The sequence below is a fragment of the Sceloporus undulatus genome, chromosome 1 (genome assembly GCF_019175285.1).
Source record: "Sceloporus undulatus isolate JIND9_A2432 ecotype Alabama chromosome 1, SceUnd_v1.1, whole genome shotgun sequence".
Taxonomy (NCBI): Eukaryota; Metazoa; Chordata; class Lepidosauria; order Squamata; family Phrynosomatidae; genus Sceloporus; species Sceloporus undulatus.
This window is the reverse complement of record NC_056522.1, coordinates 352,930,924-353,003,012: the sequence shown is the minus strand read 5'-3', so window position 1 is coordinate 353,003,012 and position 72,089 is coordinate 352,930,924. Positions and strand designations below refer to the sequence as shown.

General features: G+C 41.3%; 3 protein-coding genes across 4 annotated transcripts in view; 1 reads left to right on the top strand and 2 right to left on the bottom strand.

Moving 5' to 3' along the window:
- GOLGA5 (golgin A5) overlaps nt 1-7,759 on the bottom strand; it is a 39,963-nt gene extending 32,204 nt beyond the window's left edge. Inside the window, exons 1-2 of the mRNA XM_042445041.1 lie at nt 7,606-7,759; nt 2,690-3,297 (exon numbers count right to left, since the gene is read on the bottom strand). Coding sequence (XP_042300975.1) covers nt 2,690-3,251 — 562 coding nt within the window. The 5' untranslated portion in view covers nt 3,252-3,297; nt 7,606-7,759. The remainder of the gene's footprint in view (nt 1-2,689; nt 3,298-7,605) is intronic.
- A 10,200-nt stretch (nt 7,760-17,959) lies between these two features.
- LGMN (legumain) lies at nt 17,960-53,079 on the top strand. 2 transcript variants are annotated; one of them, XM_042446048.1, is made up of 14 exons: nt 17,960-18,114; nt 26,954-27,129; nt 34,099-34,196; nt 37,478-37,559; nt 40,229-40,314; nt 40,433-40,508; nt 42,587-42,649; nt 43,524-43,590; nt 43,902-44,020; nt 46,311-46,400; nt 49,567-49,767; nt 50,490-50,660; nt 51,956-52,023; nt 52,207-53,079. In XM_042446048.1, exons 2-14 carry the CDS (start codon nt 26,986-26,988, stop codon nt 52,244-52,246), a joined length of 1,305 nt encoding a protein of 434 aa, XP_042301982.1. In that variant the 5' UTR covers nt 17,960-18,114; nt 26,954-26,985; the 3' UTR covers nt 52,247-53,079. The 2 variants fall into 2 exon arrangements, with proteins under 2 accessions (XP_042301982.1, XP_042301990.1); XM_042446056.1 differs by having other exon boundaries at nt 18,004-18,067.
- A 17,495-nt stretch (nt 53,080-70,574) lies between these two features.
- RIN3 (Ras and Rab interactor 3) overlaps nt 70,575-72,089 on the bottom strand; it is a 126,948-nt gene continuing 125,433 nt past the window's right edge. Inside the window, 1 exon segment of the mRNA XM_042446149.1 lies at nt 70,575-70,905. Within this exon segment, the coding sequence (XP_042302083.1) occupies nt 70,597-70,905 (309 nt within the window). The 3' untranslated portion in view covers nt 70,575-70,596.

Genomic DNA, 72,089 nt, shown 5'->3' with positions numbered 1-72,089 from the left:
TTGTTTCCGACTTCTGGTGACCCTATCATAGGGTTTTCTTGGCAGGTTTCTTCAGAAGGGGTTTGCCATGGCCATCCTCTGAGACTGAGAGATTGTGACTTGCCCAAGGTCACCCAGTGGATTTCCATGGCTGAGCCAGAATTCGAACCCTGGTCTCCAGTCGTAATTCAACACTCAAACCATTACACCATGCTGGTCCCGTACAAGGTATATATGAAACATAAATGAATTTTGTATGTAAACTTGGGTCCCATTTCCAAGATATCTCATTTTGTACATATATGCAAAAACACGTATTCCTTAATTTTTTTTAAAAAAAAATCCAAAATCCAAAACACTTCTGGTCCCAAGCATTTTGGATAAGGGAGACTCAGCCTGTACAGGATTGCAACCCAATAGCAAATTCACTACTGTAGCAATAAGGGACATTAGCTATCAAGGTTTAAAGGTGTTCTTACTGCAATACTACTCCCATGAATCCATAACTAAATATAAACAAGGAAAATTGCATTGACATTTTAAAATGGAAAAAAATACAGAAATTGGAAAATTACTTTTTGTATAATTACTTTCAGAATCCCTGAACCAGTAAGGCTACCGACTGTGTTACCTGGGGAATTATGGAATTTGTATTTCAAAGCAGTAACAGTTCCAAGTTCCATAGAAACAGTTAACAAGGCAGCTAATTTAAAAACCCAAATGCTGTCTACCTAAAATAAACCTCTTGTTTTTGTCATGTGCCCACAAAAACAAGTAAATGGTAGAAGTGTGTGTGTGTGTGTGTGTGTGTGTGTGTGTGTGTGTGTGTGCAGGCTACAACCATAGCTGGAAGCTATATTAGTTTTGAGAGCCAGCATGGCGTAGTGGTTTGAGTGTAGGACTACTACTCTGGAGATCAGGGTTCGATTCCCCGCTTCAGCATAAAAAACAACGTCAACACTGGGCGACCATGAGCAGCCTCAGAGGATAACAATGACAAGCCACCAATGAAGAAACCTGCCAAGAAAACCCTATGATAGATTCGCCATAAGTAAAAAATGACTTGGAGGCACACAACAACAACAAATTGTCTTGGCAGGTCATGTGTTACATAGGATCACAAGTAGCAATAGCAATAGCATTTACATTTTTATACTGCTTCAGTGAACTCAGCACTCTAAGCAGTGTATAATCTGTAAGCCAATCCCCCCCCCCCACAAGCTGGGTACTTGTTTTACCAACCTACAAAAGGATCGAGTACTGAGTCAACCTTGGAGCCCTGGGATCGAATTCACAATGTTGTGGTTGTACCACTGGCATTTAACCACCAAGGCTCCTTGGGCAGGTGCAGACTGAACCACCTATTTCTTCCCAGTTTACCATTTTTATAAGTGACAAAGCTGATCCCCCACAAATCTGCTTCCTAAAGAGCTGTTCTGGACAGCCTCACATGAAAGGCTGAAGGAGGGAGGACAGACGCCCCACAATCCCTTCTGAGAAAACAATTTCACCAGTGTCAGGCATTCTGCCAAGGCTTCTCACCACATTAAGAATATGTGCCCAAGCTTGTTCATTTTCCTTTATTTCTCTACCACCTTCTATTTTCCTTTGGTTTCACATCTTTTGACATCTCAGTGGCTGTCACCTCACATTAATTAGTTAATAGGATATGTCATTCACAAATGCCTTAAGCTGTGAAGGCCAAGTGATGGTAAATTTAATAACATTCACAGTAACAGATCTATAGATTTTTTAAAAAATAAATCAAAATTAACAGCAGGTACAATGCCGTGCTGGCTATTAACCAGCTATATAATATCATATATTCTATATGAAACTGGAATTATTAGTCAAGCTCAGTTATTCACTCATGTGAGCAGCCAAACAGTAAAAAAATCTCACTGCACAAACAAACAGCAAGGCTGGGAAATTACAGTATATACAGCCAATGCTGTTTTATTGTTGCTATGCCCCTTCATGGTCAACCTCAGGCAAACCTATCATGGGGTTTTCTTGGCAAGATTTGTTCAGAGGCTGAGAGAGTGTGACTTGCCCAGCGGGTTTCCATGACCAAATAGGGATTTGAATCCTGATCTCCATAGTCCAACATTCAAAACGCTGTATCACACTGTATACCTAAAATAAAATACTGATAAATAAGAATATGTATTATCAGCTGATTAGTTTTCATTTTACTTGTGTAAAGATCAAGTCTTTTATTGGACCTGCTATTATAGTTTTGTGGCAGGGATGGGAAGTCTCAGTTTTTCCAAATGTTCTGGAGCACAACTCCCTGAAACCCTTCTAATTGGTTGGTACTTGGTATGGAAATCCAGCATATCTGGAGGGCCAAGGCTCTACTTTATGGCTTAAAATAAATCAGACTTATTTTGATTCAGTATCTAATAAAAGGTGCATTGACACCTACAGATAATCTGAACCATTAATAAATAAAACTGAAAGCATATTTTTCAAATATATATACTGTACGGTCATCCCTCCCGATCTGCAGTCTTGCCATTCACGTCCCTTGGTCTTTCACGTATGGCAAGCCAAGAAGGACATAATGGCACGTGTGCCTGATGCGCACGTGCAGTGCCATACACAGGAGCGCCCCCCATTGGAATCACAATTTAAAATACTCATACTAACACAATTTAAAATACTCATTTAAACATATTCTTTAACAGCCGTAGTTATGTGTAGTTACCATTGCCTTGGCTCTGAATTGAAGCATCTTCGGTTTTGACACTCTGTGAACTTGCTGATGCAGAGCTAATGCTAGAAGTCCGAGAATGATTTTGAGCAACAGCCACTCTACTTTTCTCTCTTTTAAGATCTTTTTTGCCATTAGGTTCCTTTTCAGAACTATTGAGAAAATCAAACAAGAGTTCATCATTGGGCTCAGACTTTTTCTTTCGCACAAACTGGGAAGATGGTCTGTGCACAGAAACAGTTTCCAAGGGGGGAGATACTTCCACAGATGTTCTGGGTGCTGTTTTAACATTGGCAGTTCCTGCTAGGATTGTTGCTTTCTGATGCTTGATGTTATCCGCAGCTGAGGAGATAAAGCTTGATTTAGCTGATGCCTGAAATTGCTGCTCCCCCATTTGCTGGAACAGTTTGGGGCACTCACTGACTTCATCCAAGTGACTATTGCTATAGGCTACAGGACCAGGATTCTCTTTTTTGTTTAAAGCTGAGGCAGCTCCTTGATCTACCCGGTTGAGAAGGTCCTCTGCCTTTCCAGCCAGCTCAGCAAACCAAGACATGTTAGAGATGGCGTTCTATGCGGATGTCAATCATCAAATGTTCACCCTTGTGAAAGAAAGATGCAAACAGAAAGTTAGATTAAACAGACTGCAAGGATCAAATGTCAAAAAACTAGCCCACTTGGGTGCTATATCCTTATTGTCACAACTAAAAGCTAATTTCATATCACTGTGTTGAGGTGATCACATCTATAAAAACCACAGCTGAAATCCAATCATATACCAAACATATGCCAAGGTTTAGAAGCTTGTACATTCATGTCTTGATTGTGGACTTTGCATGGGCGATTGGATGGTTGCTGTGTGAACAGAAACCTGGACTGAATGGGTTGCTGGAATGATTCAACAGTATTCACCTCATGTTGTTAAAAATGTAACAACTACAGGTTAGGTCTATCTTATCCGAAATACTTGGACCAGATGTTTTTGGATTTTGGAATATTTGCATATACACAGTGAGATATCTTGAAGGTTTAAACATGAAATTAATCTTATAAACATAGCCTGAAGGTAATCTTATACACAATATTTTAATAATTTTATGCATGAAACAAAGTTTGTGTACACTGAACCATCAGAAAGTAAAGGTGTCACTATCTCAGCCACCCTGGTAGACGATTTTGGATTTTGGATTTCAGAATTCCAGTTAAGGAGATTCAACCTGTACTAAATCTGAGTAGAATGGTGTCTTCAGATGATTTCAACTGCTAAACAGTTTCCACTAAGAAAGAATTGTACAAAATAATACTGGTTAAGAATGCATATCTGGCAGATTCATCTGCTTTACTGGAACACTTGACCAACAATATGAATAAAATTCTGTTAAAATATTTTAAAATTCATAGGTATGTTGGTCTAGAAATTATATAAGGCTCGTAAATCTAAGATATGATTGTAGAAGTCTGATAGAGTTCAAAAAATTGCTAACACTGTTATATTTTTATTGCCAACTTATACAGTATGTTTCTTGTGTGGTACTCAAAATTTCCTAAACATTCCACACCTGATAAAAGAAAAAACAGTCCTTGCCTGCAGGATTACAGTAGAAAAAGATGCATTAGAAAAGTAAAACACAACAGGGAGAGATAAAGATCAAAGCCACAAAAAAAGAGATTCCACTTAAGCATTTGGAGTAACGTTTTGACATTAAGAGCTATTTGACAGTGGAATGTACTGCCTTGGAGGGTGGTGGATTCAGCGTGACCAGATGTCCTAACCCCCAAGGAGGACAAGGCACCACAAAATGTAGGACATTAAAGAAAAATGTAGGACATGACCAAATAAAATCTAGAAAATACTCATACCAATATAAATTCATGCTTCTTAGCCATGCTCAGAATGAAAAACATTTTGGAATTCCTCCTGAAATAGAAGGCTGAAATGTAGGACATGTTCTGGGGAAAGGAGGACACCCTGGGTGGGCTATCGTTCACTAGAGGCCTTTAAACAAAGGCTGAATGGCCCTCATTCGGGAGTGTTTCAGCTATGTGTTTCTATATGGCACAGGGCTGGATTAGATGGTCCTTGGGATCATTCCAACTCTATGATTCCACAATTCTATAATCAAGAAAACACATTCAGGAAGATGGAACTAAGTAATCTTTCTAACACAGATCAGAAAATAAGTTCCAGCAGCTACCTCTCTTCTGGCAGCAGGATGGGCAAAACTTAGTCTCCCTGAACCAGGATATTCTTCCTAGAAGGGAGGAGATATAGCTTTTGCAACTGGCACTTGGAGCAGAGAATTTTTTCAGGCAGAATGAGGAGGGAGCTGCTGTTTCAGTAGCCAATGGATGCTGCCAGACTGGTCTCCTCCTTGCCATGATGTTCTGCCCACAATATAAATGTCAGCCACAGAGGCTGGTGAAACATCAGGAATAAACTCTTCTAGAACATGGCCACATAGTCCAAAAACCCCACAAAAAACTATGGATGCCGGCCATGAAAGCCTTCAACTTCAGACTGTAAACTGAACAGTCACAGATACGGGTAACACCTTATCTCTGGATCATGATAGTAGGTTTTCCATTCCCTACCATCAGGAAGCCACAGCTGGGCGTATCGGTGACTGGTCAGTCCACATTCTACACTTGCGCACAACAATGAGCACCAGAAGATAGCTGCACCTGAAGGAGAAACATTTCATCAGCTGACCCTTAGGCAATTATGTGAATATGGCCTTGCCATATTTAAACACATTACACTTTTCACTTTATGGAGTTACACCTCCACCTAACCTGTGCTTGTAATAAGTAATTTGTTGGTGAACTGGAAGAAAAAAAGAACATATAACAAATATGTGGGACTAGCAAAGAACCATAATCACTGTCACGTACCATTTATATTTGCACATGCTTCTGTAACCAGTCAATCTGCACTACTCCATTTCTCCTGCTTTTTGCTCATGTTTAAATACGCAGCCCTACACATTAGATCCCATTCCATATAAATTCCTCCTGCCAGAGATACATCAGCCTTAAATTCTGCTACTTGCCCTCATTCACTTGTCTCCAGTTCATAAGACCCCTACTCCAACCTCTTTAGCTGCAATATTCCATATTATTCTGGCTTCACTTATCTCCTATGCAGAACAACCACATTCTCACTACAATTACCTTTGTACAGCAACATTAATAGCTGCATCTGCACTGCAGAATTAATGCAGTTTGAGACAGGTTTAGCTGCCATGGCTCAATGCTACTGAATTCTGATATCACAGTTCTGTGAGATATTTAGCCTTCCTTGTCACAGCAAACTACAAACCCCAGGTTTCCATAGAATGGCAGCATGGCAGATAAAGCAGTGCCAAACTGCATTAATTCTGCAGTGTGGCAGCAGGCAATACCACCCCTCTACAGTGTGGCCATCTTCTGTTTTTGGTCTGGTTGAGATCCTATGTCTCATTCAGCTTGTTGTTAACTGCACTGGAGTCTACCTTGATGTATGGTGATCCTACAGGTGAGATCTCTCCAAGATCTCCTGTCTTCAACCGTTCTGCTCAGGTCCTGCAAATTTACAGTGCTTTACAAATAAAGTATAATAATAATAATAATAATAATAATAATATTTTTCAGCTTGCTGCTCATCACGAGGATAAGCATATTAAGGAGAGAGCTCTGAGAGACAGAGATGGAAACATCACCACCATCACCGCCCACATAACAGCAATCCTATGCCTGGTTTGTTGTTGTTAACTGCCTTCAAGTAGACTTTGGCTCATGACAACTCCATGAATGAGACACCTCCAAAAAACCCTGTCCGCAATCTCTCTGCTCAGGTCCTGCAGGCTAAGGGCTCTAGCCTCCTTGATTTGAGTCTATGCACCTGGGATGCTGTCTTCTTCTCTTTCTACTACCTTCTTAAATGTTGGGAAGCTGCTTTGAGCCCCAGTTCTGGGAAAAGAGCGGGATACAAATAAATAACCTTTGACTGCATAGATCATGAAAGGCTATGGAACTCCCTTAAAGACATGGGAGTGCCAACACATCTGATGGCCCTAAAGAGGAATCTGTACTCAGGACAAGGAGAAAGAGAATGGTTCCCAATTGACAAAGGAGTCAGACAAGGCTGCATCCTCTCACCCTGTCTATTCAACTTATATGCAGAACATACTGTAAGGGAAGGAGGCTTGGACATGGAAGAGGCAGGGGTGAAAATAGGAGGAGGAAACACCAACCATCTGAGATACACGCAGACGACACCACGATACTAGCAGAGAACCTCACAGACCTGGAACCTCTACTGAGGAAGACCAAGGAAGAGAGTGCAAAGGCAGGATTACTGCTGAACGTAAATAACAACCTCCGAGGGCCTTCCCAAGTTCAACCCAGACAACGAGGAATAATGATGTCAGGAAAGGGTTAGGGATGTGGAAAGAGAGGAAGGCCACATACGAGGAGGCATCGATGGACTATTAAACAGAGCATGAATATGAGTTTGCAGGAGCTGGGCCTGGAGAGATCTCATCCATAGGGTCGCCATGGGTCCAGATCGATAGGAAGGCAGATAACAAACAAATATAACAACAACAACAACAACAACAACAGAGGCCCCCCATCACTAACTACAACCCAATTGGGCCATACAGCCACATCTCAGTCTCTTCTTCTTTTTTCTGATTAGGGACAAAACACACTGGAGAGATAACCCGCTTTAACTCTTTGTCTTTGCTATGGAATTCTGGGAGATGGAGTTTGTTGTGGGGTCCAGAGCGGACTCCAACTCCCAGAATTCCATAGCAAAGAGCCAGATAGAGTTAAAGCGGTCCCAAACTGTGTTATCTCTCCAGTGTGGAAGCAGCCCTTTGTCTCAGCTCACCTGCTCCTTCCCCTTTCTCCTCCAGGCCTCCACTTACCCTGACTTCCAGACCGAGCCTCAGAGGGAAAGCCAGACTCTGGAGCCACTGCCAGGCCCCAGCCTCGCCATCTTCCGGGAGACGTGGCCGCTCTCAGCCGAGGAGGGCGCTAGGACCCAGCGGCATCCTTATCCCTCTGCCTTTCACTAAGGCGCCGGCGCAGGCAGGACTTATGCGGAAGTGAGGCGAACGCGCATGCGCCTCACCAAAAAAAAAACCCTTCGCGGAGCATAGAGCTAGGAAAAGTATAGAACGAGACATAGATCTATTCAAATAGAAACCACCCACACTTTCTTGGAGCAGGGAAGGAGGGACAAGTATGGTTCCATGCCAGCGTTCTCTGAAGATCAGTCAACAGTGCGATGCGGCATCTAAAAAGGCCAATGCAATTTTAGGCTGCATCAATAGAAGTATAGTGTCTAGATCAAGAGAAATAATAGTGCCACTGTATTCTGCTCTGGTCAGGCCCCACCTAGAATATTGTGTCCAGTTCTGGGCACCACAATTCAAAAAGAACATTGAGAAACTGGAGCGTGTCCAAAGGAGGGCGAGTAAAATGGTGAAAGGTCTGGAAACCTTGCCCTATGAGGAACGACTCAGGGAGCTGGGGATGTTTAGCCTGGAGAAGAGAAGGTTAAGAGGTGATATGATAGCCCTGTTTAAATATGTGAAAGGATGTCATATTGAGGAGGGAGCAAGCTTGTTTTCTGCTGCTCCAGAGAACAGGACCCAGAACAATGGATGCAAGCTACAGGAAAAGAGATTCCACCTCAACATTAGGAGGAACTTCCTGGCAAGAAGGGCTGTTTGATAATAGAGCACCTCAAATGACTACGGTGCTCTATTATTCTAGCTTTCTCCTGCCTGGAGCATTTACTTACATATGACAACTTGCAGGGTCAAATTAATATATAAATTACATCGTAGGAGAGACAATTAGAAAAAGACTGCCATTTGTATTCTTCCTTGGATGGAGGGTCAACAAAAGTTTGGAACTTCAAGGATAGTCTGCAGCATGAACAATTCGCACATGGAAAATGTCCTGTGGGACCCGCAGGCGAGTTAGACACCCCATGAAGCATATCAAAATGTACCAACATGTCTTTCAATTTGTTTTTGTATGACTATAAGCAGTAATAGGGAGATTTTCATAGCCTTGACTATGTTGGATTAAATGCCAATGATTATAACACTTTTGATACTATCAGCCATAAGGGAAAATGTTAAAGACCACACTATGTTTTTTTAGGAGTTTTACATTTAGGTCTAAAAAGATCCTTAGCTCTCTGTAATGCTTGATTGATGACTTGGGTAGGATCACCTCTGTTCAGAAATTGTTTAACCAAGGTATCTGTTTCATATATATATATAAAATCTTGTTCTGAGGTATAGTTTCTCTTAATCATAGAATCATATAGAGTTGGAAGAGACCACAAGGGCCATCCAGTCCAACCCCATTTTGCCATGCAGGAACTCTCAATCAAAGCATCCCTGACAGATGGCCATCCAGCCTCTGTTTAAAGACCTCCAAAGAAGGAGACTCCACTACACTCCAAGGGAGTTTGTTCCACTGTCGATCAGCCCTTACTCTCAGGACGTTCCTCCTAATGTTGAGGTGGAATCTCTTTTCCTGTAGCTTGCATCCATTGCTCTGGGTCTTAGTCTCTGGAGCAGCAGAAAACAAGCTTGCTCCCTCCTCAGTATGACATCCCTTCAAATATTTAAACAAGGGTATCATATTGTACTCCTTAAAAACTGCAAGTAGGGAAGATTTACTTTTAAGGAGTGACTATGACGACTGAGAAAATGTAATGTTGAGTTTTTATCCATAGGTTTTCTATAACTATGCAGTTGAATGCTGTTATTATTATTTCTATATGGTTATCTCTACGTTTTGTTCTACGCTTTTCCTAGCTCTATGTGCTGTGAAGGCTTACCTGTGAAATGGCCTTGTTCTTGTGGGGCATGTGTGCTGCTGCCACCCTGCAGTCCTTTTCGGATCAGGCTGGGAAGGAAAGGGAGTGAGTGAGTGAATGCAGTCCTGTGCCACCTGGCACCTCTGGGAGCCCTTTCCAAGCACCCACTGTCTCTGGGTGACACCAACCCTAGTGATGCCACTGTCCTAGACACCGAACTAAGAGGGTTCAGCACCCCATCCTGGTATTTTGACTTTCATGCTAAAACACAGTCAGCACTGCATGTCCATGGATTTTTTTTTATCCTTTGATTCAAGCATCCCTGGCTTGAAAATATTTTTAAAATATATAAATTCCAAAAAGTAAACCTTGATTTTGCCATTTTATATAAGTGATACAGTTTTACTATGCCATTGCATTTAATGGAACTTGAACATCACCAGATTTTGGTATCCATGGGGGATCCTGGAGCCAAACGTCAGCAGATATCAAGGAGCCACTGTACATATATCCAGCACCATGCCACCAAAGCCATCACTGAAGATAAGCTACACTCCTAATAATTCCCATGGAACTCCATGAGGCAAAATAAGCACACCTAGGTTTGCTCCCCGCAAGACTCACTGCAATTTTCCACCTCATGCTAGCTATTAGTATTTAAAAAGATAAGGTGTACCCCATAGATGTGCCTCCCTTGTCAGTAATTTCCATTGAATTCACTTTGTCATAATGATGAAGCTGTTTTCAGGAGATGATGTAAGCTACTCTGAGAGCCTTGGTGCCCAAAGTGTAGGGCATAAATACTCTAAAATAAATAAATAAATAAATAAATAAATAAATGATGCATGTACAGTCAGCTTTTCCTATTCACAGATATTTTATGCATGGAGTCAAGCATACATGGCTAGAAAATATTTTAAAAATATATAAATTTCCAAAATGAAACCTTGATTTTGTCATTTTATATAAGGGACACCATTTTACTATGCCATTGTATTTAATGGGGAGTTGAGCATCTATGGATTTTGGTATCCATGGGGGATCCTGGAACCAAACCCCAGCAGATACCAAGGGCCCACTGTTATTAGGTTCCCCTAGTTGTTTAAGGAAACTAACATCACACAACACCTGTCTCAAGTCTAGACAGACATTCAGTTTTCATCCACCAGAGGATATCCTTTGAAAACTTTTAGTGTTCTTGAAGGTTTTAGTAATGGAGCTTTGCAGGGAAATAGAACTGTGTACTCTCACTTCTATACCACTTCTATCACTTCTATACCACTTCTATAACTTCTATACCACTTCTATAACTTCTATACCACTTTAACTGCTAGGGCTGCATCCTGTGTTACCCGGGACTTGTAATTTGGTTAGACAGTGGACATGTTGCAGAGAATGGTAAATACCACATGAAACTACAAATTCCACGATTCTATAGGGTGGAGTCACGGCAATTAGAAAGGTATCAAAAGGTCTATAAATGTTTACTGCGAAAGCAACATAACACATAAACCATTCCAAGGATTGTTCTGGGGCTTTGATGCATTAGTCCAGTTTAGATCTTTACATTTTTCCCCGAGAGGTTAATCTTCCCCCTTTCCACCAAGGAAGTAAGAAGGGAATGAAATTGGGGGTGAATTTATGTTGTAGATAAGGATTTCTCTTTTACATTTCGCAGCAGAGTGAGGGACAGACATTCAGTCTATTGGGATAACTACGGTAGTATTTAATTTGGCAAATTGTGCACAGACAGGCTATTCACCCAACCTATGACATTTTTGCTGCCTTAAGTAGAGCACCAAATGCCACCTCTCTCCAAGTCAAGACATAAGCTGCATCTGCAATGCAGAAATAATCTGATATCACACCACTTTAATTTCCATAGCTCAGTGTTATGGAATACAAACTACCATTCCCAGAATTCCATAGCATTGAGCCATGCCAGTTAAAGTGGTGTGATACCAGATTATTTCTGCAGCGCAGATGCAACAATGGAGTACTTAAAGCCAGCTGAGTTATTTGAGCACAGGAGGCAGCAAATCCCACAAACAGCTGTCTCTCTTCCTGTCAGTAAAAATGGAATCATAGTAAATTAACTCTTCAATTTCTTCCAAAACAGCACATAAACATTAGAAAAAGGAGCGAGTATAAAAAGAGAGATAGGGCGGTGTATGGAGTTAGTTAAGGTCGATGTTTTAATGTGCCCTGAGAGATTAAGAGCCATTGCGGCTAGGATAGGCCACTGTGAGGGATACTTAGGAAGGGTTTTAGATACCCAGGAAAGGGGCAAAGAGTGTTCTTAATTAAGTTGGTATAGTGTCCTGTGGGAGATATAGTGCTTGGCGATTATAGTGGAGTCACAGTTAACTGGATGGGTTAAAAGAAAATAAAGATTAATATAGGTTCTGAGAAATGCAGGGTTTAAACAGATCGGCATTATACGCCAGTGTATGGGGGAGGAACATGACATATGCACACCGGCTGCCCCATGCCAGATCATGCTCTGTACCCAACCACATGTCAGGGGTGTCACAGTGCTCCATTGGCACAGGGTTTAGATATGCTGCACCAAAGGAGCGCCGAAAAGCTGCCGCCACAAAGTGCCAGATTAAGGCCATAGCGTGCAGTTGCCACAGCCCTGATCAGGCACTGAAAAGGGTGGCAGGGCACTACTACAAAGGGGTGGTCTGTGAAGCCCCTTCATTTGTAAGGGAACATATATAAAGTTATAACAAAACTATTACAAAAATAAGTTAAGGAAACCAACGAACTGTGTCTCTACTAATGCTTTTAAACACCGTATCCATAAAAGGGATACTATATTCAGCCTGACTTGTAAATAAACCCATTAACAAACAACTGTCTAGAGTGATTTAATTTCAAAAGTATTTTCAAAATGCTACCAACCTTTAAAAAGTTTGGGACACATTAGATGGTGGGATAGTGGCCATACCTGTCACAAATAGGTGGCAGCGGTTGCACACATTAGAAAGAAGTAAAAGATTTTGAGAGATCTTGGCAGTGCCAAGTTGTCACTATCACAAATCTTCCAAGACAAACAGGCTTTTGTTGAGAAATCAGACTACATGTGCTAAACAGCTTACTGGACAGCAACCGTAGTGGAAAGGGGGATGACTGATACAGGTTCTTTCTGAGACAATTGGCTTCATATTACTGTAAACTATGGGAGTAATAATTTGAATGTTGGACAAGGACCAAGGAGGACAAGGCACTGCAAAATGTCAGATGTTCAAGAAAAATGGAGGACATTACAAAATAAAAGCTAAAAACACTCATATAAATATAAATTCATTTCATGTGGTTTATTTACAGCTATATTACACATACTGTATTATGTGCTCAGCCAGATTTTTCTTTTTCTTTCTTTTTTTCCCTTTTATTAGTTAAAACACTTAAAATGAAGCATACATATATAAAAGAACAAAAGATATATACAATATGAAAACTTAATACCTCCTACCCCAAACCCTACTTCCTCAGCTATTCCTCGGTTTCGTAGTAAACTCTATAAATTTGTACATACTCTTATTATGCTTTAACTATATTACCTAGGAAATTTATGCATTTTTTATGTCAACCCATCTGTTATATTAATTCTGGTTTCAGTATTAAATACATATGTAGATATCAATCTCTAATAAACTATAATACATTCCTCAACTATCTAAAGTGTCATTTACTGTATGTACTTTCAGTAATAAGACAGAAGTGCAACTACACCACTCAATTATCACAGTTGTGCAGTTAATCTGATTGAGTCTTGTCAAACCCTTTCTTAACCCCCTCCTACTCCTTTAATGCTATACTTCTAATGGGTTTTCCTTCTAATTGTACATAAGAAATCCATGCACTCCACTCTTTTTGGAAATTTTGTGTTGATTCGTCCTTCATAAGACTTGTTAATTTATCCATTTCATACATCTCATAGATTTTAATTTTCCATTCATCTATCGACGGGATCTCTTGCGATTTCCAATGTCTTGCGTAGAGGGTCCTCACAGCAGTTATTAGGAAGAATAGCAATTTGCCATTCACCCTTTCCATCTCATTATTGTCTATTATATTTAGAAGATACATCTTTAGGTCGGGCGTGCACTAAATTTAAATATTTTTTTTCATTTCTTCGTGGATCATTTTCCAAAACTGTTTTGCCTTTTCACAGGTCCACCAACTATGCATATAAGTACCCAATTCCTTATGACATTTCCAGCATAACCCTTTCATACCCTTATACATTTTGGAAATCTTTTATGGTGTCAGATACCATCTGAAAATGGATTTATAACAACTTTCCCTAATTTCTATACTCATTGAATATTTGATCCGTCTTCTCCATGTCTTTTCTCACTGTTCCAACATTATATTTTGGTTCAGATCTTTTGCCCACCTGACCATATAATCTTTGATAATCTCTTCCTCCAATTCAAATTTCAAAATCAAATTATAAAATTTTGATATCCTTTTTATTTTTGGGTCATTTTTAACAATCTTTTCCAATTCTGGGATAGCAGGAGCAATACCAAAAACTTTTTGATCCATTTTGAATCTTTTGCAGAGTTGTCTATATGAGAACCAATTTAATACAAAACCCTCATCAGCAATTTCCTCCTGTGATTTAAGTTTTTGTGTACCTTGGTGTAACTTAATTATATCACTATATCTGATCCATTTGTTTTCACTATAAACTTCCCTCTTTAAAAAAGCTTCTCCTGGAATTTTTGGGCACCATCTTTGTTTAAATTTCAGCCAAATTCGCAATGAATTTCTACGAACAAAATGATTGTTAAAGTCCCCATCCACTTTGGCTTTATCATAGAATAAATAAGCGTGTAATCCAAATTTCAGCCCATGACTTTCCAACACCAAATTTCTATTATCATCCAATTTAAACCAATCGGTCACCTAGTCTAATACGCATGCGTAGAAGTACCACTTTAGATTAGGGAGGCTCAAACCACCGTTTTCAGTCCTATCTTGCATAGTCTTTACTTTAATTCTAGGTTTTTTATTCTGCCAAATAAATTTTGAGATCTCTTTATTCCAATCCTTAAAAATCCCGTCTTTCGTAATTATAGGTATATTTTGAAATAGAAACATCAATTTGGGTAGCATGGCCATCTTTATTGCGGCTATTCTACCTAGCCACGAAATTTGTAAATGTTGCCACCTCCTCAGGTCTAGTTTAATTTCCTTCCACATTTTTGTGTAATTATTATGATATAATTCCGTGTTTTTCACTGACATAATTATTCCTAAATACTTTACCTGTTTCTTCCTTTGAAAGCCTGATTTCTCCACTATTCTTTCAATATCCTTATCAGAAATATTCATAGCTAACATCATTGTTTTTGTTTGATTAATCCTATAACCTGAAATTTTACCATGATCCTTAAGGATCTTCATTAGGTGATCAGTGCATTCAAGAATATTAGCTATAGTAAGCACTACGTCGTCAGTGTAAGCCCGCAATTTATAATTTTGATTCCTCACCCAAGCTCAGCCAGATTTTTCTGATGAACTTATCTTCGCTCAAATGACTTCTTGGCTTGCAATATCCTTGTGGAACTGTGAGCAAGACAATTGCTTTAAATTGTATAGCAACAAACCTTTGACTGAATTGACATTTAACTTATTCCTTTCATTTGTCCACTGTGCTGAAGTTAAGGAGGAAAAACATTTCCAAAATTGCATTGTGACCTCATGGCTTAACAGCTGCCATTTTCCTTCCGAGAAACAAACACGGCCTGAGCTCTGGGTGTGAATCTTGTCTGCTGCTGCTTTTTCCTTGGAAAAGAGAGCTTTAGAATTTGATCCTCCTGTCCCCGCATTTTCATCAAGGACAGGCTGCCAAGTAGACACATTTCTTGACGGGGAACAGCAAACGTGGTGTTACTCAGTGTAATTCTTAGTCACACTTAAAATGGAGGACGTTTTTCAATACCTCCTGGACAGAATGTTGAAATGGAGGACATCTCCTGGAAAAGGAGGATATCTTGTCACCCTGACTAGAACACTGGGAAACCAGGGTTCAAATCCCTGCTCAGCCATGGAACCTCATTGGGAAATCTATTGGGCAAGTCTCTCAGCCTGAAGAAGGCAAGGGCAAACCTCCTCTGTCTGCACAAATGCTGCCAAAAAACTCAGTGATAGTTTTTAGGGTCATCCTAAGAAAGAAATGAATTAAAGGCACACAACAACAGAATGATGAGTATTTAAGTTTATTCATTTATTTACTTTTTATCATCAGGTTTTTAATTGTATCTGCTTTATAACTTTGTTATAAGAGAATGGCAGGATAAAAATTAATTAAAGAAATAAACAAGACTTTAGTTAATTTTTGTTATTACTGCACAGAAGTCTGCATTGGTAAACCACTTCTGAATGTATTTTATCTATGATGAGACAAGCAAGATTAGAACAATACTGTGCTTATCTACTCAGAAATAAACCCCACTGACAAAGCTTACTTCTAGATTAGTGTGACTGATACACAGCACACATGACTGATATGAAACATTTCTTCATAAACAAATCTTGAAGTTCATTTGCCATATAAGCCTATACCTGTCAACTCAGAGGCCCCACTGTGTTCAATGGGACTTCCTCCCAGTTGAATGTATAGGATTGCAGTCCTAGTTACTTGAGGTGGGGTTTGTCTTACTATGCTAGGTTCAATAGGATTTACTAAATTGTACTTATGTCTGATATTTGCAAATACATATGCCTTAGTGAACTCTGGGACTGAACAAGCATGCCTAAGGTCCCAAACACACTGCAGAAACAATCCAGTTTGAAACCACTTTAACGGCCCTGGCTCAGTGCTAGGGAATTCTGGGAATGGCAGTTTTGTGAGACATTTAGCCGTCTCTAGTGCCACGATACAGTTCCCAGGATTCCCTAGCGCCAAGCCAAGGCAATTAAAGCAGTCTCAAACTGGATTGTTTCTGCAATGTGTTTTGGACTTAGGGTAGGGGAATGAGCAGATAAAGCACAGCACACAACTGAATCCTAATTTTGTATATTCACTCAAAACTAAGTCCCAGTGAGTTGCACCAGTTATTCCCAGTTAGTGTTGCCTAGTTTTCAAAACAGCAATTAAGGGGTGGTGAACATTCATGGCTGGCAGGGTTGGCAATCAGGAACAGCTCTTAAGGAGGGAGTAGCATTAAGAGACACCTAACAGCTGAAATAGCAGTTTGCAAAGGAATCTTGTGGATCTTTTGAGGCTAACAGTGCAAAGTGCAAAAGAAGTTGTAGCATAAGCTTTCGTAGCATTGGTCTGCCTCTGAGGAAGTAGACCAAGTCTAGGAAAGCTCAAGAGGCTACAAGATCCCTTTGCAATCTGTTAAGAAGTACAGTGGATCATAGGTATCTGCTGGGGCTTGGATCCAGATCCCTCCATGGATACCAAAATCTGTCGATGCTCAAGTCCCATTAAATACAGTGACACAGTAAAATGGTGTCCCTTACATAAAATGGCAAAATCAAAGTTTGTTTTTTGAAATATAATATATAAATGTTTTCAAGCTCTGGATGACTGAATCTGTGGATAAGGAACCCATGGATATGGAGAGTTGACTGTATGCTTTCTTCTTACAATATGGAACCCTGGCAACCCTATTCCCAGGCAGTTTACACACACACACACACACACACACACACGTATATATAAATCCTGTATTTAAGATCACACACACACACACACACACACACACATTAGCATCTTGTTTATGGACCTGTCTTCAAGGAAAAGCTTTCCCATGCCCCTTACAACAAGGACCCCCTGGCAACTCTATTCCCATGCAGTTCCCATCTATATCTATATCTATCCTGTAGTTAAGATCACACTCTATCTATCTATCTATCTATCTATCTATCTAATCTATCATAGCATCTCGTTGTTGTCCCTGTCTAAAATAAAAGCTTTTCTGCCTTCCTCACATTAAGGACCTCCTGGCAACCCTATTCCCATAAAGTTCTCTCTCTCTCTCTATATATATATATATATATCCTCTATTTAAGATCTCCATATATATATATATATATATATATATATCCACCCATCTTACACACACATATGTATATATATTATTAGCATGTTGTTGGCCCTGTCTAAAAGGAGAAGTTTTCCCACCTCCCTCACAGCAAGGACCCCCTGGCAACCCTATTCCCATATACTGTGTGTGTGTATACACACACCCATCTATATCTACTCGTGACATCCCGGTCCCCATGGACTCTCCCTCCCCAGGGCCCCTCCCTTCCATCTTGTGACCCTGAAGAGAAGCCTCTCTTGTTTTGGGCCAATTGCCTCCAAGTCCCGGCATGCCCTGCGCTCCGCAGTAGCAAGATCCCAAGGGAATGGTCATATAGATCCTTGCGCAAGTGCCTGACCCAATGGCCCGCCAATCACGCCTCCTTGGCCACGCCCCCTGACTCCTCTGCTATAAAAGGGCTCCGGTGCCTGGGCTGCCCTCAGACGGGCGTCGGTCGGTTGTTTGTTTGGAGAGCTTGCGTCTGTGGAGGTGAGGCCGACCGAGAAGGGACCCCCGCCGCCTTCCTCCGACCCTGGGTAAGAAGGAGGAGAAAGAGCAGACAGGCTGGGTGGGTCTGGAAATGGGTTGGGCTTTGCTAGTGGTAGCAGTCGGATGATAATGATAGCAGCCCCCATTGGGCTCCTAGCCACAAATTGGGTTACACCTCAGAGGTGCGTCCACACTGTAGAAATAATGCGCTTTGACACCGCTTTAACTGCCACGGCTCCATCCACCCACCTTTCAGAAATTCCTGGTATTTGTAGGTTGGCAGAGAAGGCTGAAGGCCTTGTGGAAGTACAAATCTCAGCAATTCTGTAGGTGGTTGTTGCTGCTGTTGTGTGCCTTCAAGTTGCTTCAGACTTATGGCGGTCCTGCATGGTGTAAGGGTTTGGGTGTTGGGCCAGGAGGCCATGGTTCGAACCCTGTCTCAGTCATGGAAACTCACTGGGTGGTTTTGGGTAAGTCACACTCTCTCAGCCTCAGAGGAAGGCGATGACAAACCTCCTCTGAAGAAACATGCCAAAAAAAAAACCCATAGTAGGTTGACTGTAAGTCAGAGACGCCTTGAAGACACATAACAACAACAAGAGATACTCCTCCCACGTTCCTGTTTATGTTGTCGCCTGCCTTCAAGTCATTTCTGACTCCTGGAGGCAAAACTGTTATGACGTTTCCGTGGCCAAATTTGTTCAGAGGACTGAGGCTGAGACAGTGTGACTTGCCCAAGGTCACCTAGTAGGCTTTTGTGGCTGAGCTGAGATTTGAATCTTGGTCTCTCAGTGCCCTGGGCCAACACTCAAACCACTAGCTTTAATCCTTAGTTAAATTTTAATTAGAAGGCACCTTGAGTCTTTGTTTCAAAAGCCTGTCTAAGAAGAGCAGTTGAAGCAAACATGCCCAGACTGGCAATTTGTGATGATAATTACTCTGCAATTAAAACAAACATTTCCAGGATGTGGCAGCACCTTCCCTATTCATTTTCCTTTGCAAAGACATAATTGTCTATCTTCTTCAAGAGGGTGAGTTTCTGGTCCGTTCGGCCACTACTCATCTGGACAAGGGTTAGATTGGGATCCTTGGAGAATTCTGGGCGGAGGAGTGTCAATGAGATTTTCCTGGAACCTAATGTTTCACCAATTCTGGCCAGGTTACCTTTGGGTGGGCTGATTGTTCAGGATGCTGGGCTGACTCCTTCGCTCCAGGATTAGCTAACTAGTATAATGAAAGCGATGGGAGAAAGCTGGTTAAAATCTCATAGTGCAGCTGTTTAGAAGGGAATATGCTCTTGAAGATCGTAATTTGTAATTGACAGCAGCTGAGAGAAGACAGAAAGTGCTGGCTAGTTCAGTGAGAAGTCCAGTGGCATTAGAATTCTACCCTGCTGCATTAAAATCTCAAGACTATAAAGGTGTTTACAATTTGGGACTACAGTGGTCCCTCCGCATTCACTGGGGTTAGGGGTGAAGGACCCCAGTGAATGTGGAAAAACCATAATCAAATACTGTTCTTTTTACCTAAGAGAACACCCCTCCAGAAATCTCTAGGCCCTCCAGTGCAGCTCCGGTCAACATCTGCCAGAAGTTGATCAGAGACTCGTGTTGGGAAGACCTACAAATGCCTGGAGAAGTGTTTTCTCTAGGAACATTTAGGTTCCCAGCACAACTCTATGGGTCAACATCTGGCAGAGTTGCACTGGAGCACCTAGAGATTCCTAGAGAGAACATATTAATCAAAGCCGCAAATAATCAAATCTGCAAAAGGCAAAAATGCAAATGTGAAGGGCGAACTGTACAGTCAGCCCTCCGCTTTTGCGGGGATCCATTCTGCCCCCGCGCAAAAATGGAAATTTGCACATATTCAAGCCCCATAGGTTTGAATGGGGGGGTGTGCCCCGTTTTAATCCCCTCTGTTTGATCCTCGCGAGTAAGCAAGGGTCGCAGATATGCAGTCAGCGCAAACGGAGGAGCAACTATATTTTAAATACTGTATTTGATTTTATCTTTTGGTCTTTACAAGAAAGGACCTTACATTGTTTTAAATTAAACATCCCCTTTTCTTTGGGTGGATTTTAAAAATTGTTAACTCAGGATTGGAAGAGTTACTTTTGGGACTGCAGCACCTCAAATCCCCCAGCCATCATATCTATTGGCAATACTGGCTGATAATTTAGGGAGTTGTATGAAAAGTCACTGTTTAAGTTCTTTCTTAGACACTGAAGATTCTTGTACGAAAGAAAATCGCTGTTGACCACTGTTGCTTCACTAGAGGAAGAGTAATGTGGAGGAGGCAGGGTAGGAAGGGAGAGAGTTGCAGAGGAGTGAAGCAGTGCAGCCAAACAAGCTGTAATACATACTTTAAAAGATTTTGCAAGCCTTAACTTTGTATTTAATTTGTAAGGCCAGTTAATGGTTAAACTGGTTTCTCCTGTAATCTCAGGTATAGCACGTGACGGCAGAAAAAATGTACTTTCACCTTGCCATTCTGTAGTTTCAGCACAGTGAAGGGATATCCTTATCCTGTTATGTTTCTGAAGCTGTGGACCAAGGACCTCTGAGAGACTTCATAAGGGAAATGAAGATTGCCAGACAAACAGCAATAGAGTTTTCCCCCATTGCTGAAGTTCTTAGTTAGGGAAATTTTATTTTTTTAATATAAAAGGAAAACAAAACAGTTAACAAATACACATAACTACAAACAAATACATTACAAATGGCTGCATGATAATACATATTGACCACAATACCTGACACTTATAAATATTTACATAAATACTTCCTGAACTTCCATGCAGACTCCATTGCTGAGGTTCTTGTATGGATAGGCATAAAAGATAAACACAGTTCTCCTGGGGCGGGGGGGGGGGGGGGAATATAAACCATGAGGGTCCTCCAGAGGATTCTGCTGGTACTGGTGCTTTTAGTTTTTTCATAATGATCTCGAGTTAGGTGTGAGTATGAGAACTAGCATGGTGTAGTGGCTTCAGGGTTGGACTAGGGTCCAAAACACAATGCAGAAACAATCCACTTTGAGACTGCTTTAAGTTCCCTGGCTCAGTGTTAGGGAATCCTGGGAATTGTAGTTTATTGTGGGACCAGAGCACTCGAACAGAGAAAGCTAAATGTCTCACAAAACTACCGTTCCCATAAATCCCTAGCACTGAGCCAGGGCAGTTAAAGTGGTCTCAAACTGGATTATTTCTGCAGTGTGTTTTGAACCTATGACTCTGGAGACTAGGATTTGAATCCCTGTTTGGCTATGAAAACCCACCGAGGGACTTTGGGCAAGTCACACTCAGTCTCAGACGATGGCAATGGCAACCCCTCTCTGAAGAAACATGCCAAGAAAATCCTGTGATAGGTTTGCTTGTGGTAGGGTCAGCATAAGTAAAAACTGACTTGAAGGCAAACAACACACACTGGAATGGCCAGTGAAATGTCCAGGTTTGCAGAGGGCAGTGAATTATTTAGGGTGACTAAAACAAAGGATGGCAGAGAGCTGCAAGAGGATTTTTTCCGAACTGGCGGATTGGGCATTAAAATGGCAAGTGCAGTACAGTGCGTCCGCGCCATACGCGCTCAATCCGCAGGGCAGAAGGGGCAGCGCGTCCCATTCAATTGAATGTTCGTACGCGCCCGTTGCGCCCCGTGCTGCCGTGTGCACCCGCGCCGCTGTGCACTAGCCCCATTGTTTCCAATGGGGCTCGAGCATAGGCAGAATTCGCCTTACATGGAGGGATCCGGAACGGATCCCCGCGTAAGGCGAGGACAGACTGTATAAGCTAGTCAAAAGTGATCAACACTGGGGTGCCACCCCCACCTCAAGACAAACAAACAAACAAACAAACACTCAGTATGTTTACTCTTAGGATCTGAGGTAGCAGTGACTAACCAAGTGAGGGATCTTGGGTTTTGTGGTGGAGCTCAATGAGAATGGTGATCAGTGTGCATCTGTTGTGAAAAAGACAAATTTTGTATTGGGTATTATTAGACAATGATACAATGAAACTAGACAATGAAGAAAACAAAATGGAAAAAAAGTTCCTGTACCTTTGGTCAAACATTGTTCAGAATGGGGACTACAGTCAAGAGATCAGAAGAAGACTGAGAATGGAAAGGGCACCTATGAAAGAATTAGAAAAGATCCTAAAATGTAAAGATATACAACTGAATACAAAAATTAGAATTGTACAAGCCATTGTTTTTCCTATTACCATGCATGGTTGTGAGAGCTGGACAGTGAGGAAAAGTGACTAAGAGGAAAATATTCATTCAAAATGTGGTGCTGAGGATACCATGGACAGACAAAAAGACAAACATATGGGTCCTAAAACAGATCAAGCCAGAAATCTCCCTGGAAGCCAAGATGATAAAGTTGAGGTTGTCATACTGTGGTCACGTCATGAGTTGTTGGAAAAGACAATACTAGGAAAGTTGTAGGTGTAGAAAGAGGACGACCACCTGCTAGATGTATGGACTCTATTAAGGACCTCAAAGGCATGAATTTATAGGATCTAAGTAGAGCAGTGGAAGATAAGGAATAATAAAAGATGTTTCCTCTATGGGGTTGCCATGAGTCAGGATCAACTTGAGAGCAGTTAACAACAAAACAGTAATCATTACTAAAGGAATTCAAGATAAAACTAGCAATATTCTACTGCATTGACACAAATCTATCGTGCAACCATACTTGGAAATCTGTGTACCATTCTGGTAGCCACAACTGAAGGAATATTGTAGAGTTAGGAGTAACCAAAATGGGCAAAGGGCTGGAGCAACTCTCCTCTAAGGGAAGGAACATTTGAGCAATCAAGAACACAATATAAAGATGTATAAAACTAAGCATTGTATGGAAAAAGCAGGCAGAGAGCAGTTTTTGTTTTCTCTCAGAAGACAAGAATCCTAGACTGCTAAATGACAATAACAATAATGGTGGGACATGGGAAACAGGCAAAAGTTGTATGTAATGAAGCAATATTATCTTTCCTTCCCATTGCATGATCAGAAGGGTGTGTCAAATGTGCCAAATACTGGAAGGCCCAGCAAGCCTAACCAGTCTTCTCAGATGGCTGAGTGTGTGCCCAGAATACCCTCCTGCAGAATCCTCCAGCACCTATTCTGTGGGTTGATGCCCTCTGAGGTTTTTTAACAGGCAAATCAACACAGTTTGAGCTAAAACCTCTCTCACTAGTGGACAGTTATGGCATAAAACACTTGTCATGATGATGATCAGCATCTTGCACCCAGTGTGGGGAACTAATTATAATTCCCTTAAGGTTTTACTTCAAGACAAATTGTTCTTGTTAGTATTTATATAAAAAATAATTATAGGTTGTTGTATGAGTTTCCTGAGTGGTCCAGTGAGTTTGGATTTTTATCTTTTACAAGGAAGGTACTGTAGTTGTGTACAATAACACTTTCTTAAGGTCATTTCTCCAGGTAGGATAGACCTGTGTTGGGCCACTTTCAGGAATCTTCTTCAAAACCTGAAAGCCCAAGTTCTTAATCAGATGCAGTTTACATGTAAAAAGGAAAATACCGCAAAAATTAGTTAAGAAGATTCTGGAATGTACTACTACACATGCTTGATGTGAAGACAGATGTATTTACCTATGAGAGATAGTAGACTTCAGATGAAAGGCAGTCACTACTTTTTGGTCTGTAATTCAGATTGTCAGTGGCTCTGTTTGCTCTTGTTCTCTTCTAATCAAGTCTGGGATCAGATTAACTCACAGTTTAATACCAGTTGCATGCACTGCAGGAAGATGATGGATCTTTTTATGTAAAACAAGCTTAGCCTTCACAGATTCTTTGTTACAAGCAAAGTTGCAGAATTGTTTGTTGTAGGATTCGTCCTTATCAGAAGTTGATATATATGCATAGTTATCCTAGTCTCATGACTGGATCAGCACAGCCTTGCTATGAGGTTCAAAAGATACAGATATATGCATAATGGAACTTCCTGTCTAGATGGAATGAAATGTAACTGCAGGTCTCTTGGTCTCTCATTCATTTCCAAATGCTTTGGACTTCCAATCTCATAAATTGCAGACAGCCTGGTCAGTGGTGGAGAAAATTAGAAATTGCCATCTAGTTATAGAAAATGTTTCCTTTTAGACTCAGGTTGCTGCGAACGCATTCCACACAAGTTGTATGCTGATCTTCCCTTACTGAAATGAACTATGTGCAGAAGAACATCCTGTTGGATTGTGTTGAGTTGCCATGAAGATTTATGGACAGAGATAAATGTTTAACCATTTTGACAATATGCCAGCAGCTGCTAAAAGTTCTAAGCATTCTCATCTCCTTGCTGAGAATAAGACAGAGCTATGGTGTCTGTACCCGAAACCTTTGACTTCAACTCTGATATCTATATTTTTCTACTGTCTTTGATTCCTTCATAAATAGAAAATGTATACTAATTAGTAATACATTTGGTGTAGTAAAATGGTAGCACAAAGCATTGCATCACTACCAGGCTGCTTTGATTGAAAGAATATAAAAATATTTATTTGATTAAAATATCTGAACTTTCCTAAATTCCTATGAAAGTACATATGAAACAAATTTAGCATTTAATAATTATTTTTTAAAAGGTGAAAATATAAGTATAAAATTGTACATTTAACAGTTATAATATTCTAAGGCCCGTTACAGATGGGCCTAAAAGTGTGCGCTCCGGGCGTGCTAGGGTTAGAAAGGGGCATCCTTTCCAGACGCCCCCAACCCTAGCACGTGCGGAGCGCATACAAAATGGTGGCGGCCGTTCCACATGGCTGCCTCCATTATGACGTCATGACTGCGCCGCCTCTATACGGGGTGGGGCGGACGTGACATTGTCACGCCGCGCCAGGGCGCATAGTGCGCCCCTTCCCCGGCCGCAAAAGGAGCTCCGAAACAGAGCTCCTTTTGCCGTTTGCTTCGCTGGGCGCAGCCTTCAGATGGCTGCGCCCAGCGACGCAGAGGAGAAAGGGGCCAAGTGGCCCCTTTCTCCTCCTCCCCACCGCCGTGGGGTGTCCTTGGGGCTTGAAGCCCCAAGGACACCCCTTTCCAGGCTGCGGAGAAGGGGCCTTTTGCCACTTCCCCGCGGTCTGGAAAGCGGCGGATCGGGGCCTCAGCGGCTGCCGCTCTGGCCACTGAGGCCCCGATCCGGCTGGGAAAGGGGCGGGTGCAGGCCACTGCTTTTCAGCGGTCTGTAACCTGCCTAAGTTTTTATTTTATTCTGATGCCAGTCAAAATGCTTCTGACTCCATTGAGAAGAGTTATTCAATATGTTTACAGTAGCAGTAATACTGTATGTGAGGAAATTGAAGGGTGTAAGCACTCTGTCATAAGAAAAATGATTGATAAAACTGTATGACTTTGCAGAAATTGACAAATGCACAAATTTGATTAAAGAGAGATATGTTAGTAACTTCAAAAAAGAATAGGAATTGATAATTGACTTTATGAGAAAAAGCATTGGGGGAAACAGCAATTTTAGGATTTGAATTTACATAAATAGGTTCAACAAAAAAAGATAGAAGCTTATATGTTTGTTTAGAGGAGGTAAAGATTTTAACAACTGCAACCATCATTTACTAAGTTGGAAGTTGTTGTCGCGTGCCTTCAAGTCATTTCTGGCACAACAACCCTAAGGCGATCCTATCACTGGGTTATCTGGGGCTGAGAGTATGTGATTCACTCAAGATAACTTAGTGGGTTTCCATGACCAAGCAGGGAATCAAACCTTGGTCTCCAGAGTCGTAGTCCCAACGTTAGAACAACTACACCACAGTGACTTTCATATGCATCTCCTTTTCCCAGTTATTGTCATTATGTGTAGTGCATTAATGTTGGTGTTCGTGTATGTATTGTGTAGATGTAGAAGTAATTTTTCCCATGTGTATTGTCTCAAAGGTTGTGTTTCAGTAAAAAAAAATTAAAAAATGCTTCTGACAGATTCCACAGCCCTGGAACAAGGCCTATGGTTCAATTTGGAGCTGGCCAGAAGTGTTTCTGGATGGGAATATGTCTGAACCACACTCTTAGTGTTTTCACCATTTGAAATTGTTTGGTAGACAAACTGACTTGTCCTAGAGAGAATATTTCTGCCTGAGGGCCAAATTCAGTTCCAGATAAGTTCTCAGAGGGTTGCATTCCATTGGAGATGCAAGGACTTAAAGCCATTGTTGCTGGTTAGTAGGGGACTTCTAGTGTTTTGGAACATGGCAATAACCTATAGGGGAGCCATTGTGATATAGTGGTTTGAGTGTGGAACCAGGTCTCTGGTAGTGTTCAAATCTATTCTCAGCCATGGAAACTCATTGGGTGACTTTGGATAAGTTAGTCTTCCCGCTTCAGAGGAAGTGAATAAATCTTTCCAGCAAAGCCCTAGGATGGGGTGCTGCGTTGCAGCTGATTTGAAGGAGAACAACAACAACTTTTACAAAACATGGAAAGCAATCAAATTATAATGTCATGGTCTACATGGGCTTCTGGGGAACCTTGGGAATCCAGATTTTACTCCAGGCAAACTCAGTTTATCCCCTGCCTTAGTTTTTCCACCTGTGGCTAACAGAGGTGATTAACTGTATCATGTATGTGAAGACCTTGGAATGTGTTCTGCCAATCTGATTAAATACTGTATGGTTATTACTAATATAGAATCAACTTATGTTGTTTATGTGTTTAATTCAGGGGTGCACAACTGAAACCCTCCAGATGTTCTTGGATGGCTACTCCCATCAGCCCTTGCCAGCATAGCCAATGGTGTCTCAGTACTTTGAATTCTGCTTCAAAATAGCTCTGTAAAAACAAAAACAAAAAGCTTTTAAAATGCATACCATGTTAATAAATGTTAATTTCTGCTTCGTTTTATTTTATTCATGCCCCACAGTTCCTGTAGTTCTTGAATCAAGAGCAACCAAAATGATCTTGAAGATAGCATTATTGCTTACCTCTATCCTGGGAATCAGAGCCTTTCCCTCCCTTCGGGAGGACCCTGAAGATGGAGGCAAGCATTGGGTTGTTCTTGTAGCTGGTTCAGCTGACTGGATGAACTACAGACACCAGGTAAGAACAGCAATCTAATGTTGACTGACAGAATGGAGGGCCTTTCATGAAATCTAGCCAAATCTTTCCTTATCAAAGGCCGGCTCTCTCCCACTGCCTGTTTTTTTTTTTGGGGGGGGGATTCTGAAACATCAAGTTCAAAAGTAACACTATCAAGCACTGCTCTTGTATGCATGTGCATCATTCAGATTTTTGTCAGTGGTTAAAAGTACCAGCAGATTCTCACTTAGAAAGACTGATCTGTTCTGATGAGTTTGGTTGTTCTTTCCATAATACCTTATTAACACAATAGCAACATACAAAATTATTATTACCTGTGTTATTGTTACTTCTTAACCATCTCTTCCTGTGGATCATGTTGGAAGAAATTTTGCATTCTCTCTTCCCCTCCTTAGATAGATGGGGGGGGGAGGAACCGGCGCATGCCAGTTGCTCCTCCCCAGAGACCTTTCCTGGCCTCCAGCTATCTCCAGAGGGACAGCTGGAGGTCAGGAAAGGTCTGAGGGAGGAGGAATGGGCACGTGCCCACTCCTCCTCCTCCGCACAGGCCCTTCCTGACCCTCACCTTCCTCCCTAGGGACTGCTGGGGGTCAGGAAAGGTCAGGGGGGAGGAGGAATGGGTGCGTCCCCACTCCTCCCCCCCCTAATTTTCTTTTCTGACTCCCAGCTTCCTCCCCAGGGACAGCTGGGGGTCAGAAAAGGTCTGAGGGAGGAGCATTCCCACTCCTCCTTCTTCCCATGGCCCCTTCCTGACCCCTTCATCTGTCTCTCAGCTGGAGGCCAGGGGAAGGGCAGGAGGAAGAAGAGCAACGATTGCCCCCTGTCTCTTCCCTCCAGGACCTTCCTCAGCTTCTAGCTGCCTCTCAGAGATAGATGGAGGACGGGGAGAAGTCCCACCCCAGAAGCCCCACATCTGGATGATGGAACTTCTGCCCTCATCACCTGGGGTGCAGAAGCCCCACTTCCTGCATGCAGTCCCAGAAAGGTTTGCCATCACTGATATAGCCTCTATGTATATGTAGATTCAAGCCATTAGTAAACTTTTGTTTAAACTGCAATTTACTTGTGTTTGTTTTTTTAGTCAGTTTCAGTTCTTAGAGAAACATAGTTAGACAAGAACACATTTCTGCTACTCTACTTATTGAAAGCTAGACTCTAACAGGCTTGGCTTTAATTTTTTAATATTTAAATATTTTTGTTTCCTTGACAAAGGCTGAAGCCTTAGGAAACTTGAATTGCCCTACAGATGAAAGCAGGGAACAAAACACAACATAAAACATTACATCAGTTTAAAAATTTGGCATTACAGGTTTGTGCAGTAATTGAACCAATTAATTGACTAACTATACTCTACATGGGGCAACCCTTATACCAAACCCGGAAGCTACAAATGGTACAGAATATGGCAGCCAGGCTGGTCACTGGTACTTCCAGGGCCAGCCATATTACACCGGTGCTTAAAGACCTGCATTGGCTGGCTATTCGCTTCCGGGCACAATATAAGGTGTTAGTGTTGACCTATAAAGCCCTAAATGGCTTGGGCCCAGGATACCTGAAGGACCGCCTCTCCCCGTACATTCCGTCCCGCACCCTCAGAACATCTGGGCAGCAACTACTTAGGGTGTCAGGGGCCAGGCTGACCTCTACTACAAGGAAGACATTTTCCACCGCCGCCCCGGCCCTTTGGAACACGCTGCCCACAGAGCTCCGCTCGGCCACCTCCCTGGACCAATTTAGAAAGGATTTAAAAACCTTTCTATTTCAGGTTGCATTCCCCGACTAAAGTCCAGTGGGCCTCCCTTCCTCTTTTGTGGCAAAGAGGACTGGCTAATGGGGGTTTTTTATTCTGTTTTGTGTATTTGTTTTAATCTTGTTGTATATTTTGTGTTTTTACTGTTGTTAACCGCCCTGATCTTTGGAAGGGCGGTATAAAAATAAATTTTTTATTATTATTATTATTATTACACTGAAAAAATCTGCAAACAAAGCTTTGTGAGGAACAACTTAAGGGGTTGGGTATGTTTAGCTAGAAGAGAAGACTGAGAGGTAATATGGTAGCTGTCTTTAAATATCTGAAGGAATTTCATGCAGAACAGTGCTACTCAAAAGTGGTGGTCCAGAGACTGGTGCAGGTTCCTTATCCATTGGTTGCTGATTCCTGGAGAGTTTCAAGGAAGGAAAGAAATAATTGTGACTGAGACCCGTTACAAATGGGCCTTAAAGTACGCATGGAGCGCGTACTAGGGTTAGGAAGGGGCGGTGCTTCTGCACCCCGCTAACCCTAGTATGCGCTCTGCGCATAGAAAATGGCAGCGGCCGTTCCCCACGGCCGCCACCATCACTATGTCCCGACCACACCGCCTCCAAACGAGGCGGCGAGGTTGTGACGTATTGGGGCTGCGCCTAGGGCGCCCTTTCCACAACCCTGGAAGGAGCTCCGTTTCAGAGCTCCTTCTGGGTTTGTGTCGCTGGGCGCAGCCTTCAGACGACTGCGCCAGCAACACAGAAGAGAAAGGGGCCAAGCGGCCCCTTTCTCCTCCTCCCTGCCGTCACCGGGTGTCCTTGGGGCTTGAAGCCCCAAGGACACCCCTTTCCAGGCTGCAGGGAAATGGCCTTTTGCAGCTTCCCCGCAGCCTTGAAAGCGGCGGATCAGGATCGGGGTCTCGGAGGCTGCCGATCTGGCAGCTGAGGCCCCGATACAGCGGGGAAAGGGGCGGGTGCATGCCACCCCAAACGGGCGGTCTGTAACCCACCTTAATGCCCTAAAATATGATACCAGTACCAGACATATTGAGACAAAAAAAATTCTGGTCATCCACATCAGATAGCTTGGGAGGCACTCAAGTAGAAGATGGAGCAAGATTGTTTTCTGCTGCTCCAGAGATTAAAACGCAAACTAATGGATTCAAATTATAAGAAAAGAGATTCCATCCAAACATTAGGCAGAACCTCTTGACTGCAAGAGCTTTTTGGCAGTTGAATGGATTAACTTAGAGTGTGGTGAGATCTTTTTCTTTGGACATCTTTAAACAGAGGAGTGCACTCTCAGGAGGGCTTGTAGTTTTGTACTCCTGCAGGGTAGAATCATGATTCTGCTGAAACTAGGATGGGAAATATGTGTCCTTCCGGATAGGCTACACATCCCATCATCCCTTGCTGTTGGCAGGAACACCTAATGGGCCACAACCCTCTAGTTCGTCCACTCTACCCCAAGTTTAAAGTTTGTCCTGATGATCTGAGGAGGCTCTTTCCTGATGCATAGTGATAGAGCGAAGTTATAATGATTCTGTGAACTTCTGCTTTATTAATATTCCAAAGCTGAAAGCCTTGCAAAATGCTTAGCACTCACACATGTCTTCCTTCCCCATTTGTAATGGAGAAGCAGGATGGACCACACAGAGGTATGGGTGATCCCTTGTGTAGTTTGATCAATGTAAAAGTAAATTGCAAGCAGTGTAGGTGAGGGAGGGGCAGGCAGTATAAGAAACAAAAACATTGGCAGCTGAGCAGCATTATGTTGGGAGGAGAGGAAGGATTAAGTGTTGGAGGATAAGGACTAGTAGGTGAAAGTCTGCCTTGTTAAGTGAAGTTGTCACAGAAAGCTTATAAGGGCAAGCATGCTTCAGTGACCTAAGAAAGTGGTTCTTAATATTTTTTTTAAACCAGGGATCCCCTTTAAATATGTTTTGTTACCACTTTCTTCTAAGACTTAACTCTAGATATAAAACCCCAATAATAAATAAATAAATAATACTTGAACATTGAACCACTGATTTGAAATTGGTTGACTGGCCAAACCCAAAGAGTGCTCAGCAATGGTTCCCTTGCATCCTGGAGAGAAGTGACTAGTGGTGTGCCAGAGGGTTCTGGCCTGGGCCCAGTGCTGTTCAACATCTTTATCAATGACTTGGAGAAAAGAATAAAAGGCATGAAATTTGCAAATAACACCTGATTAGGGGGAGTAACTAATACTCCAGAGGACAGGATCAAAATTCAAAATGACCTTAATAAAGATTTTACATTTCTTCCTGGATTTCAACAGGAAGAAATGTATGGTACTGCATTTATACAGAAAAAACATAAGGTACTGCATTTATATAGAAAAAAAGGAAATGCACAGATACAGGGAAGGGGACACCTGGCTTTGTGGACTGCCGGTGGGGATATTGCAGCTCCTTAGGGGAGGCAGACCATAGGTTAAGAACGTAGGATTTTACACCATTTCCAGTCTTGGCTTTTTCCACAAGTAATCCTTCAGAGGGGTTTGTTTACCTGAAAAATACAGCCAAACTACACTGATCTCTTTTGAAACCAATCTAAGAGCACTTTGGTTTTAATTTTCTTCCACTGATAATGTTTGTCCTTTATTATTGCATTTGAAAGGAGGTAATTCTTAAACATAAGCTAAGCTGCATCTGGGATACATGCCAGAATAAACAGACAGTGAAGAAACATATGACTGCTCTTTAAGAAGGGTCAAATTCTGTCAGTAGAAAGGTCAGGTTTCAAAATGGAACATGGAAGAGATAACGCCCACACACCCCAAACTGAAGGACTGCCCAGAATTCCTTGCCTGTAAAAGATAAGAGCTATATTTTTCCTAAGTTGGGGGTATACACACACACAACGCATACACATTCTCACAGAGGTATCAATCTGTGGTACAATGCAAGTTGTGTTCCCTGGTGTTCTGTTTATTTTATTCTTCTAAAATATTTTATCCTGCCTTTTAAGAAAAGACTGTTCCCAAAATAAAGCATTTAAAATAATAAAAATACAGTAAATTAAATCAACACCTTTTATGTATTAATTAGTAGTAATGGTTTTATCTTTACCTTTAACAGTTCTACCTTTTTAATAGTACCTTTTAATACCTTTTACCATTTATTAGAATGGTATAAAAGCTGAACAATTCAGGTAAAAGCAGTCAGGTCTTTAAGGCCTGTGTGAAAACAGTCAGGGAGGGAGCCATCTCTCGTGAGCCGCTTTGATTGTCTCATCACAGAAAAGCGGGATAAAAATAAAAGTTTTATTTATTTATTATTTTATTATTCTACATAAAAAGCAATGTTGGGGGGGAAAGATCCAAGATACTTGCAATCCAAATGTAAGCAGTTGGGGAATAAATAAGAAAAAGAGCAAGGATAGGGTTTTCACACAACTGCATGGGTCCCTCCCTTCCTCAGTATCTTTAGAATAAGCAGATTGTGTCAGTCACAGTCTCTTTAGAAACAAAATCTGTGCTGATTTAAACAGGATATTGGGAGACAGTGCTAGAGGGTTAGTGGGACACACACACACACACACACGTAATAGATGTTCCTGTTAACTCAGCTCTTAAATGCCTTTGAAAAACAATTTGCTGCAGTGTGTTGTGAAATGTAAATACAATTGTGCCTGTTGGCAAGTTGGACAAAGGAGTGAAAATATTTTTCAGATACTGAACAGCATCCAACATTGAGAACTTGCCACAGTACAGTGGTACCCCGGGATACGAATGCGCCGCCTTACGAAATTTCCGGGTTACGAAAAAAATCCATAGAAAAAAACTGTTCCGTGTTACGAAGGTTATTTCGGGTTACGAAAAAATTTTTGGTGCTTTTCGGCGCTTTTTCGCACGAAATCGCGGCTTTCGCTATTAGCGCCTATGGCTTTTTCGGCTTACGAAGGATTTCGGGTTACGAACGCGGCGGCGGAACGAATTAAATTCGTAACCCGGGGTACCACTGTATTAAAAGTTTTCAAAGAACATAGGAGGAAATGGGTTGAAATCCAGGAAAGCTCATGCTAAAGTAAATAATTTTTAAGGGTGCTGCTAGATTCATCTTCCTCCCTCCACTTTTCCCTTTTATGCTGAAGTCTTAAGAGGATTTCTCTTGGGGTAATAGCGAGCAGTCCTGAGTCAAGACTCCTGGTTTTGAAACAGAATATGTTTAGATTGTTCAGCATCCTTTTTAGCCCAACAGCACAGAAGCATCATTCAGATGATTGGTTTCTCCTCACCACATGCACATTAATCCCACCTTGTTCTCATTTGGCACAATGTAAACTTTCTGCAGTAAGATTTCTTTTAGAAGTTATACTTCACAATGAAAAATCCTTTGGTTGTAGTCATGTTGGATTTCTTGTGCGGCTGACTCATGACATCAGCATTTACAGTGTTTTATAGATGCCTGGTTTTTCCTTTCTAGCTGGGGGCTCAAATATCAGATGCTATGAATTCAATAGAATATAAATATGCATAACAACTGTTTCTAAAATCAGAGTTATGGCCAGGCTAGCTAGGGTTTACTGGGAGCTGTAATCAAAGAAAGTAACACTCTCTGAGCCTGTTCCTGAACTGCCTTTTTGCCTTTCTTCCTCTACTTTGAGGTTGTATGCAGACATAATTTCAGATTGCTACCTACATCTAGTCATGTACACCAATAACTGCAGAGTTCAGATTGCTCCTCTGCTTTGAGCTGTTTTCATGAGAAGTCAAGGTAACACTGGTAGATTATGAATGCCTTGCAGTCTTATCCCAGGGTAGCTATCAGAATTCTGTGCTCACTGAATTTGGCCAATCATTGGCATGTGTTATTTAATCTTTTAATGTCCTCTGTATTTGTTCTTGTAGTTAATGCAACTCATAGGGTTCCCTTATATAAGCTTCTCTGAGAAACTGAAGCTTACAACAGCATGCGGAGGTACACAGATCTATAGCTGTTAGGATAAAAAAAAGCTGTTCACAGCATTTATGTTGTTTTGCACAAACATAGCAGGATATTGGTTTGGCTAATGAGACCTGTAGGCATTTCAATTTGAGTGTGCTCCGAGGATTGTCCTGTGTGTGTTTGGACACATTTTCTCTCTCACAGTTTTCATTTGAGAATTGGTAGACATAAATTCTACAAATTCTACAATGTTTTCTCTGCTGCTAATAGTTTATTTAAAGGCAGCCAATAAAGAAAAGTCTCTTGTGTCTTTCAGGCTGATGTATGCCATGCTTACCAGCTTATACACCGGAATGGCATTCCAGATGAACAGATCGTTGTTATGATGTATGACGACATTGCCTATAATGAACAGTAAGTAACAAAATTTGGGCCAGTGTGTGTGTCTCCTTCCTTCTCTTTTTATTTATACAGTATACGGTCAGCCCTTCTTATATACAGATTTTTTATACACAGCTTCAAGCATACATGGTTTGAAAATGTTCAAGAAAAGTATAAATTTCAAATATCAAACCTTGACTTTCCATTTTTATAAGGGACACCATTTTGCTATGTCATTATATTTAATGGGACTTGAGCATACATGGATTTTGTTATACACGGGGGATCTTGGAACCAAACTCCAGCGTATAACGAGGGTCCACTGGATATAAATGTGTATGTGTATGCACACACAAATCAACAGACCTACTGTAGCAATAAATGAAGTTTGCATTTCTGTAAAATGCTTTAAAAGTCTTGTGACCCAACACTGCATCCATATGTGCATATGTGCCTGAGTGGAAATTATTATTACATAACTGTGTTGTTCAGTCACAAGACTTTTACAGCATTCTACAGGATGGCAAGCTTCACTTCCTGCTAGAATGGGTCCAATGTCTGCCCAGGGCAGACTTTCCATCCTCTTCACAAGAACCGAGTCAGGTGCTTAGCCTTCTTTGTATTTCACAAAGTCCCGAGTCAGGTGCTTGGCCTTCTTTGTATTTCACAAAATCCCAGGTCCCAATAAATTTCAGATCACTTTCCCAAGTAAAGACACAGTGAAAAACTTGACTTTATTCAAAACCTAAAGTGGAACCTACTTCCTTTCCATTCTGGTTGTGTTTATAGGTGTGAGGTAGGTAGGAATAGGCTATAGGTGCATGTTAGCCTGCTTTTGTAATCCTGGTTTTTTGAAAATCATAACTCCACAGCTGTGGATATATATTTCTTAATTTGCATCTTAGTTTTGTTGTTGTGTACCTTCAAGTCGTTTTGCCATTGCCATCTTGTGAGGCTGAGAGAGTGTGACTTGCCCAGGGTCACCCAGTGGGCTTAGATGGCTGAGCCGGGATTCAAACGGTGGTCTTGAGAGTCATAGTCCAACAGTCAAACCATTACACCACAGTGGCTCATACCACCTAGTATGTGCTTTACAAAAACTAAATATTGGTCTATATGCTTCATCTTGTAGGTTACTGCTAATCTTCAAAATCCTGAATGTCTCTGTCCTTGATATGCCCATGGCATTACCCACCCTCATCATAAAAGCTGAAAAAGTAATAGGTTCTACATTCTCATCCCAACTTGAGAAAGACCAAGAGTGGATTACTTAAGCCCTTAAAAATGCTGTTGGGCTGCTGTGGTTTGAAAGTCAACTCAATGCTTATTGTGTTACAATTTTGTAGATACACCCAGATATGCCAAAATATAATGTGGGAATTTGTACTTGCTGGCTGTGTGCATGAGGGCTAAGACTGTCCAGTGGAAGGAATAGTTATGTGAGAGCTGGCAAAGCTTTTCTTCTGACTCGGGTGTGCAGATGCAGAGGAGATATGACCAGATTTTCACCTCTGAACACATAGCTTCCCAATACAACCAGCATTGACACTGCATCACTTCCAGTTTCAATTTTAGCTGATTTTTGTGCCCCCTCACCTGCTTTTTGAGGTTGTTGAGGGCTGAGGAGAGGACAAAACTGCTGCATTTTGTAGTGGATATAAATGGGGGGGGGGGCAAAATTGCCAGTTGTTAAAATTGATCTGGAATCTTTGGGGCTATGGATCACAATTTGCCTTCTCCAGTTCTAATCCCCAACACCTGCCTTGGCCTGTTCTCTGTTGAAAACCTGAATTATTCAGTCAGTAGGCAATTTATGACCCTCCAAAAGTTGTTGCATTGCAGCTCCCATCAGCATTATCTATCATAGACAGGACTAAGGGATGATGGTGGCTGCCGTCCAAGAAAGATCTGGCAGGCCACCAATTATCTACTACTGATCCATAGCAGATATAGGTGAAGTGAGTAATATGACATTGGTTTATATGGAAGGTCTGCTTTGGTTTAAATCTTTATTGGCAGGTAGCCCTTGGGACAGAGGGCTCAGCATTTATTATATTGTCTCAGCCTTTATTATCAAACACTTCATATGTTCTAGGTGCTCCATGTCAATAAATACAAATCCCAATCTGTGGGCTGAGAATAAAAATGATAAAAAAAAAGAATTGGAGGAGAAGGGAGATCTGTGGGAAATGGATTGAGAATAGAGGAGTAGTCATGCTTGAAACTATACAGTGTGGCCTTGTTATCTGCTGGGGTTTGGTTCCAGGATCCCCCATGGATAACAAAATCTGTGGATACTCAAGTCCCACTAAATATAATGGCAGAGCAAAATGGAGTCCCTTATATAAAATGGAAAATCAAGCTTTGCTATTTGGAATTTATACTTTTTTGGAATATTTTCAAGCTGTGGATGCTTGAGTCGATAATTAAAAAAATCTATGGATAAGGAGGGTCTACTGTACTAGATCAGTGCAAGAGGTGTGATTGGTCAATAACATGGCATAAATGATGAAGTATAGAGCAATATTGAAAATGTTCAGATGTGACAAAAAGGGAAATGGTAATTCACTTTGCAGAAGCTTGGAATTAGCTGCAGCTGGGACTCAAAGCAGCAGGTGATGTCCAAGGTCACAGTGTGTGCCAGAGAGCATGTAGTGATATGTAAATATACTGTGTCATCTTTGCAAGGGGAAAAGTATTCCCAGATGCACAGGAACTTGTGCAGAAAGGGGTTGGGCAAAGTGGCCGCATGGCAAATGTGTATATAAGCCCAGATTTCCATTGTACAGTTGGTGGGGTTTATAGCTGGTGGATTGTGGATGGTGTTAGTATTGTTCTCACGTGTCTTTGCAACTAAGAATAAACAGTGCTTCTTCAGAAAAAATGGAGGCTTTGGTATGCTTTCATCTGGCAGCTGTTTTCCTGGCCAGCTCCAGCAGCCTGCCAGTTGTTTATCTTCACACAGGCTTCTGAGATTACTCTGCGCACCCACGTTTATATCAACAATAAATGCCCCCCTTCAAATATATTTTGATCCTTAGGGACTACATGGAACCTGTGGGGCACACTTTGCTCAACTCTGCCATAGTCAATTGATTCTTTGCTATGAAAACATAGTTTTGTGCTAGTCAAGTCTGTGGTCCGATCCACCATGGCTCTTATGCTAATAAACAGAGATGGCTCACAGTAGCTTGATTCCACTTTCATGTCTTTATTCTTTTGGGTTGATGCAGAGGGAGCTCACTGCCTTTAAAAAAATTTAAATCAAGTTTTTGAAATTTTTAATATTCCTTTTCTTCCCCCTCCACCTCCAGGAATCCAACCCCAGGCATCATTATAAATCGGCCCAATGGCACAGATGTGTACAAAGGAACACCAAAGGACTATGTGAAAGAGGTAGGGCTCATATTTCCTTATTCTGGCCCGGTACAGATGGGCCTCGACACATGTCTTGATGACATGCTAGGGTTGCCTTGGGGCGTCACTTACAGACACCCTGCAACCCTTGCACGTATTCCATACATCAAAATGGCGGCGCCCTGTACAGAGGAACGCTGCCATTTTGATGTGATGGACACTTAGCGTCTGCAAGTCACGGCATAATACTAACGTCGGCGCACTGCGGCATCAGTATCGCAACTGCAAAAAGCGGGTTCTTTTTCCACCGGTGGGAAACTGTGCGGTTTGTCCACTGCGTTTTCCACCCAGCGGAAAACTAGGTGCCAGCAGACTGCCCTTTTTGGACCGTCTGTACCAGGCCTAAGTTACCCTGGAATGTTGTTGGCTTTGAATTTTACATTTTCCAAAACTATATAAAGTACAATAGGACTCCAGAGGTTTTTGTTAGCTGAGCTAGAAAGTTTCAGTCAGCAGTGAAATTTATCCTCCCTTAAATGTAACACAAGTTTTGTGTTTACATCATTCAGGATTGGCAAGGATAAGTAATTCATTGGTGATGTATGCTGTGGACCTCTTGTACATCAAAATCATGGCACCTGCTAAAGGAACTTGGATCTCGCAATATGTATAAATCAGGTTACAGATTCTAAATTCACTACAATGTTCTTAGTGTGGTTGATCTGTCTAAATTGTCAGGATTGGAGGACCCAGTTCTGAATAACCGACAGCATCATAGTGTAGTAGAGACTAGAGATTTATTCTGGATATCAAGACAGTTCCCCATCCCGGGTTCAGTGTCAGAACTGAAAAAGTCCCCCCAGGACCATCACAAATACATTCCCATCCTCCAGCCCCCCATTCCAACCCCAGTTGCCCCTCTTTGATCCAGATCAAAAGGCCCTTCATGTTTCCCTTTTTCTCCTCCCGTGTTATCATTTCATTTTCCTTAAGCAAGTTTCACAGCTCAGATCCATGGCAGGATGATTAGGGTCATAAAACTACAACTCCTTTCTTCGTACAACTACAACTCCTTTCCGCCGCTGGCCATCTACCACATTTGTTTCCTAGGTTTAGATTTGACATACTTGATATCCCCTTCTCAATAGTCAACATACTATACAGTCTTAAATCACCGTATCATCATGCCCTCATATCTTCATCCCCTAATATCGTCATATCAACATGACAGAATCATGCATATTTATTCTGACATAAATAATTGCTTCAGCTCATTTGCTTTCACTCTACAATCTAAGGTCCAAAACACACTGTAGAACTACAGTGGTACCCCGGGATACGAATTGATCGCGTTACGAAATTTCCGGGATACGAAAAAGTTAGATTGGAAAAAACTGTTCCGGGATACGATGTTTTTTTTTTGGGTTACGAAATTTATTTCGGCGCGAAATTCAAACGCAAAGCCTGGCTAGCGGCTTTCCAGCGGCTTTTCGGGTTGCGAAATGTATCGGGTTACGAACGGAGCCGCGGAACGAATTAATTTCGTAACCCGAGGTAGCACTGTAATTCAGTTTACGACTGCTTTATTTGCCCTTGCTCAATGATAGGGAATTCTGGAAATTGTAGTTTTGTGAGACATTTAGCCTTTTCTGTCAGAGAGCTCTGGTGCCACAATAAACTACAATTTTTACGATTCCCTAGCACTGAGCCTGGGCAGTTAAACTGGTCCCAAACTAGATTATTTGTGCAGTGTGTTTCGGATCTAACTCAGACATGTCCCAAGAAGTTCTTCAAACTCCTCTTTACAAGCAGTTTTCTACATTTGATGGGCATCACTGTTCATTGAAAATCCTTTGAAGTCTCCCTAGATGAATTAAAGATGAATTAATTTTGGCCATAGTGCACAATCACTGTTGCTGTGTGGAACTCATCCATACTACACAAATATAGAACTATATTTCACTTTAACGGTTATGGCTGCATCCTGTGGACTCCTGGCATTTATCATTTGGTGAACACTCACAATCCTAGTTCCCTCTCTAGATGTGCTCAGGGGCTTGTGCGTACATCTTGGTGTTGTAACTTTTTGTAACAATAGCAACTAATCCTGTATGACAAGTTGATTTGAAAACTCAATGAGGGAATAGGAAGAGGCTTGGGGCAAGAAAGGAATGCTGTATTAGAGCACAGAACCTATATGTATCTGTCTGAAGCTCCATTGCACACAACAAGCTAGTCAATCTGATCATTTGATACCATTATGGAACCATCAACTCTTTTCAAGTGCAGTTTCCAGAACCTTCCATTTGGGATTTGTAGTCCAAAAAAATTCTACATGAACTTCTCTTCCAACAGTGTTGCATAGAATAGAGGATCTCGAATCACTTTACAGGGCATGTGTTCAGTTCATGACTAGTTTTCCAGCCCTGTCCAGGTACCTTTGTTTCCTCCACTTGCATCTGTATGGGATCTAGAAACTCCCAATGCAGTCCACATGAAGGAGGAGGATGTGCTTGTGTCCCGCTTCCTATGGCGTTTGGTCAGCTGCTGTGTGAACAGCATGCTGGTCTAGATAGAACGTCCTCTGATCCACCCAGGCTCTTTTTTGGTTTTTACAGTTCTAGAATCCCATAGTTTTGGAAGTTTTGTAGGGAGTCCAAAAGGTACATGCTTGCTGTATTTAACTACAGATCTCCAACTATTTGTAGGATGTTACACCAGAGAACTTCCTTGCTGTGCTGAGAGGTGATCATGAAGCAGTGAAGAACAAAGGATCTGGGAAAGTATTAGAAAGGTAATATGCAAGAGAAATGAATGTGTGCAAGAAAGATTTACCTTCATTGTATAGTAGAAAAGTTTCAACCTTAAATGATCAGAAAAATCCAACAGATGTTTTATCTCCCTCTTTGCAGTGGCCCCAATGACCACATATTTGTGTACTTCACTGATCATGGTGCCCCTGGAATAATAGCTTTTCCAGGCAATGAAGTAAGTAATTTCCCCATCTTCTCTAAGACAGGTGACTATTAATGTATTGCAAGTCTAATGTTTCTAAGCTTTAAATTGTCATCTTTTTGCAATATATAGGCGGGATACACACCGCCATTTAGTACGTATAGGATACGTACTAGGGTTAGGAAGGGGCGGTGCTTCCGCACCCCCCTAACCCTAGTACGTATCCTATACGTACAAGATGGCGGCGCCCCTTCTACATGGGCGCCGCCATCTTTACGTACTGGACGCACAGCGTCCAGACGTGTCGCGGCGCCTATGACGTCGCGAGTCTGCGCCAGGCGCCTCGCGACGTCATAGATGCGCCGCAGAAAGAAGCTCCGAAATGGAGCTTCTTTTTTTGCTCCGCGCGGGAGTCGCGCAGTTTGGCTGCTGCGACTCCCGCACAGAGCAAATGGCGGCGGCGGTGAAGCGCCGCAAAGCGGCGGTTTGTACCCCGCCATAATATACAAAGCTGCCTTTATTGTTGGTCAAGTTAATGGTTCCTCTGTCCTAATGTTGTCTGCTGCAACTGAGAGTGGATTTTCATGGTCTGTCGCATAAGACTTAAGTCCTGATGCCTGAAAACTTGTAATGTCTCTGCTCATTATATAAACTGTGACCAGATTGTTGGCTGCAAGTTACAAGGAGGGTTCAAGTGCCTTTATCCAGCAGCCTCACTGCCTATCAGTCCACCAATTTGTTGTAGTGTGCCTTCAACTTGTTTCCCCCTTATTGGGACCCTAAGGCGCTTCATGTTGGAATATGACTCTTGAGATCAGGGTTCAATTCCCCATTTGGCTATGGAAACCCACAGCCCCAGAAAACCTCGTTATAAAGTGTGGGGTGCAAAGTTTTAAAAGTATTAAATAATACAGTTAAATTCATGTTGTAAACATAATTTAAAGTACATAAAGTACATACCATTCAGTTTGGCAAGTGGGATTGCTTTAAAGGTGACTTTTAGTCTGGCCAGGTTCTGTCTTCAGTTCATTACTCTTAATCCCTTTGAAAAGTTGTCTAGTCTCTAATATGCTTATATTTTTACTTTGTATTGGCTTTCTTGTTGGCTGACTTAAGTGCCATTTTTAAGGGACAAAAGACAGGCTGGAAAGAATATAAGTAAACTTATTTATTCAATAACTTGTCTTTCCATTTATATGAGAGCCAAAGAGACTTATAAACATATAAATGCATATACTATTCCATTATTATGCATTTTGTGCAATATTTCATGTCTGAAATATGTAACCTATAAGAGACTTAGTATGTGCGGGTCAGTAGCTCTTCCAGTTTGTGTTTTTCTTAATTTATATTTTTAAATTCCCCAAATGGCAGAAGTAGTTTACTGGATATATTACAAGGTGCTAGAGGAATTCAGTGTGATACAATATGTGATACAATAGTTTGGTATAAATCCTACCAAGATATTGTAGAAATTAAGGCTGCTCTGCTATATATATAGATGGTCACAGTCATAAATGCTGAAAAAACATAGGAGCAATTTTTTACTACCCATTGTTTCTATTTTGATTGTAACTAGGATTTTAACTGTGTATAAGATCTCTATAATGGGGTAGGCCAATTGGAATGCACAGTCCAGTGAGATACCTAGCAGAGTTCAGATTGAATTCTGAATGATCAGCCCTTCTCCCAATCTGTAACGTGGAGACAGTGATAATAATGGCAGCCTGTTGTGCAATGAAGATTTAAAGATTGCTAATAAAAGTGCTTTGAATTTCAGATATATGTTATACAGTATAAAGGCCTGTTTTGTGTGTTTTAGGGTATATCCACACTGCAGGAATAAAGCAGTTTGACACCATTTTAACTGTTATGACTCTATCTTACAGAATCTTGGGATTTGTAGTTTGGTAAAACACCACAGCTCTCTTACAATCCAGGCTGAATACCTCGCCAAACTGCAAATCCAAGGATTCCACAGCATGGACCCATGACATTTAAAGTGGTGTCAAACTGCTTTATTTCACATTGTGCATACACCTTTACATGACATTTCTCTTTCTTTTGTGGGATGGCAGTGCAATATGAACAAGTACTGTCTTGTTTTACAGCTTACAGCAGAAGATTTACAGAAGACCATTAAATATATGTACCATCACAACAAGTACAAGAAGGTAACATTGTAGCCTCGCACATATGGGCAACATTGATCTTAAGGTGTGCAGGGACATGGTGCACATGCAACAGTCTTACTTGGCTAAGTGCTATTGCTTGTGTTGCCAAACAACAGCACCAAGATGCAAGAGGAAAATACCAGCAAGCCAACAGAGGTGCAAAAAGCTTCACAAAAAAGTGCACAAGGTCCAAATTCCCCCCAAAGAGCCTAGTGACATCATTTGCCAAAGCATTTCTTTACTTGCCTAGCTATTTTTCCACATAGGATTTCCTATGTCAAACTAAACACCGAGTGAAATAAGAACAATAGTAAGATTGGTTTATTATTCTTTCTAATACACTTTTTCAAAAAAAGTGGCTTGCAATATTAATAAGTAATCCAATTTAAAATAATGACAAAACTAAAGCTGAAATAGGAAAAAGGGGGAGGTACTACTACTACTACTAATAATAAAATTTATTTCTATACCGCTTTTCCGCAGTGATCAAAGCGGTGTACATAGTAAAATTATTAAAACAACATAAAATTAAAAACCACATTACATTAATTACAATATACAATTTAAATCCAATTCATAGGTGTATGTAAGTGAGAGGGAGAAAAGGGGATCGAACATAACTTCAGTGAAGTACTCTGTCATACTTTGGTTTTGCTCTCAGACATGGTGGGATAAATTCAGCTGTTTAGCTTCCATAATAGATTACAAAATTTGGAGAAGGAGTAGGCAAAATATCGTGAAACTGGGAAGTGAGCAAAGGGAGTGGAGGAGGACTTGAAAGAGGAAAAACAGGTGACAGAAAGTAGAGAAAAACAGGTTTTCATGATCGAATCTCTTTTCACATAATCTCTTATATGTGTCTCATAAACTACAGCTCGTATTCTACATTGAGGCATGTGAGTCTGGATCAATGATGGAAAGTCTACCTGGTGATATCAATGGTAAGTGATCAATCAGCATTTGGCTAAATGAAAAAAGGTCTTGGCCTGCTGACAGAGAGTAGAGAGGGGGCCAACCTAATTCACATGGAAGGAAGTTCCACAGCTACCCAGTGACAAGGCTGGCCTTATCCCCTGGATACTGACACACCTATTGCGACCATCCTGCTTAAAAATCCAAGTATTTCAGTTAAACCAGTCTAAATGTCCTTTGAACTGAGTTGTAGATCTGACTGCATGGACAAGCTCATCTAACAACTGTATGTCAGCAATGAGGAGCAAGTCCATTAGTGCTTTTCTTATTTGCTTTGCAGTTTATGCCACTACTGCTGCCAATAATCATGAATCTTCATATGCATGCTACTATGATGATTACAGAAAAGCCTACCTTGGTGACTGGTACAGTGTAAATTGGATGGAAGATTCTGATACGGTGAGTTGCTGTGCCTTTTGAGTTAACAGAGCTATCCAATGCTACATTAATGTATTTGATTTTTTTGTTTTTATTTATAAGCTATCTTTCTCCTGGAGTGGGACCTAAGGTGGCGCACAGATAAAATTGGTTAAAAACTTAACAATAGAAATAAAAAAACTTTACACAAACATAATTGTTCGACATTAGTACATTTTCTGAGTACAAGTGTGAGCAGTTTCTTCATCACTGAGAACCACCTTAGCTTCTGTACTTTAGAAGCTTGATCTCTTCTATGAAATGTTTGTTTCCTTTTCCTATAAACAAAAGTTTACCTGATGGCGCATATAGTATAGTACTCCAGATTGAAGGTGGGTGAGTGTATTATGTGGTGTGTGGAAAGCTAAACTGCCACATTTTGAGGCAATTTTGTATCAGCTGGGGGCCAGAGAATCAGCTCCTACCACAAATGCAGTGGAGAACCACATATGGCTTGTAGAATCAACTTTCTCCACCTCTGCCCCATTGGTAATATGTTAATTCTGAACCACAACTCCACAAATCTCCCACCAGTCAGCATGGGAGCTCCAGTCCAAACAAGTAACTTTTCCAAGCTCTAATCACAGCATAGTGAAAATGCACTAGACTGGACTCTGAATTTATTTTGGCCACAGTGACTGAAGGATGTCCTGCTCACATTTTTTTCAACGGAACTTAGAAAAAGATATTTTTTAGACTACAACTCCCAGAATCCTGCAACCAGCATGTGAGTGAGGGGATTATGGCAGCTGTAGTTCAAGAAAGTACCCCACACACACACATACATTCCTCAGTTCTGAATTCAACAGTATTCAACATAATGGTTATTTCAAGTTAAAGTCAGAAGCATGGGGAGGTAGGAGTTTTAGAATTAGAGGATATGAATCCATAGTGTGCTAAGCATGGTGATGGATGGGTTTAACCAAGGATGGGGACATTGTCTTCTGCCTACAGGAGGCCTCTTTGTAGGTTGGCTAGCCGCCTGTACTGGTGCACTAGTAGTTCCTTTCTTCCAATTTCCTCAGTGTTATTGGATAGGAACAGCCCTGCTCATGATGTTGTTAGCACAGTTCTTGTGGAATCTTCAGTATGGTGCTAGTATTGCACATAATTGCTTCTGTTATATAGACAAAATCCCAACTCTGTCATAAATATGTTAACCCTGCCAGAGGGAAAATCTAGCTTTGGAGAATTCCCATACAGTGAAGCATAGGAAAATAGGAAGTTCATGCAAAAGATCAGTCTTCTCACCAAATGTCGGTAGAATGTTGTCTGGATGTGATTCCTCTGCTTCTTGAAATAGGAACATTGGTGTGAGTCACATGTTTGGAGTTCTCCAAACACAGCTCTGTGGCTGGTAGGGATTAATACATAAGCATTTGTCATCCTCCTGACTTCTTTGTTTCTTATCCTCCCACACATTCTTTCCTCTTCTCTTGGCAAGTGCTTTTTAACCATATCTGTAACCATCCAGGGAGTACAGGATTGTGTACCTGGGCTTAACTCACTTTATCTTGACAACAACTTGGTGATGTAGACAAGACTGAGACCCACTGGGCTTTTATATTTGAGCAGGGATTTAGTGTTGGTCATGGCAGCCTAAGTTCTGAACATTGTTCATTACTCCCACTCCACAATAACTGTGTCTGCAGAAATGGAGAGTTGTAAATAGGGTGGTATCAAACCTGTTTCGTGATTGGCTTAAATAAGGAAAATGTCTTCTTTTAGCACAGAAGGTATTAGTGTTTGAGACCTGAAGACTAGACAAGGGCAAAAGGTATCAGAGCAGAAATCCAAGTTGAATGCCTATGTAGCTCTGTGCAATCTCAGTGGGCAAGACCAAGAAATTTCAGCTACAGATCTTTATAAACAGTATTATTGAGGATACTGTCATGGAAGCATTTTGTGTTTATAGATGATGGTTGGGCAGATGCTGCCCACAAATATCTGAAACAGTTCCAGTCCTATATAACACAGGCATAGTCTTAATGATCAGTCAATGGAAAGCTCACTTAGGGAGTTTGCTTGGAGAATTCTTGGGACTGTAGTTCAAAAAATAAATGTTTTCATCACATGATATCATAGAGTTTCAAATACCACTTCAAATTCAAGTTCTTTAATGGCATTTGTGTTTGAAATGACATTTTAATCTTGTTGGTATCTTGTCAGCAGCTCTCTCTCTCTCTTAAAATTTCCCAGCAAGGTCATTGTGTCTGAGCACTGATGGATTAATCAAAGGCAAATATGTTTTTCTGTTTTCTTTTGTCTGCAGGAGGATCTGAAAAAGGAAACTCTCCACAAGCAATTTGTGTTGGTAAAGAATCACACCAACACCAGCCATGTGATGCAGTATGGAAACATAGTGAGTAAATGAATGGGTGCTAAGGGCAGAACCTGTGTTTGGTAATCACTATGTAAAGCCAAGGGAAAGAGGTGGCAAAGTGTTTTGAAATTTCAGCTAGTCCAGAATGCTGTAGCTAGACTGTTAACTAGAGCTGATTACAACAAACACACAACTCTTATTATTACTATTTCACTATCTGTGTCTTTCTGCACACAATTTAAAGTACTAATTTTCACCTACAAAGCCTTGGCCAGGCAGAGCAGTGGAGGACAGGGGGTCTTGGAGATGTCTCATTCACAGGGTCACCATGAGTTGAGGTTGACTCAAAGGCAGTTTACAGTAACAATATCAAAGGAGCTGGATCCTACAACACTTGGAGAGCCACAGTTTCCTGTCCCATCCCAAACAACTTAAAGACTACTGTATATGGTGGTTGCTCCCTGGATCTGAGACTATATTCTCCCATATTAGCCTGCCCAGGTTTTTAAAAGGCTGAGGAAGGAGTCCTATTGACCTGAAAAGCAAGGTTGATAGAATCAGAGCTTTGAAGTAGCGTATTCAGTAAGAATGTACAGCCAAATACTGCGTATGCTCAAACCCCATTCAAGTCATCTGAATGGGACGCACCGCCCCTTGCATTCCACCTGGCTTTCAGCGTATGCTGAAAGCCACGTACAGCATGCCCGCATATGACGCAGGCGCACTGTATTTATCATGCATTCTTTAGTGTGGGGGCGGAGGTGTATATTCATTTACAGTGGTACCTCGGGATACGAAATACCCAGGTTACGAAATTTTCGGGATACGAAAAAATCCCATAGGGAATTATTGTTTCGGGTTACGAATGTTTTTTCGGGTTACGAAAAAACTTTTGGTGCTTTTTTCGGCTTTTTCGCACGGAATCGCGGCTTTTCCCCATTAGCGCCTATGGCAATTCGGCTTACAAAGGCTTTTCGGGTTACGAAAGCGGCCGCGTTACGAATTAATTTCGTAACCCGAGGCACCACTGTATTCAGTTTATGTGTTGCACGCATTCTTTAGTGTAGAGGTGAAAGTGTTTATTCATTTATTCAGTTTATGTGTTGCCTTTCTCAGCAAGGACCCAAGGCAGTTTACAATAATTTAAAAAAGACCAAAATGTTATATTACAGATGTTAAATACATAAAACTATTGTCAATTAATTAATTAAATAAATTTATATCCTTCATTTCTTCCAGTGTGTGGTACCTGTAGGGCAATTTGAGTTTCCTAAGGCTTCAGCTTTTGGATAGGGAACAAAAAATATTAAAATATCAAAAATATCAAAACCAAGCCTATTAGGATCTAGCTTTAAATCAGCAGAGTAGCAGCAATGTGTCCTTTTCTAACTATGCTTCCCTAAGAACTGAGACTGGGTCAAAAATAACACAAGTACCTTGAAGTTCAAACAAAAGCTTACTAATGGCTTTAATCTATATATACATAGTATCTCACTATCTTTCCAAAGAAAGCTGATAGAGAACTAAGATGGAGGGCCAAACAGGTCAGGAGAAAATCTTTGAAAAAGTGTGAGCAATTCCTAGAAGGGGGGGTGGCCTAAATCACATGGTTAGTTTGAATGAGGGGAGAGAGAGCAAAGTTTGCCTGCAGGGAATCCCTATCTAAGAAGGGGGAAAGAGAATGCAAAATCTTTCAACAGTACCCAAGGTGGTTCACAACATGGATTAAAATGAGGTACAGTTAAAATTCTAAAGATAGAGGCAATTAAAAACAATGAAATGAACTACCATACTAAAACATCAGAACCTTAAACTAAAGTTAAATCATTTAAACACATAACTGTAACAATAAGAATTCATTGCAGCCCCACCCCTATTGAAAGACACTTTTCTTTTCCTCTTTCTAAAATGACCACAGCAACACTGTGTAAGTAATTAAACTGAGTAAGGAGGAAGTGTCTAACCAAGATCACTTTAGTTCTGAGCAAGGATTTAAACTCCAAGTTTTCCAATTCTGTGTTCAATATTCTATAAGGTAGCTTCCTGTATTCTGTCAATCTGTTCCTTAAGAAAATCTGCCCTTTAAAGAGTTCCAAGTCTTATACTCTCTAGGGATTTTGTATGTGGTGTGTCTTACGGTACGGTGGCTGTTATTGGGTACATATATTAAGAGCTAGGCTTAGAAGAAGTTAAGACACTATGGCACGTTACAGACGGGCCTAAGAGGCACCGTCCTCGTGCCGCGATTACGCGCGAGGGGCGGCGCTTCCGGACGCACCTTGCCCCTCGCGCGTAACCGATACGTCAAGATAGCGGCGCCCTATACAGATGGGCACCGCCATCTTGACGTAGCAGATGCTCTGCGTCTGCACGTCCAAACACGGAAGAGACGTTGTGAGTGCGCGCTTTGGCACTTGCGACGTCTCTTCCGGGTTGCCGGAAGGAGCGCGATTTTCGCACTCCTTTTTTTCAGCGCGGAGGAGTCGTGTGGTTTGGCTGCTGCGGCTCCTCCATGCTGCAACCGGCATCGGCCTGAGACCGCCCCTTTTGGGCGGTCTGTAATGGGCCTATGTCTAACTTAAGAGACTATGTTCCACAAAATCCTCTGGCTGGTACAGTCATTAGTGATGTTGGTTGGGGGATTATGGGAACTGTAGTCAAAAAACTAACTTTTCTAGGCTCTGGGTTCAAATGCTTGCTTTTATACATGAAACCCATTGAATGGCCATGGGCAAGACTCTTTCCATCAGCCTAACTTAGGAACACAGCAAGTGATCTACTGAGTAGAACCTTGAAAAGTTACTTTTCAGGACTATAGCTGCTAAAATCTCCCAGCCAGCAAAACCAGTCCAAAAGAAGTAACATTTCTGTGTTCTGGTACATTGTCACATGCTTGGCTGGTTAGCCCAGTATTGTAGAAACTGACTGGTAGAGGCTCGTGAGTGCTTCAGGCAGGAATTTTTCCCTTGTTACATGGAGATGACAAAGATTTAATCTGGGACTGTCTCTGTGTAAACCATGTGCTGCACTCTTGAGCTATAGTTCCTTTCCTCATGTGCCCCTTATAGTTGCTACAAGAACAAAATAATAGGACAAGTCCCAGCAATCTCCTCAAGCTTTGCAAGTTTTAGAAAATCGTACTGGCCCTTGAATATTCTTCTACACCGGTGAAGTTGATTGATTGTTTGTCCTCCTTACTTTCCAGTCCATTTCTCACATGAAAGTGGTTCAGTTCCAAGGCACAAGCAAAGCCTCCAGTGCCCCCATTTCATTGCCGCCAGTAAGTCGCTTAGACCTCACGCCCAGTCCCGATGTACCACTTGCAGTCCTGAAGCGCAGACTGATGGCCACCAATGATGCCAATGAGGCTAAGAACTTATTAGAAGAGATGAAGAAACATCTAGAGGTAAGAATGAAGATACACAGCACATTCATGACTGTGTAACCTGGACTTCAATAGTAGTAAATAGTGCTGATACAAGTGAAGGTCGATAGGAATAGGACAATGTGCCAGTGAGCTACTGAAAATGCTTAAGGTAAGAATTTTTTTAGCTGTTCATGCAATCTTGAAATCCCATCTTCAAGAGGTGTATTGCATTGGTATTCTACATGTCTAACATAATAATAAATTTTATTTCTTTCACACCTCCCTCAAGGCAGGGTATATCATGTTAAAATAGAAGACACTATTAAAAACACATAAACCCAGTTAAAATACAATACTATAAAATTAATACATTCATAATAGGACATACACAAATTAAAAAGTCATGATTTAAAACTGACTGGATAGTCCATATAATGGTATAGTTAGTATGGCAGATTTCTGTTTTTATTTCTATTTCATGGTAGAGATAGAGAGAGTAGCCAGCACAGTATCTACATTCACATCATACAAATATTTCCTTTTGCCCCGGAATTGCCTCCAGAATTCTCACAATTACCAAAATTCATAATTATGTTTTGCACATTGGGCACATTTTCTGGCCATTTAAATTTGAATGTAAGTTGCCACTTGATTTCTTTATCTCCACTTCCTTCCTACTCATATTCTGGGCAATAATGATTCTTGGAATATCTAAGTTATGTTGGTAACCAACCAGGTTATTCTTTTATCTTCTTGTACAGGCCAAAGAACTAATCCAAAAGATGATGTACAAGATTATATTTTTCGTAACAAATTCTGAGACGCGTACTGAACATATCTTGACAAACAGATTGCTGCTGAGAAATTATGACTGTTACTATGCAGCCATGGATTACTTCAAGAAACATTGCTTCAACTGGCACATTCCTGTGGTAAGATTTCTCAGTCTCAGGGTACAGAGTCTGTTCAGATACAGGAACATCCACTGTATAAAATTTGCCTGTGCCGTGTAAGAAGGAGGGGCCTAGTCCATCCCCAAATTTATTCATAATTGCCCACTTGTTTCTGTCTGCATTGGCAGGGAAGACAGTTGTAAACATGTTTGTGCCCTTTTTTCTGGCACAACATGTGTAAATTGAGATTAGGGCTATTTAGTGCGTACTAGCCTGGATGACTATATGACATCCAGTATCAGAGGCAGTATGATTATTTATATCACTTGCTGGAGTACACAAGAAGGAAGGTGCAGTTGCACCCATCTCCTGCTAGCGGACTTTCCATAGGAAAGTGGTTGTTCAGAAGCAGGACCACACAGACCGTCAGTCTATTCCACTATTGCTCTTATGTTCCTATTTTTCATTTCTGTGTGAAGGAACTGGCTTGAAGGTGCATACACGTACTTGAACAAGGTATAAGATGAGAGGTAGACCTTATAGTTGAACTGCTTCATTGTGATGAAAAAGGATTTGCTTCAAGACATTGCTTTTAAAAAGCAGAAGAGTAATCTTGTCTATGGAACTATTGTGATGTAGTTGCTTGAATGTGGAACCAAGACTGTAGGAGATCTGGGTTTGAATTCCTGAACAGCAATGGAACCTCAGTGGGTGGACAAGTTATGCTCTCTCACATCAGCAGAAGGCAGTGGCATGCCTACCCAGAATAAATATATAATAGGGTTTTCATAAATGGGAGTTGACTTGTAAGCACATAACAACAACAGAATGTTTGTCTTAGGAGAGACTGAGGAGCTTGAAAAGGTGATTTAAAAAAAAAGGTGACAGCTCACTAAAACCTTCAATCTTCATTGTTTGGGGAGCAACTTTATCAAACTTTTGGGAAGAAGATATACTTTACCTAGTCTACCATTTGTTAAGGCAGGGTTGCTTAAACTAGAGGTAGGTCATCTGTGACCCTAGGACAACATATGCCCTTTAACTTAATATCCCTCTGGGTCGAGTTTCTTCAGATTCCAGCTTGCTAGGTGTGGCAGGGAGTGGCAATGGAAAATGTAGTAGGCAGAAAAGAAAAGTTGGCAGGAATAGTTTTGTCTCAAAGCTGTCTGATTTCACCCATTGCTGGCATACAGATCTGTGATACAAGTAATAAATTCCAATGGAAAGAGAGAGGGTTCACAGCCTCTATGAGAAATTCTTTATGCCTACAGATAGAATGAGGAAATAACCTGTGATAAATATGTAATATTTCTTCTGCTTGCTTCCTTTTTCAGTATGAATATGCTCTGAGACACCTGTATGCCTTGGTTAATGTTTGTGAGTCGGGATATCACATTGACAGGTAAAGCAACACATGAAACTGAACTACTTGTGGAAGTACTTTTAAGAATGAGAAATCAATGGACCTGCTGGTCTGCTAGTTTTGTGTGTGTGTGCACGTACACACACAGAGGGGGAGGAAGAGAACAGGGTAGTATGTGTAATGAGGGTGCTCTTATATTTAAACTGTTGTTTGCTCTTACAGAATACAATTTGCCATGGATCAAGTATGCAGTGGATATTAACACCACCACCACCGCCAACACTATCCATTGAGTAATCCAGGAAAAAGTGATTATGATGTGATTGTAAACAAAGCAGGATACAAAGCAAAAATAGGCTAGTTAAATGCATCCACTACCAACCATAAGACAGATACCATGGGAGCTCTTTTGGACAGCTCTGACCATGTTTTGCACCTTAAAGCCTTTACTGATTGTAACATGATACACTCAACAGGCATTTCACTTTGAAAGATGTTTCTGAAGTCCCCCTTGACTTGACAAATTCATCAAAGTTATCATAATTACCATGTATATACCTTAGCTCCATATTTGACAATTTTGAAGTTATGTTAACATTGTACTATAAATGGACTGGCTTGCATAAGTGCTCATTTTAACTGAACTGGGGTTTTGGTGTTTTTTTATTTTGTTTTTAAAACCTTCAGGTTTTTGATGATTTTGAGTATTGTGTGCTGAATGTCATAAACAGGTCTGTAGTGAAAACTGTATTTTTGTTTTCAGTTTAATAATTGGAAATTGATTCTTTAATGACCCAAGTTAACTGAAAGTTTTTACAGGGTGTGGCTCAAAAATAAAAAGCCATAGGTTTTGTTTCTTTGATTTTACAGATTTCATTTTGCTTTAAAAATTATCAGTTTTTCATAGAAATTAATCAAGTGAATTCCATTTGTGATGGAGACATTTTCCTCCCTCTGTTGAAGGAGATGGCCTACTACTGTTATGTTTTGGATTCTAATGTAATTGTATGTTTACACAATGTGGTGGGAGATTTTACAGTATTTGGAACAACCTGTGTATAATAAAAACCTTGAGCTGCTGACGCAGCACTTTAAGCTCATGTTTTTCATCTCTCTTTCCATGGGTGATTCAGTGAGAACATGTACCTCCAGAGTGTGTACTTTCTATGGCATTGAAAAAACAAAATGTGGCCTCCACCGTTGCCGCCGCTTCCGCCTCCCCTGCCGGCCCCTCCCCTTCCTCCCCCTGCCTTTCTCTCTTGGCTCTCCCCTTTGCATTCCGCTGCCCTGGTGAGGCCTAGGCCAGAGGAAGAGGAGAGAAGGCCGAGGCCGCCAAGGCTCCATTAAGCAGTCCCTGAGGCCGGTGCGGAAGGGGGTGGCAGGCTGAGGAGGATGCCGTCGATGACCAGAGGGGCCAGGCAGGGAAGGAGGAGGAGGGAGGCAAGGCCGCACTGCCGCCATGGCCGACAATGAGAAGCAGCTGGACTTTCAATGGCATCACTTTGGATTCAGATCAGAAACAAACTGACAGCTAGCACAGCTCCTTTAAGATCAGTATTATGTGTTGTCTAAATAGTATGCCAATCCACATCTTGAAAAACTCACCATGTCTACATTCACACATGTACTTAAAAACAGCTCTCAGGGGCCTGCCACCATCAGACTTATAGCTGCGGCAAAGAGCCTTTGGAGACATTATCAGAAGTTGCATATGGACCTTGCCTGCCATAATACTGTGGGGAAATTGTTATGATGGTTATTCAGTGGAAAGGGATATTGCTGAGAGGGGGTGATCTCAGACCTAGGTGCTGTGATAACAATGAGAAGGAGGCAAGATTTTCAAACTGAATGCTTGAATCCGTGGATTTAAAAAAAAGTGTGGATAAGGAGGACTGATTGTAGTTTAGTTAGGCAATTTTAATGTTTTCTAGTCAGTTCTGACAATGAACGTCACTGGATGGAATCTACAGTTTCTTAATAAAGGTTTGCTGAATTTTAACCAATGAAACCTGGATTTTCTAAATTGGGTATCCTGTCAGATTTGACATAAATGTACTTGGGGATATTTGGAAGTGTGCTCTCTTTCCTTCACCTGTGCAAAGGCAGACTGATAGCACCCAGCTGCACTTCCATGTCCTGGGGTGGGCACAGCAGTCCCTGGGTGCCATCCAGCTGATAGTGTAGCGCTGGGGGAATGATGTTCAAGGAGATTTCAAAAATCTATCTCTGCAACATGTGGAAAAAAACCTTATTGTGATCTGCCCTGGGCTCTGTATCAAGAGATAGTCATGATATAAATAAAATACCATATATACTTGTCTATAAGTCTAAACATTTATGCCTAAAAATTGACCCCAAAAATCCCAGGTCGACTTATTTATGAGTCAGTATGGTAACGTGATAGCAGCTCTTTCAGATTTCCCCATGCGGTGGGGTGAGAGTTTCTTTCTGTCTTGAGCCAAGCAGAAAGAGTCTTGGGTGATTGATTGCTCTTAAACAGTCCCCCTCCTGCCCAAGCTGGCTGCTGCTGCCTGGGGAATCAAGGATGAAACCAAAGTTGAAACGCTGAAGCAAAAAGCCTCAATTGAAGTCCCTGTTGCTTTGCACACATGTATACACACTGAAGGAGTCTCCAAATTTTACCATTGACTTATCGACAGGTCATGGCAAAATCTATAATTTTGGCCCTCAAACCTGCCCTCAACTTATACATGAGGTCAACTTATAGTCGAGTATATATGGTAAGATAAAAATTATTTTTGTTTTATTAAATATGTACAGGTCATGCAAGGAGACTCCATCCTCATTGTCATCATCATTATCTTTATTTGTATCCCACACTTTTCCCAGAACTGGGGCTCAAAGCAGCTCCCAACATTTAAAGAACAGTACAATTAAAACAAGTAAATGGTACATTAAAATGGAATTAAATTATTGCAATATAAAAATAAATAGCTTATTCAAAGAATAAAATACAATTTAAAGAGATTAAACTGTTTAAAACACTTTAAAATGATACAACACTCCAAGTTGGTCTTTTGAAAACATTTTGTTTTGAAAGCCTGTCTGAATAAAAATCTCTTATCCTGCTGACAGAAGGTCAACAAGGAAGGGGCATTCTGGTCTCCCTGGGAAGGGAGTTCCAGAGTCTAGGGCCAGCCACAGAAAAGGCCCTCTCATATGTCCCCACCAACTAACTGTGCTTGCATTGGTGATGGGACTGAGAGAAGGGCCTCTTCTGACAATCTCAGAGCCCAGGCCGGCTCACACAAGGAGGTATGGTGTGCCAAAGAGCCTGAGCCTGAGCCATATAGGACATTATAGGTCATAACCAACACTTTGAATTGTGCCCAGAAACAAACTAGCAGGCAATGGAACTGTTTCAATAGGGGCATTATATATGCTCTGTAACTTGCCCAAGTTAACAGTCTGGCTGCAGTTCTTTGGACCAGTTGCAGTTTCTGAACACTCTTCAAATGCTGCCCTGAATATTGCACTTACAGTAACCAAGGCATGTACCACCAAGGCCAGATCCAGTGTCTCAAGAAACAGGCACAGTTGGCACACAAGTTTTAAATGTGCAAAAGCACTACTGGTCACTGCAGAGACCAGGGCCTCTAGGTTCAAAGCTGGATCCAGGAATACCTCAAAACTGCAAACATTTAGAGGTATGTAACCCCATCTAACACAGGCTGGATCCCTACTCCCTGATATGCCTTCTGACTGACAAGGAGCAATGAGGCAATGAGGAAGTTAAACAAAAAGAAATAATAGAAGAAAGGGAAAAGAGCCCACAAACATATGTACATTCTTTTATAAATATAAATAAAAATATACAAAGTCAGGGGTAATACCCTATATTCAATTTCCATTTTTCAAAATCTCTAGGCCATAACTTCTTCAAGTTTAATCTTCTCAGTTCCATCTTCATTTCTAGCTTATATTTGCATACTCATTCTTTCATATCTAACTTTCTTTTTATATCCTTCATGGCATTCTTTAAACTGCTTACACCACCCTTGCTTCTTATTTCCTCTAAGGGTAAAATTATTTTTAAGAGCAAAAGTAAACATTAACATGTCACTGAGAGGATTCAGGTTTCCTCAGTCTCAGGAAATGGCTTTTGGAGTACCAGAAAGAAAGCATGATAAAATCTCCAAAAAAATAAAATAAAATTAATAAAATGCTATCTAGCATAGCTTGTTCCTGTCCCCAAGAATCCATTGCCAAAAAGATTGCTGTCCTATTATACCACTGCAAGAATGCTGAGGATACCGTAGACAACCAAAAGGAAAAACAAATGGATCCTTGAACAGATCAAGCCTGAAGTCTTCCTAGAAGCCAAGATGATTAAACTGAGGCTGTTGTACTTGGCCACATCATGAGAAGGCATCACTCATTAGAAAAGGTAATGGTGCTAGGACAGACAGAGAGCAGTAGAGAGGAAGACTGCTTAACAGATGGATCGAGTCAATTAGGGAGACCACAAATTTAAGCAGAGCTTGAGAAGACAGAGTGTTTTGCAGAAGTCATCCACAGGTTCACCATGAGTTGGGGATGACTTGAGGGCATTTAACAACAACCATAATACAGTAGGGGAAATACAGTTCCAACTGGCACTTATGTATTTTGGGTAAGAATCTGAAGGACATTGGTTTAAGAACTGCCTGGCTCTTTCATAAATGTGACTCTCTTCTGCTATTTGTCTTTGCACCTTAGATTTCAGCAACTGAGTGCTTCCCCTAACTGGGCTGGGAGCATCTTCCTCTTCTCCGTAATATTTATAGGGGACACCACCCAAATGATGTTTGCAGTAAACTAAAATACTACTCTGGTGTCAACAAGTATTACACCAATCCTCCCTCTCTTATAACTGCACAATTGCCACTTTCCATTTTTGATAAGCAGCTGCTGTATAGTCCCTGCTCCTAAATGAAAAGAATGCTTACGCATGTTGCTGCTGTTGTTTGCCATCAAGTCAACTTTGACTTATGTCATCCCTATGAGTGAGAGACCTCCAGGAGCCTAGAATCAATCCACCTATAATGCAGCCATCTTTTCCTACTGCCTTCCACTTTTCCAAGCAGTATCTTTTCCAGTCAGTCTCATCTTCTCAAAGTACGCTAGCCTCAGTTTGGGGATCTTTACTTCTATGAGAGATCAGACTTGAAGGCTATGTGCACATGAGCCAACCTTTAGTCATTTCTGTACCCTCTGTGTATCCCTATAGCATTCTGGTCACCACTGATAGCTAGAGTGGAATATTCTGATTGGGATATTGTTCAACAAGAAAAACACACACAATACCCTTCCTCTCCCAGGCTTTGTGTTCATAGTAAGCTGATCCACTGCATTAAGCTGCTTTCAACATACTGCTGGTTTCGTATGACAAGGATCAGTGAATGTGACAAAAACCAGGTCTTATGGGGCTGAGTATTGTTCTTCAGTGGAATAGGAATAGAACTACAGAAGTAGTTTTCAATCTGGTGATTTTATCCAGTTGGCAGTAGTACTCAGGACTGCTGAAAAACCCAGAAGCATCTCACTCATAGTTTGGAACAGAACAAATTACTTACAGATAGATCGTGGTGACATGCTTGCTTCTAATGCTTTAGCTAGTCAACTGGGATTCCCTCCCCCTCCACCAAAATAAAGGAAGGTAGAATAAGGGATTGCTGCACATGATTCCATTTATTGTATTCACTCTGTTTTCACCTCAAGCAAATAGGTTGTGCAGGGTTTTGAAACTATTTGGAAACCAACACAACCTATTTACCTTAGGTGAAAGAGAGCATCATGAGGAAATTCAGTGGTGAGAGAAAAAGAAGAGACTGTAACTACAGTGGGACAGGGAATGAAAAAATCCTAGCCCTAGGGGTTTCCACCCCTGTAGTGGGTCAGGTTGCATGGAAAATACACTAATACACATGCAGAGCATGTATACAGTTATGTGAATTACCTACAGCTACCATAAAGGCACCAGATACCATCTGATCTTGAAAACTAAGCAAGGTCAGGCCTGATTAGTACTTGGATGGGAGACCACCAATGAATACCAGGTGCTGTAGGCTATATATCAGAGGAAGGAAGTTCCAAACCCACCTCTGAGTAGCCCTTGCCTAAGAAAACCTTACGAAATTCATGGGGTTGCCATAAGTCAACAGGTGACTTGAAGGCAAGCCCACATTGTCCAGCTCAATAATTTGATGGCAGCTGTGGCCTCCTTACCTACCTCAGGAAGTTGTCTTTACTCACAGAAGTAATTATGTCTCTTTCTGTCCCTCAGAAGAGTTAGAGCAGTCTTGGATTACTACCTCCCACCTGGGTGATTTTGCCCTACCCACCCATCAGCTTTAGCTAATATTGTGAGGGATTATGGGTGAGGCAATGCAAAAACTTCTAAAAGGCTGCAATTGCTCACCTCTGAATTAGAGCAGAGCTCACAAACATATGAACCTACCAAGAAAGATCTTTGCATCATGTGTCTGTGGGGAGGGAATGAGCAACAAGCTGTCTCTACCTCATTGTATGTAGATCAACCTGGCACCCTTTCAGCTTATTAGACTACAACTTCCTAAAACTTTTCCCAACTCCATATCTAGCTGTGATATTATGGAAATTATAGTCCTACATATTTGGGCGGCACCAGATTGGGGAAAGCTGCTTTATTAGCATCTGTATAAATATACTTGCATAATGGAAAGGAAAGGCTACCCTATACAGAACAAGCCAGAGTGCTATCATTATTCATTCCTTCACCTCACGGAGGCCCCTGAAGGGCAGGTATTTCTGAGCAACAGGCTCATGATCTTTTGCTTCACAGCCATCATGAAAGCATAGGCTATTTTGTTAAATTTTTGAATGTGTGTGTTGGAGAAGTGAGACTGAACAGGATTCCAGTATTGCACATCTTCATCTAGGTCACAGGGTGAGAAGTCAAATCCTATGATTGAGAAAGCGACCTTCTCTCTTTCTCTTTATCTCTCCTCCCCCTCTCTTCCTCTCTTATAAGAAGGATAACAAAACTTCTTTTCTCACTCATGAAGGCCAGTCACAGGACTTGGGATTCAAGGACACTGTAAACATATTTACTCAAAGCAAAGGTGGCAATTCTCCAGTGTCGTCTCAAGGTTTTCTGTAAAGTTGTTTTGCTTACTCACATTCAGGCTGCATCTACACTGCAGAATTAATGCAGTTTGACACTGCTTTAACTGCCATGGCTCAGTGCTAGGAAATTCTGGGATTTGTAGTTTTGTGAGATATTTAGGCGCCATTCCCACTGACTTATAACGCAAATCAAGAATCGGGTTATGGGGGCATTGTTCCCATTTGAGCACGCATTCAACCCTCATTGTGCCGATTTCGTTCCCATTGGAATTCGGATCTGATCCCCATGTATTCAATTTTTCCTTAGAAAACCTGAATCAGTGGTGGATAAACCGGTTTTTAAAGTGTACATTTTTGGAGGTTTTTCCTGTGCCTCGTGAGTCCAATTTGGGGCAAATGAATGGGAACGACAAGGGTGTCCCATTTGGGAACTTGGGGATGGGAGGAGCCAGTGCTCAAGGGGCTGGCCTGGGGGTGTCACCCACTTTGTTCTCGTTCTTGCATTACCGGTGCCATTTCCCCCGTTTGCCTAGCCTTTCCCCCGGTGGAGTGGGAAGCAGGGTAAGGCGATTGCATCTGTAGACAAATTTATTTTTTTTAAAATTAAGCTTTCAATCGCTTAGGCACTCTGTCAGGTGTCCAAACATAGAAAATTGCTACATTGACCTCCAAACGCAGTAAACACATTACGGCCCCCTGCAACATCCCTCTGCTCCATATTCATAGACTGATGTGTGAGGAGACCCATTGTACACCATTTTTAACTATTATTATTTTTATTATTTTTACATGCCTGCTCGATCGCCCCCCAAACAGCCCAGGGAGCAATGGGGGAGGCAAAGGGACTTTGGGGGATGGAGGCTACCTTTTCCCTTTCCCAGAGGGAGTCTGAGAAGACACAGAAGAGCTTGGGAGGCAAAGGGATTTGGGGGGAATAGAGGCTCCTTCTCTCTTCTCTCTTTCCCAGAGGGACTATGGGAAGACACAGAAGAGCCAGGGAAGCAAAAGGATTTCGGGGGAATAGAGGCTCCCTTTTCCCTTTCCCGGAGGGGAAAAGCACCTAAGCGACTGATTGGCTATGATGTCAAGTGCTTAAGCGCTTGATTGACAGCTGCTTTCTTAAAAAAAAGAGGTTCCGGAAGGGCAATGGGAACGAGGAGCAAAAAAGTCTGCTTCAAATTACAACTGAGAAAATTTCAATGGGAAGGAGAACATGGGTCAAACCCCCCCGAGTCTGTTTGCCCCCTTTCGTAATGGGAACGAGAGAGCAGATTCGAATACGACTCAGGAAAAAAATCCGAGTCAGAATCGCAGCAATATAAGCCGCTTGTTTTGCCCAGTGGGAATGGGCAGAGAGCTTGAGTGCCACAACAAACTACAAATCCCAGGATTCCATAGGATGGAGCCATGATAGTTAAAGTAATGTTAAACTACATTAATTCTGCAGTATGGCACCATTTTATAGTTACATGAGGGTGGTGGGATAGGTGGGAAGATGGTGGAGGTTTTCCATGATTTCAAATTTCCAGCTCATTCAGCAGGAAGAATCTTGTTGAAACAAATCCTATGAAAAGATTTTTTTTAAAAAAGTCCTTTCAAACTCAGCTTAAAACTTTAAAACATACATTGATGGTTCCCTTAACTTAATACAGAGGTAGGCAACCTTTTTGAGCTGGGGGCCGGGTTGCTGTCCCTCAGACAACTGGGGGGCCGAAGCCAAAAAATAAATAATTAAATATTTTTTTAAAAAAAAATTAAATAAATAAATAAACAAATGTAGGACAAAATTTTCAAATGGAGGACACTTTTCTTAAAAAATGGAGGACACGCGAAAAAAATTGCTGATTTTTTAAAAAATGTTAAGATAAATGCATGTTTGTGAAGCTTCTATAGACAATTGCCCCACCATGCCCCTCGCGCAAGAGGCCAAAGGCCTCGGTGGCAATCGGCGGCAGGACTGGGCTGAGGACGGTCCTAAGGCCTCGCCGGGCCGCATCCGGCCCGCGGGCTGCAGGTTGCCTACCCCTGCCTTAATATTTCAGAAGAAAGTACCACCACTTAATTCTGTTTATTCATGTTCAGCAAAATTATGCCTTGGAAACTGCTTCTTGCTTCTTGTAATTTTTCAAATTACACATCTATGTAAATACTCTGATGTTTGACTACAAATGGTGCTCAGAATTGCCAGTAACAATATGAGAAAAGGAAAAATAGAAGCAGTCTGTTTTCATGTGCACTAGGGATGAACAATTGGGGGCCATCTAGATTTGCTGGAGCACAGTCCCACCAGGTAGCAGTCAGTGTAACTCATCATAAAAAATTACAGGATTTGCAGTCCAACACGAAGGAGGGCTGCAAAAAAACCCACACCTTCTCTACCCCATCTCTTTGTGATTCTTCATTCTCAGCATTTGTGGTACCACTACATTTCCCAAATTCCCTGTTTTGTCAATTTGTGGAATCATTTTCTTTTTCTCCTCTTCTTCCCTCCTTTTCTTTTACAAAGGTCCAACCTACAAAGATCACCCATTTGTTATCTACCAAGTTCCCAAAACAGACAGTGCTGAAACATGTGAGATATAACAGTAATGAACCGGGACTTCAGAGAACCCAGCTTTAGTCCCCAGTGAACCATGAAACTTGCTGGATGACCTCAAGTCAGGCGCTTTTTCTCAGCCTGACCTACTCTGCAAGGCTGCTGTGAAGATAAGGTGTGGCGGTTGAGTGCCACCAAAGAAAAAGATAAAGATAAATGTAATTAACAAATAAGCAAGAGGACATTTAATCCAGACAGGATGGAATTACAGATACTTGAGAGTTCCGAAAGTATTCAACCTATTCTGAGTAAAGCTCAATACCCCTTACAGTAACCAACTAACATTTTGGGAGTTCTGTTGTAACTAGACCTCCACTTGGACACTCAGATAACAAGAGTGCTCTTTAAAAAATATCACCACCTGTTTTGTCTTGTACACCTATTGTATCCTTTCTCTTCTTGCATAAAATCACATCTAGTCTGAGTTGTACATACAGGTATCACTTCCTATTTAGATTACTGTAAGACATTTTAGTTGGGGCTGCCCTTGAAGGTGATATGGAAGCTGGTGCACTGTCTCCTGTCAGAAACCCATATTACGACAATCAGCTGTGCTTGTGTCTCATTTGCTTCTGGTCACAGATTTAAGATGCTTCTAAAAAAATTTCAGGTGCTGTGGCTACTGTGGAGTCCTCCCCACCATGCGCTTCTCTGTTGTGCAAAGACAGGACATCATTTGGTGAACCAGGAGGATATTTATGTTCAGAAATTGTCTGATTGACTTATTTAGGACTGAGAAAGACTTTTCTGCTACATCAGATTGGCTAATGAGTGAACATAATTGTTTTTGTCTCTCTCAAATGGAATTTGTGTGCTCAGCAATTAACTGTCCACATGGGGAGATTTTGTTCTCTATTCTTGTTTGTATGGTAGAGGAATGAAGAGTTTGCAAGGATACAGATGTTTGTCTTGATTGTGTAAGGTGGCTAACTTCCCAGAGGGCAAAGTTCCCAGAACTGATTGATGGAAGTCATGTGAATCTCCTGAGTCACACAACTCAACCAACAGGTCACCCACCACTTCACATGATTGCAATGGGTCATCACCAACAACAACACCATAAACCTGCTGCCCTTGCTGCTTTTGTTAAAGCAAGGACAATTGAGCAGGCTGACTGTCTGGGACAAAATTGCTATCACAGATATTTCACAAGACTTCTATTCCACAGCTCAAGTAACTAGTTGCAAATAAGGAAAAACATGTAGTCTTTTTCCCCAAACAATTTAAGACACAGTTAAATTAAATTACAATCACAGCATGATGAAGTTGTGTAAATGTGCCATATAAAAGTCAGAAATGTAACATTGCAAAGTGACAAAAGTGCAAGGTTTATTTTAAAATAGTTACAGCTACACCCACACCGGTCAGTTTGGCACCACGTTAACTGCCCTGTCTCAATGCTATGGAATTCTGGGAACTGTAGTTCTGTGAGATATTTAGCCTTCTGTCAGAGAGATCTGGTGCCACAATAAATTACAGTTCCCAGGATTCCCTAGCACTGAACTATGGCAATTAAAGTGGTGTCAAAGTGAATTATTTCTGCAGTGTGGATGCAGCCAGAGAAGGCAATATAGGACTAAACTAAATGGACTTCTTCAAGTGTATTTTTGTTGTTGATGCTATTATTTTATTCATTTATAGCTCAGCTTTTCCCTGGTCCTGAGATACAAAGTGGTTACCACAGTAACTTGTTCATATTTTTTAAGAACTTGGAAAAGACAAGATGATGATGAGGAGGAGGAGGAGGAGGATGATCTTCATCATCATCATCATTCCAGCTTTCTACCAGTTTGGGATTCAAGGCAGCTTTCTGTAGTAAAAACAAGCATAGTTGTTCCCGACACACAAAAGTTAAAAACCATTCTAAAGCTCCCTAACCCCAGTATTTAAAATTGCTGGATATGCATAAAGTCAGAAAGTACAATCTACCTCTGGAAGTAAGGTGTGATAATGCTAGAACCACTCTTAGAGTTTTGTCCTATGCACACTTTTTCTCCTCCAAAACAGTGCAGAAGTAGCAGCTGGCTCCTCTTCTCCCTCACCTCCTAGTCCAGCTCAACAAGTTGTTACATCAGAACTGGGGCATCAATAGGGGGACACGGAGGATGCAGACCACAGCAAGTGACACCCTAATGGGTGTGTGACACTTCTGCTTCCCAAACATCTACCCTCTGATAGAAACGGGCTGTGGCATTTGACTGGGCCATTTAAAGTGCTGAAGACATGGTGTGAGTGGGATGAGACTCAGTGGGAGGAGAAAAGAGAGGCCCAGGTTTTGTTTTAATTTTTAATTTAAAAAATAATTTTAAAAAATTCTTTTTAATTTTTAAAAAAAGCATCACATCCTACCAAATTTTAACTTTAACCACATGAAAATATGGACATGTAAATACATTTTGACTGTGCATGTGATACTCTAATTTTAAGGTATAATTTTAATTTTGCTAGTTGTTTATATCAAACTATTACCATTACATGGACCCTGTGCTTAGAAACCAGATGAAGATGTCATGAAATGGAATGTTCTCAGCTGGGCAGAAGAGAAACATGGTGTCTTGAACGCAGTTCCGCACTGATGGAGGACAAAGGATAGTTTACTGTGATATCCAGTAACATACACAGTTTTTGTTGGGTTGAGGCACTTCATCTGCTCTTATAGCCTTTGTTTTCAGTTTGCTATCAAGCAGACTCACATGCAAGATGAGAAAAAAGGAAGCTCCAGAAAGAAACACTTCTTCATATAAAGCATGGCTTCAAAGCATTGGATTTTCTAGCTGCTGCATCACACTGCTGGCTCATGTTTAGCTTGTGGCCCACAATCCTTTCTGCATGCCTTGCTGTCAAGCCAGGTGTCACCCATCCTACCTCTGTGCATTTCATTTTTACCGCCCAAGAGTAGAACCCTAAATTTCTCCCAGTTGAGGTTCATTTTAATAATAATAATAATAACTTTCCAAGAAGATCAAAGTGGTTTATAAATTTTGTTAGTTTTATTGCAGCTTTCCAATCTGTTAAGGCCTTTTTGAATTCTGATCCTGTCTTCTGGAGTAATGGTTACCCTTCCTAACTTGGTGTAACTTGCAAATTAGATAAGCATGCTTTCTATTCTATCATGCAAGTCATGATAGGGAAAAGATAAAGGATTTTGTACCAAGGCTGAGTGTCTTTTAAAGAAAAGGAGCAGATTTTCTGAGAGGAAGATATGCAGATAACAGGAATCAACAGCTTGGTTTTAAAATATAAAACCTTACAACACAGTATCACCTGGTGGTGCAGATACTGCCAACATAGGCAGAGAAATCATTTCAAGGCCCTTATTAGACAAGGGTGATTGTTAAAAGGCCAACCAGTGACCTTAAAATTCCTTTATTTGATCTACTTCAGACAACCAAACTGAACTTACTACAGTGAGCACTTGCGCCCTCTAAAGTCTTTGTCTATACTGTCTCCACATGAGATGCAGAATTCAAATACATACTATAACACAAGGTAATAAATATATTTTGAAGACACGTTTGCAGCATAGATTTGAGGAAACGCTTTTTTACAGAGACCACATATTAAAGGAGAGAAGGCATATTAATAAACATCAAGTTGAAAAGAAGGAACACATTTTCAGTAACAAAAAGAGTCCTTAATACTGAAACATTGTTAAATCAGTCCAACACAGCTACCTTGATTGATTCTAACTACTTGATTCTAAAGTCTTCAAAAGCCCTTGCAACTTGTCAACCAAAAAGAACTTCGGGTTTGACAATCCTATAATGTGGAGCGACTGACAAAGCAGGTCTGGCTCAACCTTAGGCAGATTAAAGCTGGTGACCTGGGCAACAGATGCTGAATTGTGATCGTGAACAGAACTGTGTGTTTCAGAAAACCTGTACTGCAATCTCGAAGCCAGGTTGCTGCCGAAAGCTGTGGTGGAAGATGCTGTCTTGTCACCACTTTTGATCCCAGATTCAGCTGTTACTCTGGCCAGCTTTTTTAGGTGGAGTGGGGAAAGACGCCCTCTTCACCTCAGACAAAATGTCTTGAGCCAGTCTCATTCTAAAAGATAAACTGAGTGAATATTCTGTTCCTGAAAGAGCTTTAGCTTAAATTCACCCATACAGCAAAGTGATAGCTGAGTTTTTATTATGAAATCTGTCTTAATACTGGAAAGGGTATCACATCACAAATTGAGTAACTCCTCTCTGTTCTCACAAACTGTTTGTTTGCAAGCAACAAGAACTCCACCATGTGAAATGTCTCTCTGCTCTACAAGGAGCTGGTATGCTGATCAGCATACACTGGTTTTATTACCTGACATCAGACAACTGTATGCATTGTGTACACTGCATACACCATGATGTGCTGAGCTGTAACAAAGTACAAAACTGTAGCTTCACACATCCAGGCTTTCCTTTGGTTTTGTACCTGCATACAGAGTTCTAAAGACTCACATGAGTCGAAATAGGCAGAGAATAAACATCTCAAAACTATGCAACATGTTTAATGTGCATGTTGGTTGGCCCCATAAAGATATCACTGTTTTGTGGATTTTGGATGATATTCTACATCACAAAACTATGTAGCATCATAGAATCATAGAGTTGAAAGAGACAACAAGGGCCATCCAGTCCAACCCCCTGCCATGCAGGAAAAATAAATCAAAGCATCCCCGACAGATGGCCATCTAGCCTCTGCTTAAAGACCTCCAAGGAAGGAGACTCCACTACACTCCGAAGGAGTTTGTTCCACTGTCGAACAACCCTTACTGTCAGGAAGTTCTTCCTAATGTTGAGGTGGAATCTCTTTTCCTGTAGCTTGCATCCATTGTTCCGAGTCCTGTTCTCTGGAGCAGCAGAAAACAAGCTTGCTCCCTCCTCAATATGATATCCTTTCCAATATTTAAACAGGGCTATCATATCACCTCTTAACCTTCTCTTCTCCAGGCTAAACATCCCCAGCTCCCTGAGTCGTTCCTCATAAGGGCATGGTTTCCATACCTTTCACCATTTTAGTCGCCCTCCTTTGGTCACGCTCCAGTTTCTCAACATCTTTTTAAAATTGTGGTGCCCAGAACTGGACACAATATTCTAGGTGGGGCCTGACCAAAGCAGAATACAGTGGCACTATTACTTCTCTTGATCTAGACACTATACTTTTATTGATGCAGCCTAAAATTGCATTGGCCTTTTTAGCTGCCACATCGCACTGTTCACCCATGTTCAACTTGTGGTCTACATAGACTCCCAGATCCCTTTCACATGTAGTTTCATTCAGCCAGGTGTCCCCCATCCTATATCTGTGCATTTTATTTTTCTGCCCTAAGTGCAGTACCTTACATTTCTCCATGTTGAATTTCATTTTGTTAGCTTTGGCCCAGCTTTCTAGTCTATTCAGGTCATTTTGAATGTTAATCCTGTCCTCTGGAGTATTAGCTATTCCTCCTAATTTGGTGTCATCTGCAAATTTGATAAGTATGCTCCCAATTCTGTCATCCAGGTCATTGATAAAGATGTTGAATAACACTGGCCCCAGGACAGGATGAAAAAGTGCTGTTGTTGAGCACCCTTTGGGTTCGGCCGGTCAACCAGTTACAAATCCATGTAACAGTTACCTTGTCTAGCCCACCTTTTACAAGCTTGTTTGCAAGAATGTCAAGGGAAACCTTGTCAAAGGCCTTACTGAAATCAAGATATACTATATCCACAGCATTCCCTTCATCTACCAAGCTTCATCTACTAAGACTTAAAAGTAGCAACTCATTAGCTATACATTGCATTCCACAGAATATGTTTTTTCATAGGTCCAGTTCCCCCAATACAATTTTGATACTTTTTGTTTCATGTTCCCTTTCCCTAGTCACCTCTTGCTTCTTGAGCATCTGTCACCCCTCCCTCTATACTGTTGTTAGGCAGAGTGTGGCAATTGCCTCAGGCAGCAGATGTTGGGTCATCTGGAAGGGCAGACGCAGCATTCTCCTTTTCTTTCTTTTAGCTTGAGACAGAATGGTGTGTTCCATGCATCCCACTCTGTTGCCCCAAAGCTAACTTGCTGCCCCATTACCAATATCAGAGTTCGTCTGGTCACTTTGTGTTGGTAGACCTAAACACAGGGCACCATCTTTAGTGGGAATGCAGGAGAGGGCCTTCTCTGTGGTGGCTCCTACACACAGGAACTCCTTCCTTAGGGAGGCCAGTTTGGCTTCTTCTTTGCTGTCTTTTGGCCATCAAATGAAAACTTTTCTGTTCCAACAGGCATTTCAGAACTGATTGTTTTTATATAATGGGTTTTCTGTTTTAAGTGGAATACTGCTTTTACTCTATAGTTTTAAATGAATACAGCTGGCCCTCTGTATTCTACAGATTCTTCATCCACAGAGTCAACTATCCACATTTTTAAAAAGCGAACCTTGATTTTGCCATTTTATATAAGGGACACAATTTTATTTACATTGTCTTTAATGGGACTTCAATATCCACAGATTTTGGTATCCATGAGGGGTCCTGGAACCAAACCCCAGTGGATGCCAAGGGCCCACTGTGTTTAATATGATTTTAATTCTATAGACAGTTTAATATTGTTTTAACTCTAACTTTTGGTATGTTTTCAGATACACAGTCTGCCCTTCTTATACATGGATTTTTTTATACATGGATTCAAGCATCCATGGTTTGAAATTGTTCTGAAAAGTATAAATTTCAAATATCAAACCTTCATTTTCCAATTTTTATAAGGGACACCATTTTGCTATGTCATTATATTTAATGGGACTTGAGCATCCACAGATTTTGCTATCCATGGGGGATTTTGGAACCAAACCCCAGCATATAACAAGGGCCCACTATATGTGTTTTTACCACTTTGACTCCCATTTTTGGGGAAAAGGCAGGAGAGAAATAAAGTGCTTAAATTATTTATTGCTCTTGTCCTTTGTTTAGGGCAGTAAGATGTCTTCTGCTGGCCCTTCTATTCTCTACCTATATTGCCTTTCATCCTTCCTGTGGAAACACAGGAAGATGCCATACTGAGGCAGTAGCTTTCCAAAATTTCAGGTGGGAGTCTTGCCCAGCTATACCCGGAAATGCCAGAGACTGAATCAGGACTTCTTGAATGCAAAATGTTTGTTCTGCTGCTAAGTGACATCCCATCTCCTCAGTGCCATAGATTGCCAATATAAAACTGCAATCCCTTAATCCAGGGTGCAGGAACATGTAGCCATCCAGATGTTCCTAGACTACAACTCCCAACTAGGCTGCACAGCCAATAGTGAAAGATGGAGTTACTGTCCAGCAGCATCTGGCAACTACATATTTCCCATCCCCATTCTTAAACTCCCAGATGTAGTGTTTGTGAAACCTAACAGGGAGGGACCTCAATGAAAACTTGATACAAAACATTTCAGCCACATATGTGTGTGTGGCCTGCATCTTGATTGTGATTTGTATCTTCCACGGCGTAAAAATGTCTGCACATATGCCGGATGCATGTTTCTTACCTGTAATGTCCCACTGTACATGCTGCATGACAGTAATGCATGACATGTTGCTCTCCCTGACTCCCCCCCCCCCAGCCAATAATGCAGGGCATCACATAGTATAATGCCATCACATGTCACACATTGCTTTCAACTAGATAAGCAAAGTGAAGCCTAAGGACAGCATGCTTCCCCAAGGGCTATTCCTGTGTCTCCCAGTTCCCTAAGGTTTTTTTAAAGCCTCATGATACCCTCTGGTGATATTAGGACATATTTGCTCCCCTGCCCCCCATGTGTGTGTGTGTCCCAGGTTATTTTAGGTCCAGGAGAGGACCTAAAAATCAGAAAGTGACTTTTGGTTACTTCCTACTGCTAAAATGGCCCACTGGGGCCCAAAGACATGGCAAAAAAATTTCCCCACGCTCACTAGATGTTACTTTGGAGCATTTGAGGGCAAAGACATTTTGGGGCGTGGTCCTCCCAAGTTCTTCTGGAGGTGTCAGGCACCCTCCCCTAGCCTTTTACAGTTGCCTGCCCTTGAACTAGACGTTTTAAAGAAGCATATAAAAAACAACACAAGGAGCTGCAGCAGCCCTTTTCTTGCCTAACTGGATTCTGAAATTTCATGCAGGAAGAGAATACTAATATAATATATCCAGCAGGGTAGATCCTACTGTTAGGTAGATTTAGGCATTAGGCTTTAGGTTTCATGAAAGATCATTTTAGTTATTTGGTTTGGTGTTTCACTACCAGGAACAGGGTAAGGAGTTTTCTGTCTCCTTTGCTAAAACATCATCTTTGGCTTTGGTACTTCTGTGCACTTTGGCCTAGGTGAGTGCAGGATGCAGTTTTGCTGCTCATTCCCATGCAGAAAAATATCTTGGGCTAGACATGATATTAAGAGTCAGTTTTATCATTGAGAAATGTGGAACACACCACTGTGAGGGAAGGGGCAATGTCAGATTCTTGTCAAAAGGACTGTGAATGGCTTCATTTATTACCATTGTTCTGTACTACCATTAGGAAGTCTACAGCATTTGGATTTTCTACCTCAGGCCCCCAAATGTTTTGGGCTGTCCCTGATAACACTGAAGGTTTAATGCTCCATGGCTTGAGAAGATGTTATCATTGTGCCCAGCACTTCAAGTCTACCAGCTTTGTACTATGACAGCTGGCACTATAGGCTACATCATTTGCTCATGGTATGAGGTTATGATTTCTTCAAGTTTCTCCAAGAGTGAACTTTGCATGGTATAGTCCATTTACGGAGGCAAATGAATTCAATCAAGAAATTTCCCTAGAGGACAACTTGAAATGCTATCCCCACCAGCAGTTTTTCAAGAAGCATTGGTTCAGGTTGCTTCTTCTACTTGGTGGAGATCAACATGCTTTGAAAGGAAAAACATCACAGCCCTTAGAAACAAGTTGCAACAGAGTTGTTTTGCTATTATAAAAGATCTGGGTCCTTGATAATGGGAACCGTTGTCTCTTCACTGCCCATTGGCTTATAAATAAAGTAGAATGTCGGCTTGGGCTCCTTGTTCAACAGGTGGGATTTGATGCGGTGGGGAAGGGCATCATCATCAAGCCGCATGCTCTTGTCATCAACCTGAACAAACAGGCTATAGTTCTGAGGTTCTGAGACTTCAAACTTCTCAGCACACTGCTGACTCAGCTGCTGAGTTGTTGCATCAGTTCGGTAGGCCAGTGTCCTTGCTTTGACATCAGCTTCCATAAAGGAAATTGCAATGAAATCCTAGAAAGGAGGAACATCAGATTGTATGATTAATAGATATTATGCCTGCATAATGATAAAAAGAATATATAATGTGGCACTGTCACCTGTGCCTGTATGCTTCTGTACATAAGTTGCTAGGGAATGCAAGATGGAGAGTGCAGCCACACCCACGTTCTAGGCAACTTTTAGGTTCAACTTGGGCAAATAATTGAATATGAATGGAATGTTGAACCAGATAGGCCTTTAGTCTGAGCCAACATGGCCTTTCTTTTATTCTTATGATCAGCATAAAATAAAGGTAACAAAGAAGGTCAGAGGAATGAAATCCAAGCCTCTTGGTGTTATAAGGGAACGCTGAAGATATCAGGTACAGTACTATAGCAGATGTGATTAAGAGATATGATATGAGAGCCCTCTCCAAATATTTGAAAGGCTGTCACATATCATGTGATGGAGCAAATTGTTTCAAAGGGATAGGGCAATTGCTTTCAAATAACAAGGATGGGGATTTCAGCTAAACAATAGGAAGAATTTCCCAATAGCACAAGATGACTGAAACTGAGACAGGCTGCCTCAGCAGGTGATGGAATAATTTTCTTTAAACCAAAGGTCTAAAAGTCTTGGATGTTTTAGCAGTTCATTTCCTATAATGGCAAGGGATTGGTTTAAATGAGTGTTTTCCAAATTATCTGAAGCAGGGACCAGCATGACCCCCCCCCAACATGTCAGGGATTGCCGCCATATTTGTGCCCATGGGCTGCAACCTATTCTTTCTTTTCTGGAAAATTTCCACTGACTGGCTGCTAACAGCTCGCTGGTCTATAGACCATCACTTTGAGTAGCACTAGTCCAAATGATCTCTTAGTCCATTCCAGCTTTATGATTCTATGAGAACTAAAGGTTGTTTAACATTTTCTGAAAGCCATTTTATACGTAATTACAATTCTACCCTGCATATAATTTCCATACTTAGCATCCCCTTCTCTCCCTCTACTGTATCTGTACAAAATGTGCTTTAGAGCATAAGCTCCTTGCAGCCAAGAAGAATCAGAGAATTATAAAATCATAGAGCCAGAAGAGATCACAAAGACAATCTAGTCTAGGCCCAGCCTGCTAAAATAGGTTTGTCCTTAGACTCTCCATTCTGCTCCATTCATCTGAGGAAGTAGCTGCAAGCCTACAAAGCTCATGCTACCAGCTTC

What these genes read in the sequence shown, in the direction of transcription:
- LGMN (XM_042446048.1), top strand. Translation starts at nt 26,986, where the DNA reads ATGATCTTGAAGATAGCATTATTGCTTACCTCTATCCTGGGAATCAGA. An exon ending in ATCACAACAAGTACAAGAAG is followed by an intron (nt 42,650 to 43,523) that starts GTAACATTGTAG and finishes CATAAACTACAG; the next exon opens with CTCGTATTCTACATTGAGGC. An exon ending in TCTACCTGGTGATATCAATG is followed by an intron (nt 43,591 to 43,901) that starts GTAAGTGATCAA and finishes TTTGCTTTGCAG; the next exon opens with TTTATGCCACTACTGCTGCC.